Source organism: Pinus tabuliformis, chromosome Q (assembly GCF_031772625.1).
Source record: "Pinus tabuliformis cultivar Carrire ecotype Pingquan chromosome Q, CPIR1, whole genome shotgun sequence".
In the NCBI taxonomy this organism is placed as follows: Eukaryota; Viridiplantae; Streptophyta; class Pinopsida; order Pinales; family Pinaceae; genus Pinus; species Pinus tabuliformis.
The window spans coordinates 310,598,861-310,670,949 of record NC_142296.1 but is presented as its reverse complement, the minus strand read 5'-3'; positions in this window follow the sequence as shown (position 1 = coordinate 310,670,949).

Below are 72,089 nucleotides of genomic sequence, written 5' to 3'. Positions count from 1 at the left end.
TTTAAGTATTCGGAAAAATAAACAAATCACTTAGGGTAATTGAGGAATCTTCACGGCGCCCTGCCATAACAGTGCAAAAGTACCTGAGCCCTCAATTAGGGCTACGCGAAGTTCAATCGTATACTTCCGTGAAGGTATTGAAAGCTGGAATAAAGGGTTTGTCTTACAAGCCTTAGAGCGAGATAACCTGTGTGAAGGCAGGGATAGAAGAGATAAAATGACATCACAACCATCTCATGGTGCTGAAACTTGGTTCCAGCATCCCCCCATACTGCTTCGGGTGAGACTTCGGTCCACACTCCATGGGCTTATGCTGACAGGGCCAGTGGTGTATGGATTTGTTTGGCTAATTAATGCTGAACCTGGGTGAGGCCCCCTCAAGCCAACAATGGCCAACGGTACCACCTCATCTCCCACAACTCCTCCCTCTAACGTTCTCCTCAATCAAGTCCTACCTTCAGATGAATTTATTTGAGAGATCATGTGTTTAGAGAATGACCATGGGAAAACTGTCACCATTGTGTTTCTATATCTAATTTAGACGTGATCTGTATACAAATCCTATATTTTGACACACCTAAGATCGTTCCCTCAAGTTATAAAACTATTGGGTGCAGGAATTGTGCTTGAGCAAACTCCTCAACACTTAATTGTCAACCCAAGGGTTTTGTAAACTTAGAGATGAAGCACAGGCAATTCTAGAAATGGTATGAACTTTTCCTATTCCTAATCCTACTTCTTAAAGGAAATTCTTTGCAGAATCAGACAGAAAACAATCGAAAAGGAAATTGACACCAAAGCAACTCTAGTGCTGGAATGTAAAAGACAATTTGCAAGTAAATCAAGTAAAGAAATTCCACACAATGGAAACAATCTTAAATGTTGTAATGAAATGCTATGTTCATCTTTAGATGGATGGCTAACAGTCTGACAAGTGGGCCCTTGCATATTTTTGTCTTCCTCCTGATCTTCCTTCCACACAAACAACATGTCCTTGCATTGTTGCAATCTGCTTGCAGTAGTGCAGGTACAGTATCACTGCGTAAAAGTATATTTGACCTTCCTTACTGAAGAATTATGTCTTAGTGAAGGTGCTCTAAGCCACTCTGTTTCTATGGCAAGAGACTCGCTCTTGCACCAAGATAGAGTTTCCTTCACCTAGTTTCCAAATTACTTTCGAAAGGACTGAAAGATGTGTTGAAAAAGAATTGCAACTATAAATGAAATTCTAAAGTAAATTATCTGTGAAAAGGAAAGATGCTTTAATTCATTAAACCTTGCAAAGGAAATAAACTTCATGAAATAAAAGCAATTCAAAGGAATCAAACAGTAGTCTAAGTGTTTTGCATGTGTTAATTAACTTTGGTAATCCACTCAAAATGCTTATGTTCTTTGCAAGTATAACATGTTCATGATAATTTTATGCAACTGCTTCCAGATCCCCTAAATATGTACTTTTAATGTTGAAGACAATTACTAAGTTACTAATTCATTCACTTGCAAAATAATTGGAAATAATATGCAGGTAAGTGATTCAATGTTTGCTGCAAAATGAATGACTAAACCAAAGTGCAGGAAAATGCATGCACTGGTGCAAGAAAGAGTTCCTTGCACGATCCGATCGAAAATGAATTAAGATAGAGATTGAGAGTAAAGGAAATGCGAGAAAGGAATTTCATAAACAAAGTAAACGCAGCTAACTCTCAAACCAAGGATCTATTTCACACTTTGGCTAAAAAAGATACTTAAATCAAAATTTGAAAAATAACTATTAAAACTCTAACATCACACAGCTACAAAAGAAATATCCACATCGTCTTTCTGATTAATGAAATTGAGAGTGGTAAACGAGCTGGGTTAGTTGGGCCCTAGCCAACCAGCTCATTCCCCTTATAAGGAACAAAAAAGCTCAACACTTTAAATATACATCAAAGATAAATTAGATGTTGTGTATGAAAATCATGGCAGTTCTCTTGTATTACTCGATTAAGCAAATATACATAACAGAGTAGTCCAGCCCCCAGAGCTGAGGCAATAACTAGATTACATAAAAACAAAATTACAATTGATGGTTCGCTAGCTAATCCTACCTATGATCTATATCTTATACATCCTTTCAACCCTAGTCATTTTCACTAATTACAAACATTTCTTATTCAGGCCTTTCGGCCGAACAAACTTAGAAACCGAAATTACAAACTCGGCCAACAATTATAATGCACATGTATTTCACTTGGCCGTAACCTAACTTTGGAAAACATTCCCTGATTGTGCACCACCTATTATCCTTCTTCAGTTCATCAGCAGCTAAACTCGAAGTCAAGGATCGAGACCCGTCCTCATGGAAGATTTGGCTTCTCGGAAATATCGGGCAGTCTTCGTGGCAGTGCAGGAATCTACATGCACTAGTCATACTCATTCATAATTAATACTAAGTTCCACAATTACTCTAGGAAATTAATGTGAGTTACAAGAGGTATGTAAATAGGCATGAAATCCATATAAAATGATTAATAAAGCGTTGTAATAAATCTTAATGTAAAATATGAGCAAGTGCAGGAATGGGTAACTATCTTGGACTAGTGCAGGAAAGAAGGGTATTTATTGAGGTAAAACAGAGGTTGATATTTATGGAAATGGGGTAGAAAATAGGGCAATTTGGGACACCAAAATCCTCCCATCCCTAAGCTTTTGTGTGTCCTCACACAACGTTTTACCTTCTGCAAAAAATCCTCAAAAATGAATGGCCAACTTCTCAGTCCTGAACTTCAATGTTTATTCTTGCTTTCACTATCTTTGGCTTCTTGTCTCGGGCTTTTCACAGCTGCTTGGTCACCTTCTTGAGGCATTTATAGCATTTGGAAGCCTGATACTTCCATACCTTTACTTGCTACTTCTGCCTCTTTACTTCTACAAGTAACTCCACCTTGCTCTACTTCTGCCAACTCTGCTCTTTCATGACTTGGTTCAAAGCCTCCAGGTCATGGACTTGTTCCTCCAGATCTACTATTCTGCTGTTGAGGAAGAGAGTGGAGGGTGCTATGCTAAGATCTTCGGGTGTGAATGCCTTCTTTGCCACGAATACGAAACAAGTCCCATCATCATCAAGGTCAAGGCTGTCGAATGTCTGCCTTATGACGTCGTCGAGGGTTTCTATACTCGAGGTTTTCTTGTCACTGAGGGTTTTGATGCCCTCACCAATCTCCGTGCCAAGGGTTTCAATACCTTGTGCACTCAATTCCTCAGGGCTCTTAACACCTTGTTCTTCCAGTTTCTCGGGGGATTCAGCACCCTGTCTTCCCAAATTAGTAGGGGTTTCGGTTCCCCGTTCTTCTACAACTGCAGGGGCTTCAATACCCTGTCCTTCTAGCACCACAAGGTCTTCAATACCCTGACCTTCTAACACCGCAGGGTCTTCAATACCCTGACCTTCTAAAATCGCAGGGTCTTCAGTACCCTACTCCTCGAAATCATTGAGGGTCTCTACGTCTGGTTCACTGAAATTATCAAGGGCCTCTGCATGTTGTTCCTCTTCATCCTCCTCTGCTTGGACTTCACCAGTATTTGGTGTCATCTTTCTGCTCCTTAAATTGTTGACAAATGTTGACAACAAGACATTGTCTTTTGCATTCTCCTCATCCTCCACAGTGTTTTCCATTGCATTTGCAAGCACCGAGAGATTATGAACTGTGGGGGAAACTTGGGGTGATTCGTCGATTACGATCGGAGAACTTGACTAGTTTGTCCCTTGGGTGACAGTCTTCCTCCTCACCGAGGTTCTAGTCTTCCTCTTCTTTGCCACGGGTGGAGTGTTTTCAATGGCCCTATTCTCTACTTGCACTGGTCAACTTTCACCTTCTTTTAGAAATGCTCCCCACGTTACTCCCTTTTCTTCTAACTTCTTCTTGACCAGAATCATGATAAGCCCATGATGGCAGAGCTTGGTTGCAACTTGGCTTGCACTTCCACTCTGCATGTTTTTTGCCATCTTCTCAAGACTTCTGAGTAAGAAGTGAGGAAAATTAATCAACTTTCTTGCCTTGAAATGTAGCAGTAATCGAAGGTGATATACAAATGCCAATGTATAGCATCCTTCCCCAGTTACAAACTTTTGTAGTATAAATAGTAGGTCTCGCCACTTCCCAACCATGGCAGTCTATGGAAGTCCCTTCCTCCAATCGACCTTAATTTTCTTGTCAATCACGAACCGGTGCCAATGCTTCTTAGTGAGCCACTCCTTTTTAAACCAATGCTCCCCTGTAAGTGGCAAGCCTATGGCTTGTGCAATAAACTCCTCTGTAATTTTGAACTTTAAGGACTCGACCCTGACTCGGCCTCCTTTGAATGTCCTTGCAAACTCCAATACCACAGCCATGTCGAACCCATCAAACTTCTACAGGAATGGTAGGAACCCAGATTCTTGCAATAGTGCAAGACTGTTCCTGTACTCGGTGGTTTGTTCAATCTCCTGCAAAGACAACGGTTCACTCCTCACAGGTGCCATTTCGAACTACACTTCACCCTCTCTGATCACACCCTCGAAGGAATTTCTGAGTGACTCCAACGTTTGCCAAGATTTTTATGCCGGAGGTTCATTGCCCTTCGTCTTTTTAGACCCACTCACCTGGCTATGATGGAACAAACCCCCCATATCAGGTGTTGATTCGTGTCAGCCTACTATGGGTGAATCGTAATGATTGGATGCAATGGCAGTATAGGTAGCGGTGGCGCAACGGCTACAATGATCGGATTACAGGCAAGCTAATAATGGTCAGGTAATGCGGAATTATTTCAAGGAGGGTGAATGCAGGTTATCGGACAATAGTACCATCCCACAGTCAGCATCATAATTTAATCAGACATACTTCAACACTTATTAAAAATATTAGATTTCAAACCTTATACATCTTGCACTTTAAAGATTTTTTTCCCAGGTTAGTAAATAATGAAACAAAGTATCAATTAAAACATGGAATGAGATAATAGATCAACACATATACAGGAAAGTACAGGCCCATAAATATCCTTGATAAACCACTCCAGGACTGTGTAGATTGCTTTCACAATCAGCTGTGTTTCTGCACTAAACCTTCTTGCACTGTTGTGCTTGCACCAGAGACTTTTACCAAACATAGAATCTAATAGGACATACTTCTATAGCTAGACTTAAAAAGAATTGCCTCATTATATAAGAAAAATTATTCGCCATCCTTTGGTGTTTCTCAAACATGCCTTTTGGATTGATGACATCAAATTCTGCAATCAATTTATGAGGAAATAAACAAGTGGGAAAGGGGTAAAAATTTTAGAATGGGAAGGAATATTACAGCAAGTATTTCAAAACAATATCACCAAGAGGGATAAACAAAATGGGATATGGGAAAAAATTCAAGGGAAAAGAGTTGTTTTACGAAATTGGGCAAGGGTAGTTTCCCGAAAGAAAGAGGAAGGCAATTCATTAGGGAGTTTAGAAAAGAAACTAGTCAGAAATTTTGAAATGGGAAATGGAAGAAAGACAACATTTTTGCCTTGAAATATTCCTGCACTGGTGTAGGAAAAAAATAACTATAGTGGGAAGTAAGCATTTACTTGAATAAAAATGTCCATGCTAGTTACCCCAAACTTGGGTAAGTGCTCGGTTTCGTGAACCTGCTTCTTCTTGGTGGCAGCCATCATATCTAAAAATCAAGTAACATTCCCTTTTTATTAAAATTTTGATCTTCCTACCAGCATGCTAGTTTTCAAGTTGATCCTTCTGCAATCATGTCAGTCAACTGATTTTCATAATTACAGGAAAAAAAATTAATTTTATACTTTTTATTTTTGTCATTTTTTCTCCTTTTTTTTTCTTTTGATTATTTTTTTAATAAGGACAAGAAGGAATCAATTCTTCAACACGTTGGTGTTACCACCTACCAGCTCCTTTTCAAATGGATGTTGGACTTGCTGCATAAAATCTCCTTTAGTAAGGGGCTGAAAAATATACCTTCAATCTATGCCCATTTACCAGGAACGCAGAATTTTGTCCATCAATAGTTTTGATTTCTACCGCTCCATTTTCGAACACTATGATCACCTCATATGGTCCTATCTAGCATGTATGGAATTTTCCTTTAAAATGTTTGAATCTCGAATCATAAAGGAGTACCCAATCACCTGCTTGGAACCGCTTCTTCTGATTGGACCTGTCATGCCACTTCTTGTGTTGTTGTTGAACCAAGATGTTCTGTTGAACATCGTCCCTTTGGATTTCATCTTGTTGAAAATGGTGACAAGAAATGCTAAAAATAGAAGTGCTAAAAATAGCGCTGCTATAAATAGCAGTTTGGGTACCAGTGCTGGATTGAGCAACAGGGAATGAAAAATGGAAGTGATAAAAATAGCATTCTATTTTTAGCAGTTGGGGATGGATTCCTATTTTTAGTCAGTCCCTGGACTAAAATAGGAAGTAAAATTCGAATTTGAACCTAATAGCTATTTGAAAATAAATAAATTAATTCACCATGAGTTAATTAGTTGTGAAAAAATCAAACATGAAGTCTATCTGAGGACATGCAACAGTTTCTCCATTAATTGAGGAATTTATCCATCAATTAAAGAGATAAGGATGAGTTCTAATTTGAGTTGTAACTAGTTGCCTCAATTAACTGAGTCAATTCTATTTAGATTGATTTAAACAATTTGTTTAAATTAATGTAAGTTCAGTTAGTTAATGCATGCTTGCATATAACTGTTGCACTTCAAATAACTGAATATTCTCTCATGAATAACTCATGCATGTTAGTTCAGATAGAGAACAAGTTGAGATCAAAGGAGGGACAATGTACTATCAGTTGGATGGATTTTCCTATAAAGGAAGCTCATCCATGGAGAAGGATTTATCTCCTTCAGGTTTGTGCAGTTATTTCTAGGCCAAGTGAGCAGTGTGAGGTGGGAATTCACTGGACCCCAAGAAAAACTGCACAAGGTAATAGGAGGCTTGGAGGGCAGAGGAGAAGGTTTGTGAGAGGCCGTTGACTATCTATGAGCAGCAGAGGGATGATACTGAGATCTGGTTGGCTTCCAAGCTAAGGCTTTGTGTGATTCTGTGACTATTTTCCACTTGTATGATAATACAAAAATTGGGGTTTTAGGCTGAGGCTTTCCCCAGGTTATTTCTTCTATGTTGTGTGTGATTGATTTCTCATTCTCAGTTATATGTGTTCTCTTGATCTTTCTCAATTCGAGTAAGTTTCTGCAAAGTGTTGTAGAAGAATATCTTGCATTTTGCTTTAGTCTATTGCATAATATATTGATCTATAGTGGGAATTTCTACATGGTATTAGAGCTAGATCTGTAGAAAATTCTACATGGTATCAGAGCAAAGGTGATCAAAGCTATGAACGGTGTACGAAGAAGAGAAATTGAAGTAAAAAAAAAAATTGGGCTGCGAGTTTGCAGAGCAGATCTGAAAATTTTTGTTCAAAAATTTCAGAAAAAAATAGCATATCTGGATTCCTTGCAGAAAAAGACCCAAATTTGAAAAAAAAAAATCGGCTGAATCGGAGTTCGGATGAGGGAGATATCGCTGATTTAAAATCAACTCTTTTTCCAGAAAATTTTGTGACGACCGGAAAGATGAAATAGATTGGTGTGCTAGCCAAGAACCTGTATGCACTTGAGGTACAAGATGCATGCAAAGTCTTGAGGAGCAAGGCAACTGTTGGAGACTTGGTGGTTGAGAGGGAGAGTACACTGCCTCTCAACATGCAGTGCTCGAAGAAGTCTCAAACAATTGTGGAGGAGCCACAATTGGTGAAGCAGCTTCAGGAGGTTGTGGAGCAGCCACAACTGAAGAAGCCAAGAGGAGACCAAGTGGAGGCATCCACCCATGTAGATACCTATAGTAGGGGGAAATTTTGAGCCAAGTGGGCAGAGGGATCACATGCAGCCATACCTCCAGGTCGGAGGTGGGGCGATGTGACGTGATAGTCCCAAGAAGGATGAAATAGGGGTAGGATCCTCGAGGTATCCAACCTCTTGGATTAGACCATGCTACGAAAGCCCTAATGAGGAGTAGCAGGACTGGCTGAGTGGGTAGAGGAAGATGCAGATGGAGCGGCAGAGAGAGCTACAGTGCAGGAATCCCAAGACAATATAGAGCTAGCAGGCTGCAACAATGTGAGAGGCATTGCACTAGTGCAGGATGGCACAGAGAGGTGTGCAATGGTGCGAGATGCATGGAGTGTTGTAGCAGCTCAGAGGTCAGAGAGGGAGCACTTGTCAGTGGCAGGTAGAGCTTCAGCATCAGAGTATGTTTCTTGCCCAACAGAGAGGTCAATGGGGAGTTTTTTTGTTTCTAGAGTTGCTAGAGCAACCACACTTGGTAGAAGTGTTGCATGCAGAACATTCCAAAGGTACAAGATCGGGTTCGAGTTGAATGCCTTTCTTTTTGAGAGGGAGTGTTGAAAATGGCAACAAGAAATGCTAAAAATAGAAGTGCTAAAAATAGCACTGCTATAAATAGCAGTTTGGGTACCAGTGCTGGATTGAGCAACAGGGAATGAAAAATGGAAGTGCTAAAAATAGCATTCTAATTTTAGCAGTTCAAGATGGATTCCTATTTTTAGTCAGTCCCTGGACTAAAATAGGAAGTAAAATTCGAATTTGAACTTAACAACTGTTTGAAAATAAATTAATTAATTCACCATGAGTTAATTAGTTGTGAAAAATCAAACATGAAGTCTATGTGAGGACATGCAACAGTTTCTCCATTAATTGAGGAATTTATCCATCAGTTAAAGAGATAAGGATGAGTTCTAATTTGAGTTGTAATTAGTTGGCTCAGTTAACTGAGTCTAGTCCAGTTAGATTGATTTAAACAGTTTGTTTAAATTAATGTAAGTTCAGTTAGTTAATGCATGATTACATATAACTACTGCACTTCAGATAACTGAATATTATCTCATGAATAACTCATGTATGTCAGTTCAGACAGAGACCCAGTTGAGATCAAAGGAGGGATAGTGTACTATCATTTGGATGGATTTTTCCTATAAAGGAAGTTCATCCATGGAGAAGGATTTATCTCCTTCAGGTTTGTGCAGTTATTTCTAGGCCAAGTGAGCAGTGTGAGGTGGGAATTCACATGTGTGGAAGCACTGGACCCCAAGAAAAACTGTGCAAGGAAATAGGAGGCTTGGAGGGTTGAGGAGAAGGTTTGCAAGAGGCCTTTGACTGTCTATGAGCAGCAGAGGGATTATACTGAGAGCTGGTTGGCTTCCGAGCTAAGGCTTTGTGTAATTCTGTGACTATTTTCCACTTGTATGATAATACAAAGATTGGGGTTTTAGGCTGAGGCTTTCCCCACGTTATTTCTTTTGTGTTATGTGTGATTGATTTCTCATTCTCAGTTATATGTGTTCTCTTGATCTTTCTCAATTCTATTAAGCTTCCGCAAAGTGTTGTAGAAGTAGATCTTGTATTTTGCTTTAGTCTTTTGCATAATTTGTTGATCTACAGTGGGAATTTCTACACATCTAACTCGTTTAATTGTAGAAGGTGATGATGCTGTGCTTCAGAGAGATCTAGTCCCAATTGGACTGCAATCCTAAAAGTCTTGAACTGTAATTCTATCGGCAAGAGGACTTGTTTCCCGTACACCAGCTCATATGGTGTGTGTCCTATGTTGTTTCTCCAAGTGGTTCAATAGGCCCATAATGCTTTGGTTAATTTGTCAGCCCAATCCTTTCTGTGCATGTTTATCGTCTTTGTGAGGATGGACTCAATCACCTTATTCATGGACTCCACCTGACCATTTTCTTGCGGGTGATATGGTGTAGATTTCCTATGCCGTATTTTGTATTGCTCCATCACACCCTGTACCAGATTAGAAATAAACTGTGATCCATTGTCAGAAACAATTTCTCTAGGCACACCAAATCTAGTAAAAATTTCAGTAAAAAGAAAATCAACAACAACTCTTTCAGTAGCAAAAGAAATAGCTTTAGCTTCTACCCATTTTGTAACAAAATCTATACAAACCAAAATATGTTTTTTATTTGATGATGCAGGATTTATTGGTCCTACGAAATCAATGGCCCATTTTTCAAAAGGCTCAATCATAACCTGAGGACATAAAGGCATTTCATTTGTTTGATTAAGCTAGTCAATCCGCTGATAACTATCACACTGCTTGACATATTATTTGGCATCCTTGAACAAGGAAGGCCAAAAATAGTCAGCTCGTAACACTTTGTATGCAGTCTGCTTATCAACGAAGTGACCCCCACAAGGTTCATCATGGGAAAATTTTAAGATATCAAACATCTCTTCCTCTCTTACACATCTATGGATAATGAGATCTACTCTGGTGTAAAAGAGGTCTCCTTGGATCCAAGAATATGCAACACTTTTCTGAATGATCTTCTGCTTTTCACAAACAGATAAGTGAGGTGGTAATTTTCCAATGAATAAATAGTTAGCTATGTCAGCAAACCATGGAGATTTTGTTGACACAGCAAAAAGATGTTCGTTAGGAAAATCATCATCAATAGGAATTGCTTCACCAGGATTATTTAATCTTGAAAGATAATCTGCTACTACATTTCACTTTCCTGGTCTATCAACAATAGTAATATTAAATTCCTGTAATAATAGCAACCACCTAATCACTCTACCACTAGTTAATGATTTATTCATCAAATATCTTATAGGGGAATGGTTAGTACGTAAAAAAACTTCATATCCTGTAATATAATGTCTGAATTTATTAATAGAAAAAATTACAGCTAAAAACTCTTTCTCAGTAACCGTATAATTGAGTTCAGCGGGTGACAAGTTTTTACTAATGAAATAAATAGCATAAGATTGTTTGTCTTCTTCTTGTCCTAAAGTTGCGCCTATAGCAATATCTGAGGCATCAGAGGAAATATGAAATGGCAAGGACCAGTTTGGTCCTCTCAACACTGGTGCCTGAACTAATTTTTCCTTTAATGTCTCAAAGGACTGTTGGCAAGTTGTGGACCAAGAAAACTCACTATCTTTAGCCAAAAGTTGGAAAAGGGGGGTAGTTATCCTTGAGAAATTCTCAATGAATCTCCTATAGTAGCCTACATGTCCTAGAAAACCTCTCACTTCCCTTTGAGTTTTGGGTATAGGAAGACTCAAAATGACTTCTATTTTTGCAGGGTCAACCTAGATACCTTTGCTAGAAATAAGATGGCCAAGAACCACTCCTGCCTTGAACATTAATCTACATTTCTTGTCACTCAAGGTAAGATGAGATTCTTGGTAGCGAAGAAGCACTTTTTCTAGATTCTTGAGGGCTTCCTGAAATGAATCACCAAACACAGAGAAATCATCCATATAGATTTCTATGCATTCAAGGTTAGCAAAAATAGCCAAGACTGCCCTTTGAAAGGTAGTCGGAGCATTACATAGCCCAAAGGGAAGCACTCAATAAGCAAATGTACCCCATGGACATGTAAAAGTGGTTTCGTCTTGATCCTCAAGTGTTATCTGTATCTAGTTATATCCACTAAAGCCGTCTAGAAAATAAAAGTACTTCTTACCAGCAAGGGTATCGAGTTCATGATCGATGAAAGGAAGGGGGAAGTAATCTTTGAGAGTGGCTTTATTCAATTCTTTGTAGTCAATACAAATGTGCCATCTCCCATCTTTCTTTGGTACTAATACTAATGGAGAGACCCATTGGCTGTCAGAAATGGGATAGATAAAATCAACATCTAAGGGTTTTTGCAATTCTTCCTTTACAACGTCTCTTAGAGCTGGGTTCATTCGCCTTTGGGGTTGTCGGACAGGTCGGGCTCCATCCTGAATATAGATATGGTGTTTCCAAGTTTCAGGATGGATGCCTTTCATATCTTCAGAACCTCATGCAAAGGCATCAAGATGGTTTCGCAACAAATTCACAAGTTGCTCTTGCTGAGAAGGATCCAAGTCTGAACTAATATACAAGGATTTACCTGGACTAATCTCAACAACAGTAGTATCAGGCTCAAGAGTACACAAGGGTGTCACTAGAGATGGTGATGATGGAGGTAGAGAGCCATATGCTTCCTAAAAATCTAGACTAAAAATCTGACTTAATGACTCAAAATTAGGCATTGTGTCTAGATTGTTCAGGAAGTCTTGAATCTCACCTGCCTGTGAGGACTCCACATTTTGATGTATCAAGTAAACAGGATGAGTCTCATCATCACTACTGTAGTCTAACCATAAAGTGTCTCGGAGCTCTTGAATGGATCTAGCAGGTGGATATAAGGTGACTTTCTTTCTGGAATCTCCATGGGAAATATACATATCACTAGAACGACATCTGATATAAGCATTGGTCATAGCAAGCCATGGTTGTCCCAAGATCAAGGGATGCCATCCCAGAGGGTTCTTTGGCTGAAGAACAATGAAATCTGCAGGATATGCCCAAGAATCTAGGGAAATGACCACATCATCCAACACCCCTTCTGTCTTTATTTTAGATCGATCTGCTAGTTCAAGCACAGTGGGAGTAGGATGAATATGGACCAATCCAAGTTGATCCATGGTTTGCTTGGCCATAACATTAATGGCTGCCCCTAGGTATATTAGTACATTTTAGACAAGGACATCACCTATCTGAACAGAGACAACAGGGTTTTCGGGGTTAGTATACTTTTCCATGTGCATACACCTCGTCATTAACTCTGCTACTCTACCAACAAATTGAATGGTTTGGGGTTCCAATCTTCTCCTTCTTGGCTTCTTGAGATAGAATTCCCCTTATGATTTTTGTATAGATGGGGATCTCTTTGATAGCTTGGATCAAAGGTACCCTTATGGAAATGTTCCTAAGCTCAAAAAGGTAGGCTAGACTCAGGAATTGGGTCTTTCTTCTCCACAACTAACCTCTCTAGATAGGGAGGCCGGTTGGAAGAAGATGAAAAGGGCTCATAATGTATATGGATAGGCCGAATGGCGACATCTTTTTCAGAATGGTTAGGAGTTTCCTCCTCTCCTTTCTCATCAATAATCACCATGGGCTGCTTTTGATTTTCTAAGGTTACTACCTTCCCTGATCTCAATTGGAGATCATTGACTCCAACTGGCATAGTCTGAAATCTGGATGAAGAAAGTGAGGTCATAGAATGGATCATTTGTACAACTTTATTATTAGGGTTAGGTAAAGGTTGAGTAGGCAACTAAGAAGGTCGAAATGGTGGAGGTAAAGGTAATGGTGGCATAGGTTGACTCAGCCGACGTAATGATGGTTGAGGCATTAGGTAAGGTGCATATGTAGGGGGGTATGATTGCATAGGTGCAGGATAAGAATGATGTGAATGATTTGAATGGATTGGCCCTCTCCATCCTTGTTTCCAAGATTGGGAGGGTTTTCCATATTGATATTGATTCCCATGCTGCCAATGCTGAGAGTGACCAGTGTTAGGATAGGAATATGAGTGTGCATTATAACCAAAAAATATGTGGTGGGGGTTTAGGAACCATACCTGCACTTACCTGAGGCCAATTTCTTCGTGCTCACATAGCATGCAATGATTCAACTTCAAATTGTCCCCCTTCAAGTACAGCCTTCAGCCCAGGTATAGAGGGACATTTATCTGTAGCATGGTTATCTACACAAATTGTACAATTATTAGTTTCTTTAATATCTAGAGGACATTCTCTTAAAGGATGATTTCTTCTACATTTAGGACAGAAAATAGACAATATCTCTTGCTCTTCTACAAGTTTCTATTAAAACTCCAAAGATTTTATTTGTTTACTAACAGTATTCATTATTTCAATTTTCATATTGTCCATTTTGTTTTCTAATCCAATAATCATAGCATCAGTAGATTCGGTTTTTCTATTTTTATTCTGAATTCCTTTACCGGATCTATATTGGTTCCTCGAGAATTTCTTGCACAAGTAACAAATCTAATCAAAAGGTTTTCAAGCAATATCCCCTTGTCCTAACAGATTTAAATTATTCATGTCATCATCAGTAAGTCAACATAAGAACAACGTTCTAATGGTACTTAGATCAAATTTGTGCTTTGACCTTTGGAGGATGTACATGAATCTCTCCAAGTAGTCCTCTAGCATCTCATCATAATTTTTCACAATAGTAAAGATTTCATCTTGAATACCTCTAGTTTTACAATATTCCTGATATTTTGATAAAAACACTCTCTTCATTTGCTCCCAAGAATTTATAGTGTTTCCTCCTAGTCCCATGAACCAATGGAGTGTTGTGTCCTTGAGAGTTGCAGGAAATAACTTTAACTTCTGGGAATTAGATGAGTAATCATAACTTCTACACAAAATATCAAACTCAAATAAGAAAGAGTCTAGATTTTCATGTACCTTACCATAGAAATGAGGAAGAGCTGATGGTGAAATATTTTTCATTTGTACTTGTATATTAGGATTCACAATCGGGAACCCGAAAGTGGACTCTTCCTCATTTACCTAATTTTCACCACTTCCTTATGCATGGTCTTCCATATCTGCCATTTTTGTTCTTCCACATGAACCGTTCTCAACAGGCTGAGAAGGTTGACTATGGATTCCAACAGTCCCCTTCTTCCCCTTTATGGGTTGTGTCACACCTGAACCACTGCTACCAAAGCCTAGGTGGATTGTTCCTGCGTGATGAGTCTAAGTTTATTTGAACTTTCTGCCTACAAAAGAAGGCCCAATATGAGTTTTGGTTTCATATTTGTTAGTATTTCTTTGGACCCTACTAGGCTTCGGACCCTTACCTCTTTTAGTCATTCATTTCAAAAAATGACAAAACGAAATTCAAATAAAAACTGCAATTTTCAAAAAATAAATCGGCACCTATAAATTCCTTCAAACAATAGAAGCACACTGTAGGAAAAAATAATAGTAGACTTACCCCTATTGCAAAAAAATGGAAAATTCTTACCAATTCAAATTGCCTCCCCAGCAATGGCGCCAAAATGTTGGGTGCAGGAATTGCGCTTGAGCAAACTCCTCAACACTTAATTGTCAACCCGAGGGTTTCGTAAACTTAGAGACAAAGCACAAACAATGCAAGAAATGGTATGAAATTTTCCTATTCCTAATCCTACTTCTTAAAGGAAATGCTTTGCAGAATCAGACAGAAAACAATCAAAAAGGAAATAGACACCAAAGCAACTCTAGCGCTAGAATGTAAAATACAATTTGCAAGTAAATCAAGTAAAGAAATTCCATAGAATGGAAACAATCTTAAACGCTGTAATGAAATGGTATCTTCATCTTCAGAAGGATGGCTAACAGTTTAACAAGTGGGCCCTTGCAGAGTTTTGTCTTCCTCCTGATCTTCCTTCCACACAAACAACCTGTCCTTGCACTGTTGCAATCTGCTTGCACTAGTGCAGGTACAATATCTCTGTGTAAAAGTATATTTGACCTTCCTTACTGAAGAATTATGTCTTAGTGAAGGTGCTCTAAGCCTCAGGGCTTAGAGCACTATGTTTCTATGACAAGAGACCCGCTCTTGCACCGAGGCAAAGTTTCCTTCACCCAGTTTCCAAATTACTTTCGAAAGGACTGAAAGATGTGCTGAAAAAGAATTGCAACTGTAAATGAAATTCTGAAGTAAATTATCTGTGAAAAGGAAATATTCTTTAATTCATTAAACCTTGCAAAGGAAATAAACTTCATGAAACAAAAGCAATTCAAAGGAATCAAACAATAGTCTAAGTGTTTTGCATGTCTTAATTAACTTTGGTAATCTACTCAAAATTCTTATGTTCTTTGTAAGTATAACCTTGCATGACAAGAAAGAATGAATTAGAACGCCTTCTGTATATTCAAATTCATAATTTACGTAAAAAAATTATTTTATGTCGCCATCGCAACTATTTTTAAAACAGATGCGATGACGCTTAGTTCACAATTCCTTTTTCGTGTGATCATTGCAAGAATACATTAGTTTCTCGTGATGATCCGAAGGTGTTATGTGTAAAACACACTCAGTCATCGCGGACCCGAGTGGCTTTCCTGCGATGACCGAGAGGCAGACTCTGTTTCAAAAATCCGTCTAAATTCACCTATCCAACACCAAATTACGTGGAAAAAACTACTAAAATGCAGCGCACAACGAAATGTACTTACTTGGCGAAGGTTTCAGGACGAACCATGGACAGATGAGGCCAAAATTAGCTTGGGAACTTTGCTCAGGTTGGTGCTCCAACACTCCAATGGTAAAATGAACAGTGAAAATGGTAAAAACAAATGAATTACCCCACCCTTTTATAGTAATTTTTGAAAATAAAAAAATTATATTTTAAAATGTGGGTTTTTTCTCATTTTTATCACATGGTTAATTAAAGTTTTGGCTTTTTAACTATGTTTCCGCATATATTGATCATTTTATGTCGAATGGGTTTTATGTTTGACGTGTCTTGTGTAGAACTACAGGTAGTGGAGTTATCTCATACTTCGTGTACACTTGATCCGTAAAGTCTTCTTTAACGCTCTTTTTTGACTTAAAAGATGAAAAGATAGCCGAGTTATTCCTTTTGACTCATTAAACGAAATAAGAGGCGGTCGGCTTTAAGCTCTTTTCTGACCGTCCAAACACAAAAATATTGCTGGGCTTTTGTCGTTTCGGGTTTGTTATTGGTTACGAAATGATGTGATTTCGATATTTTTTCTACTTTTTCAGGTCGAGGTCACTAATCACAAAAAGTACTCCTTGATCGTAATGGTCAAGCGGTTCTTTAAAGTATCATTTTATACTTTTTTGGGCTCGAGAGACACAAATTTATGAAAAAGGACCCCCCTGGAGTTTTCTTTTTCGTGTCTTTTTCAAACTCTCTAAACAAGAAAAATACTCCAAGTTTTACCTATGTCGGACTCGTTAAACCCTGACGACATTGGACTCGTCACCATGATGAGGCTCGAGCTTCTCCTTCCTAGGGCTCGTTAAACTATTACTAGGTTGGATTCGATTGAAGGTCGAACTTATATTACAAGCATATGCTATCCCCTTCAAGCTTGTTTTCAAAAATAATTGGGGTACTCGCCAACAATGGTGGGGGAAAATTTGGAAATCATCATGGCAGCTAGTCACTCTTGAACATCGACACTTTTGCTTCTTGTCGGGTTGGGACATCCATACATCGTCATTTGGCCTTCCACGGGTTTGGGTTGCCATTTAGCCTCATTCCATCCAATTCATGCCGCCTCTGTCGAGCCTCTGATCCCTTGGTACCTGAATGCTGCCACCCTCCGGAGTCGTGTCACTGATATGTTCAAGAGTATAATCCTTCTGCAATTTACATCCTTGCCTCCTCCTCTGATACTCTGTTTCACCATCTATCGCTTGTTCCTTATCTCGTGTCATTGATGGGGGAAACATTATGGCCCTCCTGCGATGGATCGTCTCCTGTCGACATCAGCTCATTATCCAGGAGATTGATCTAGAGATCCCCTTTGGTACCTTAGAGCGTGCATGCCTCAATGTCAAGTTCTTCGCACCTGGCGGTCGACTTTCATCATTGGTCGTCGATTGGGTGATTCCACGAGTGTTCGACTTCAGCTCCTTCTTCACACTTCGTGGATTGTGCTAGACTGTACCTTGAGAACCATTGGCATTATTGGTGGTTTCTCTCGTGCTTGTTAACGGTTCCATCATTGACTGATAATCAAGCGACTTTCTATCATGCTCGACCTCAGCACATCTATTCGCATGCTAGAATTTGTACTATGATCGGTTGGGTTCAAGACCCTGAACTCAGATTACACATGTTTGGGCTGCGTGGATTGGTTCATGATTACATGACTCATTGATGGATGGCTGCGACCATACCTGAGTCTTCATGGATGGCTGTGACCATACCTTTATCACTATCATGGTCTTATTAGCTGGATGGCTGCATCCATACCACAAACCTAGTTCGTATGTCTTTTGGATGGCTGCGCCCATGCCTAGACTACATGTATTTCACTAGCAGAGATATCAGTTGTACTTGCGCCTGCAAAGTTCTTCCAGATGGTGTTCCAGCTCAGTCAGTTTCGTAAAGCATTTCACCCCTCCCATTCTCTCAGGCTTCATACTTTAGGGGGCATCTGTTACACAGTAATTTGTCACTATTTTCACCCTAGTCTTTCTGCTGTGTCATGTGTCCTAATGAAACATGCTCATAATGAACAAATGCTCTTTGATGTTGCCAAGTGACCCACTTTTCCTAAGTTTTCTGCCTCATCGCGACTCTGGGCTTAATATACGCGATGAATAGTAGTTGTAAATAGTCTGGCCACGCTTCCAGCACAGAAGTACATCTGTTTCCCACGACGGTGCGATTTCATGCTCCGGCACGAGGCTACTTGCTATATTTAGTGACGGTATGACTGGCTACATTTTCTTCTGGCGATGTCAGCGCTAAAGATTAGTTATAAGCTCGCGATGATCGAGATTGGGCAAATTCATTCCAACAGTCGGCCTTCTAGATGTCTCTAGACCTAGTTGTTGGCATAGTTTGTGTCACCCTTCCTCCTCTAGTATGGCAGTTCCATCATTTGTGCTACCTTCCTTGGGGATAAGCTCACTCTTCCACCTTTCATGGAGACTCCTTCTCCTATTTAAACACTCACCATTGCTATGATCAGCTAGTTGGTAAATTCTTGGATTGAGCAGTGCTGTTAGTGTTTGTAAGTTTGCTAGATAGCTGGTGTGGGTGTGACAAGTGTGGGATTGTTGATAGCTTATGGAAGGTTGTGAAGTGCCCTTAACTTTGTGTAAAACTTATGAGTGAGAGAGAACTTTGTATATTGGGAGATCCATCTTCAAAGAGTGAATGCTTGAGAAATACATTAGTTGGACCCTCTGAGAAGGCTTGCGACATCAAGAATTTGGTTGTAAGCTTGCTCTTATTTCATTATTAATACAATCAATGATGTTTTCCTATGTCTTGTATGTAATTTACTTGATAGCTCATGACTTCTTGACTTTGTGAGTAAATAGATCATTGTTGTTTTCCGGTTACGTGCTTTGTTGTATTTCCTTTGCATTGTTTCAGGTTGATCACTCATTGAGGAGAAGGAAGTGGAAGCTGGAGCAGCGCAATGGAACTCCATCAACCACTGGTTGAGGTAGGCCTCCAACTATGACTATTTAAGGAAATCTATTGTTGATCTGTCCTTGCTGTGACTAGACCCACTCTAGGGTTAGAGGGGTTGCCTATGTCCGTAGAGGGAACAGTTTCCTGCATCATAGTAGCAAATGGGTAATTGAAAGTTCTATAAAAATTCCATTGCCAGAGTGCCAAAGGTATTTGATGAGCACCAGTATTGCAGCAAGAATGTTGCAACTCCTGGGGATACCAACTTTACTTTATCAACTCGGGGTTCGTACAAACTTGGAGGTGGCAGTGTTGTATACACAGGCAGATGAAATGGGTCCACTCTTTGTCACCACTGAGCTGGCGATAGACAACTATGGTTTCTCAAACCAGCCTTCTATTGATTTAGCATAAGTTTGATTACCAATGAAGAAATGGGAATTTACCCTAATTGAGATAATTTAAACATTGTCTACTGCAGTAATAAAAGAATGAAATAAATGCTTTAAACACACCACTCATCTAACTATTTGTTAAGAGGTATTGCTTCAGAAGAATTCTAAGTTGACATGTGTGTAATCCTAAATATCCTAGGCATGCAAAATTAGATAATCAAACACTTTGCTATTGTGCATATGAATGAACACAATAACTCTTTTTTTCTTTTTGTCCTTTTTTGTGAAAATGTGAATGCTAAATCTTCTTGGTGGTATGGTAGGTGGGTTAGAGATAGTTGTGAAGGGTCAGATGGCTGAGGAGGCAAACATGCATCTTCTCCTCACTTTCTAGATGCATTTTCTTCAAATCGGCCTCAAAACAGGCCACTACAGGTCGTCCTACATAATGTCCTAATGCTCCTACAGGATCCCCTGTATTCCTACAAGATCCGGAAAAAAGAACAAGGAGGGGTTTGGAAGGTGGTATAAGGCTTGTGGAAGGTGAATGATGGAAGAAATAAGACAAGGGAGTGGATAGGACATCCTCAGAGCTCAATCTAAAGTTTGTGAGATGGTTGGATTTACTCAACAAACCTGGAAAGTTGTTCTTAGGAAATGATGAGTTGGTTGATGGAATTAGTGGTTGTTGGTCATCATGGATGAATGAGGTTAGTTTGGGGATCTTGACATGAGATCTTTCTACACCATTGAAACTCCTACAATACATACATCACTGGAATTTACCAATCGATCATGTCAAACAAGAAAGATTTCCAATCAACATAAGAAAACACAATTCCATTATTTAGTTTCCTAGTTCATGCATGGAAATACTTGCAGAATATTGTGAAAGCTGGAGATATCAAAAAGAACAACTGAAACCTATTCTTGAGAACTGAAGAGGTGCTTATCTAATTAGTAGAAAACCCTAAATTCCATAAGAAATCAGAATTCTGTCTTTTTGGGGCTGAGTAGGAGTTTTTCCTCAAACCATGGTCCTTGAAGGGAGGAGTGAGGCCAAGTCCACCTACTATCAGCCTTTTTGGTATTCCTTTATCTCTCTAAATATACTACTAAAGCTATGTACAAATGGAAGCAAACTAATCAAATTCACCACTACTTGCAATGAAAGAATACCAAAATCATTTCAACGGTTAATCTATGAAATAACCTAAGAATAAAAGTATAATAAGAGGAACCTCTATTGCTAGGGTTGGGCCCTAACTCAAGAGCTTCATACCTCTAATTCAACTCAGTGCTGGATCAAGGAAATGCTCATTCTCATTATCATAACAAAAGTTACATAACAGTGTTTTGCCACAATCCTCTAACTCGAAAATTCTTAGTGCTCTTAAATAAAAAATCTAAATCCTAATGAGGCTCTAGGCCTCCTTATTTATACAAATGAAGTCTCCAAAAACTTCCTTAAATTTAGGGAGGCTTCACTCCTAAACTCAAGATGAACTGGTTCTTAACTATCACTCACTCGGCTGCCCATGATCTCCATGACTCAACTGCTTGCAACTCTGAGCTAGTGTGATTTGATTGAGGGATATTCGAATGAGTGAGGATTTAATGAGGAAGATCCATATCCTATAATCTCTCCTTCTTGTCTCATTCGAGTTCTTGCACCTTAATTAGCCAAAATTGCCATGATTTTCTCCCAAAAACCTATAATCAATGCACATTAGACCACTAGACATAACATCTTACTTTTACTCATCTCATTAAGCAAAATATAATTAAAACATGTAAGGAATTATGAGAAGAGATGATTTTAGTAACCTTAGAGGTGTATTAAGGTCCATATAGTTACCCAATGATGAGGCTCATCATCACCCCCTACTGAAAGTGTTGCTCATTCTCTGAGCAACTTAATGTATATCCATGTCCTTCATTGCTCTGGTGGCCTCCCTGACATCCCATGCTTCTGCTGTAGTTTCCTCTTCCTGTGAATAAAATCCTTCCTTCCTCTCTATTTCTTCCCACTGCTTTCTTTCTTATTCTTCTCTCCTCCCTTCCAATATTCCTAAAAGTAGTGGTGGACTGAGTCTTAAGCCAATCTAATTGACTTTGAGTCTTTGTAGAGCCTGCTTATACATGGGTTTTCTATTTAGTGCCTCTCTCATTCTCTGAGGAGAATGCTATTCTCGGATTTTTAGGCTATGAGGCAAGGTGTTCCACCTCCTTTGGAAAGCTTGCATGGTGTCATCTCCTAGCAATATAAACATGTATTCAAAGTGTGTGACTTCTTGTTCTTGTGCAACAAGGTATCTAGGTGTAAGCTTAGAATCATTTGAAATGGGGTTGTGGGTGTTGATGACAGCCATTGGATTAGATTGTTCATCTTTGATCATGAGGGGTTCTATCTATTCTCTTTTCATCACCTTTTTCATCTTTATAGCTCTTGCCTATTCATGATTAATCTATGATGCTAGGCCATCAATTGCAAGTCTCCTAGTTTTGAATTTGGGTCCCACACATTCAAATATGTCAAGGCCAAGTTGTGTAGGTAAAAGTCATACATTTTTGCTCTATCTTGCAAGGTGCTTTGATCACAAAGATCAATGAATTGTCTATAGTCCTGGAAGGGCATAGTGCGTCTCTGTGCTAAAGTCTTGATTTGGAATTGTAGACATTTTTCCTTGAGATACAAGGCATAAGACTTTGCAAGCATCCTCCACTCGATTGCTTCCATGGATAAACTGTCCATAGTTGCCAACTGAATTTCCCCTTCTTGTAGTTGTCCTCTTAGCCATGCATTCTCTGCTTCTAACTAAGATTTCATCATTGCCTCTCTGTCCCTTATGCTGCTCATCTCTCTACCCATCTCTTTCAATTTTTCCTCCATGTGGCCTACATCCTCCACTCCTTTTGACTTGGCAATTTTCATCCACCTGTGAGTCCTTTCCCTCTCTCTTTCAAGCTCAAAGAATAAGGGAATGGAAAAATTTTGTGGGATTACCCTACCTCCTTCAATGAATCTGTAGTAGGAGCTGAGGTTGGGCTGTGGACTAGGTTCCCTTAGTTCTTGGTCTTCTTCCTTTGGTTCTTGTGGAGTGATACCTTCTTGGTCCCTTTTCTGTACATCTTGTAGGTTTGACAGGGTTTCCTGTAGGATGGCCTCTGCTTCTTGTAGGTCTGCCTATGTCTCCTGTAGGAGACCTTTTCCCTTTGATGAGGTTGACCTTGTGATAGGCCTCCTAACATAAGTGATGGGAGATTTGGGAGAGGCTTGTCCTGATGATCCTTCTCCTTGATTTTTCTCTAGAGGAGCTGCCTTTTCTTGTTGCTTTGGTGAGTCTTCAATGACAATAGGAGTTTTGGTGGGGTTTGAGGTCTTCCCTACCTAATCCTTGTGCTCTTCCTTGTTCTGAAGTACAGTGGGGTTTGTCTTTGCCTCTTCCCTTTTGACTTGATAGGTGTACTTAGGGCAGTAAGAGAAGTTGTTGCCTCTTTCTTAGTGGGTTCTGGAGATACCCTTGGTGATTCTTCCCCTTCTTTTCCTTGAACTGTAGGCCTTTGTTCTTCCTTCTATTCTATTTCCTATTTTCCATTCTCCTTCTCATTCTTATCTTTCTCTTTCTCTTCTTCCTCTAGTTTCTCACTTTGCTCATCTGTCTCTTCTTTTGTTTCTTCTTCATTCTCCTCCTTCTTTTCTTCCTCTTTTCCTTCTTTTGTTTCCTCTTAATTTTCTTCTTTTGTTTCCTCTTCAATTTTTTCTTCCCTCTCACTAGAAGTGGGGCTTTTGTCATATTCAAGAGCTTGAATTTCCCCTCCTGCCTACATGTTTTTGAAGGTTTTCCATGTAATAGGGAGTCTTAGGTTTTGTACAACATCTTCTAGGATGGGTTTGATCAACACATGATGGGCTAGTTGTTGATGTTTTCCCTCTTGCATTTTGATTCTCATATCTTTAATTGATTGAAGAAGAAAGTAGGGTATACCTAATCTATTTTGAGGAGGTGCGTCTACTCTAAATCTCAGTTCTTGGAGGAGTCTGAAGTGTTATCCATACACCACACTATATCTCCCTTCACATGATATGTATTTAATGAGGTGGTACCTAACTTCACTCCAAAGCTATGGAATGCTTCCTCTTCTAACCCCATTTTTGTCTTCCATTGGCTCCTCCCCTTTCAAAAAGAATTTATTCTTTGCAAGGGTGTTGTTACCCTTATTTTCTTTTCTCCAAGGTAACCGTAAAGGGAGTGTAGTGATTTTTTTAAGGGGTGATTTCTACTGATAGGCCTTTCACCACAGCAGTGGCATGGGTCCTAGTGAGGGGTATGAGTGAGAGAGCAAAGTCTCTGGCCACCTCATCATCATATCCTCTCATCCTCTCAAAGAAACCCATCCATTGGTGCCTTGTGAAAATTTATACTACAGGAGGATGCTGGTGGATCCTTACTGTGTTTGTGGGTTCTCTCTTGTTAAAACCTCTTGTCATTTTTCCCTGGTAATTGTGGAGGCTTGGATGAATATAAATCAAGAATTCTGGTGGGTGAGAGAGGATGGAGTGTTAACTTTGCAATACAATTCTCCTAGACTGCAATTTCCTTAATCAAATGATGATTTTTCTTCTTTTTAACAGGAAAACATGGAAGGTATAGCTCCTACCTTACTTGTTTCATTCTGTTGAGGACAACCTTTGATTTCTCCTCCCTTTAGTGCCCACTGATAATCCTGTAGATTGACTGCTTTGTATCCTGTAGGTTTTCCTATAGGATCCTGTAGGGTTTTCTGTAGGGTCCTGTAGGTATCCTACGTTGTAAAAAGTTAATTTTCTCCTATAGGTGCAGCTTCAAGAAGGCCGAGAGCAACATCTTTTCTATGAATTCTCGAGATTGCTAATGCTCTCTTTGCATGGGAATCAATGTTTTATTTCCTTATATGGATGATCGTGTGGGATGGTGTGCTGGCTGTCTAAGTACGAGCACCTCCTTTTGGACCATTGGTCCCACTATCAGTCCATCATTCCACCTTACCTCATAATCATCTCCCACTTAGTTCCTCTGTAACTGAACCATTTTTTGCCTTATCCCCTTTTTATTCTGATTTGACTGCTGCCATGTGTGGTCAAGTTAACTGGCAACCTTTGCTGATAAAACCAACTCTTACATAATCCTACAGTTTTGATCATATCATACTAACGAGAGAGCATGAGTAAGATGACATACCTGTGGGTAAGATGCTTTGATGATGATGCATGCTGGAGAATGATTTCCTGTGCTGTGTATTTGCTGCATATCCTTCTTTGTATTGGCCTCTTTTGATGCTTGTTTCTTTTGATGTGCAGGTGCTGGAGAGTGATGTGGTGATCTTGCTACTGCTGCTGAGCTTTGGAGGAGCTTCCTCAACCTTGGAATCTTTGTGCTGAAGATGGATGCAACCCTGAGAAGTTTCCTTTGTGGGATAGGCTGCTACAGGATTTCCTACAGGAAACCTACAGGATGTCCTGTAGCTGCCTCTCCCCTAAACTTTCATACTTTTTCTCACTTCTAGAGCATGAGGATTGTTGACATGAGTAGAGAAGGGTTGTAGTGAATGGTAGGTGAGAGTTGTGGTCTTCAGGTATTTTCCCTCTATCCTCCTTCTCTTCCTCTTCTATTTGTTTTTTTCCTTTTTGAAAACTGTATATATATTTTTATTTTTTGAATTAACTTATTGGATGGATGCAGGGGTAATATGGTGATGGAAGGCATGGAGATGATGTGGTGGAGTGAATTTTTATTTTTCAGACACAGGCTTGTCATCCCCTTGCTCTAATATCACTTTTCTTGGGATTTCAAGGCCACTGTAATTCCTACAGGAAACTCCTGTAGGTTTACAGGGAATCCTGTAGAAAAAACAGAGCCTGTGTAAACTGAGTTGGAGGAGTTAATTAATGGAAGAATGGATGAAATAATGAAGAATATGAGATGGAAGGATTGAAATATGGATTTTGTAATCCCTTCTATTCCTCTCAAGCCGAGCTTATTCTCCCTTTTCCAACCTGCAAAAAAAAAAATTACCTTTTTTTTCTCTTTTTAAGAAAACAACTAGTCTGCCTCGAAGGAGGTTTTCATCCTAGTTCCCTGCCCTCAGTGCCTCAAAAGAGGTTTTCACCCAGAGATTTTTATATTTTTTCTTCTTTTTTTTCAACACCATTGGGCTGCCTCAAGAGGCTTTCAACCCAATAGTGAGACTCAGGTGCCTCATGGAGGTTTTCACCTGAGTCTCTTTATTTTTTTTATTTATTATTATTATTATTATATTTTATTTTATTTATTTATTTATTTATTTATTTTTCTTCAGGGACTTGATGGGGTGGAAGCTGAGACTTTCTCCACCACCATAAATGTCTTGCTGATGCCATTGATGAATTCTTGCTTCGACAAGGGTTTCTTGTAGACCTTTAATCTGTACCCATTGACAAGTAAAGGGATAGCCTCTGTATCGCTGGTTCTTATCTGTACTGCACCATTATCATGACATTTTTCTATGACATAAGGCCCTAACCATCGAGTCCTTAACTTTCCTTTAAAATCCTTGTACCTAGAACCATAAAACAAAGTCCAATCACCTTCTTGAAACTACTTTTCCTTTATATTCTTGTCATTCAAAATTTTCCTTTGAACTTGAGTCACCTCTGTGTGTAGGAGGGCCTACATTCTAAATTCATCTAAACCATTCAGTTGGAAAAATATTTCTTGTTGTTCCCTAGCGAGATCTAGATTAAGTTGTGCTACCATTCTTAAGGTGTTGTATTCAAATTCAATGGACAACAGGGCTTTCTTCCCATAGACCAGCTCATAAGGAGTGAATCCAGTGGTGGTCTTCTAGGTGGTATTGTAGGCCCAAGTGGCCTCAACTAATCTATCTGCCCAATCCTTTCTGCTGCTGCTAATCACCTTGGTCAGAATGCCTTCTAGTGCTTTGTTGGTTACCTCCACTTTCCCATTAGCTTGTGGGTGGTAAGGAGTGGATGTTCTATGCTTGATCTTGTGTTGGATTAATAAATTTTCAATCATGTGAGATATGAATTGACTGCCTTGATCAGTGACCAATTATCTAGGGTACCCAAACTTATAAAATATATTTTCCCTTAAGAATTTAGCCACTTTTTCTTCTATTGTTGCTTTGATGGCCTTGGCTTCAGCCCACTTGGTTAAATAGTCAGTGCACACAATGATGTACTGCTTTTTCCTGGATGGAGGGTCAATGGGTCCAATGAAATCCATGCCCCACTTGTCAAATGGCTCGAAAGTCACTTGAGGTTGTAGAGGCATTTCATCCCTTGGAGTAGGTTTACCCATCCTTTGGCACCGGTCACACTAACTAGTATATCTCCTCACATCTTGGTGAAGAGTGGGCCAATAATAACCAACTTGTAGTACCTTGAATGATGTTCTTTTTTCTGCAAAGTGACCTCCACAAGGCCCATCATGACAGGTCAGAAGGATGTCAAAGACTTCCTCCTCCATGACACATCTTCTCAGAATTTGATCTGGGCCTAGTTTGAAGAGGTTGCCCCCAATCCAAGTGAATGGGGCGCTCTTCCTTAAAATATTTCTTTTTTCCTTGGAGGAAAAATTTGGTGGAAACTGTGCAGACACCAAGTAATTTTCTATGTTATAAAACCATGGAGAGAGAACTGAAATGATGAATAAGTGTTCATCTAGTAACTGATCATCAACCATTCCTTCCTCCCCTACAGACAAAGTCAATCTGGATAAAAATCTGCAACAACATTCTCCTTGCCAAGCTTATCAATAATAGTTAAATCAAACTGTTGCAATAAAAGTAACCATCTAATAATCTGGGAATTTACATCAGGTTTATTCATCAAGTATTTAATTGCAGCATGGTCAGTATGTACAAATGTTTGGTAACCAGTAATGTAATGCCTAAATTTATTCAATGAATGCACAACAGCTAGGAGCTCTTTTTCAGTCACTGTGTAGTTCAGCTCGACTTTTGATAGATTCTTACTGATGAAGTAAATGGCATAAGGTAGCTTGTCATCTAGCTGGCCTAGAGCTACTCCTATGGCTTTGTGAGAGGCATCAGCATGTATATGGAAAGGAAGAGCCCAATTTGGGCCTCGGAGAATAGGTGCAGTAGTCAACTTGTCCTTTAGGGTGTCCAAGGCTTCTTGACAGCTTTCTGACCATACAAATTTGGAGTCCTTGGCCAATAACCCAAATAAGGGAGAAGATAACTTGTTGAAGTCTTTTATAAATCTCCTATAGTATCCGACTAAACCTAGAAAATTTCTGACATCTCTCTATTTTTGCGGATCTGGGACCCTTTGGATGACGGCTATCTTATTTGGGTATACTTTCAATCCTTCCTAGGATATTGAGTGACCTAGAACAGTCCCTACAGTCATCAAGAACTCACATTTTTCGAGACTAAGGGATAGGTTCATTTCAATGCATTTTTTCAGCACCTTACCCAAGTTGGATAGAGCCTCCTGGAAATCACACCCATAGGGTGTAAATTCATCCATATAAATTTCCACTGCATCATGGACTAGCTCGGCAAAGATACTTAGGACTACCCTCTGGAAAGTGGCAGGGGCATTGCATAGGCTAAAGGGAAGGATCCTATAAGCGAAAGTACCCCAAGGACAGGTGAAGGTGGTTTTATCCTGGTCCTCTAGGCTAATCTAGATTTGATTGTATCCGGTGAACCCATCTAAGAAAGAGAAAAACTTTTTCCCTACCAGGCCATCTAACACTTGGCCAATGAAAGGTAGAGGGAAATCGTCCTTCTTTGTTGCTTTGTTTAATTCTCTGTAATCAACACAAATCCTCGACCCCCCATATTTCTTTGGAACCAACACCAAAGGTGAAACCCACTCACTGTCTAAGATAGGGTAAATGAATCCTGCATCCAACAACTTTTGCAATTATTCTTTCACTATATCCTTGACAGCTGGATTCATTCTCCTTTTGGGTTATCGGACTGGTTTGCAACCTTCTTTGATATAAATGTGGTGAGTACACACCGAGGGGTGCACTCCCTTCATTTCTTTGCAACTCCAAGAAAAGGCATCCAAATGTTCCCTTAACATGTTGCACAACTCTTCTTCATGGTGTACTGAAAGAGAAGGGTTGATTTTCAAAGTTCTTTCACGGCCAAATTCTATTGTCTTGACCCAAGTAGGGTTTGAATAAGCTAAGCATAGATCAATCTGATGGTTGCTCTTGGTTTCCTTTACAACTTCCTCTAAGGACAAGGTGTTGAGAGTCGGATTTTGGAGGATGTGTTTAATCAAATAATCATCATCGAGCTGTCCTCCTCCCATGGAAGTTTCTAGGGTATAGAGTTGGCCTGACTAAACTTCATCTTCTTCCTCCTCTTCCAGCCATAAAGGTAAACCATGTTTTAAATATGGCTAAGCAGGAGGGTACAATATCAACTTCTTGGATAGATGCCCATTTTTGATAGTCATGTTTCCAACCTTACAATGGATGTAGGCATCGACAGTGGCTAACCAATGCCTCCCAAGTATGAGAGGATAACCATTAAGCTTGGACTTAGGCTGAAGAACTAGGAAGTCGCAGGGTACTTTGAGGAGTCAATGTAGACCATCACATCCTCAACAATCCCCTCAAGGGCCACTGTGGAATGATCTGCAGGCTGCAAGACTGTTGTGGTCTTTCTTAATGAACCCTAGACATTTAGCTTGAGAACGGTGTCCTTAGTCATTACATTAATGGCAGCCCCAAGATCAATCAAGGTGTGTGGGACAATGGTGCCATTGATGTGCACATCTATTACAGGGCTTCCAGGGTCTAAATACTTTGGGCAAATTATCTTCCCTAGCATTAAGTTGGACAGTTTTCCAATGACATTAATGGTAGGGGTGTCTCTTTTTTGCCTCCCTCAATGTTTAAAAAACTTCTCTTTAATCAGTTTGTTGTAAACAGGTACATCCTTAATGGCTTGGAGAAGTGGAATTTTGACACAAATTTTTCAGTTCACCCAGAAGTTCATTCTCTTCCGGGGTAGGCTAGAATGGATGAGTTAATTTTAGGAAAGGGTGGTGGATTCACTCTAGGTATACTTTGCTCTCTTTCCTCCTCACTCTCCATTGGTGGAGATGGAGGTTGGATGGCCAAGACTACTCTCCTAGACCTTAGGTTGATTTCTTGAATTTCCACAGCATAAGCAGGGTAGGATGTCTCTCCACTATATACTTGTTGTGCCTGCCTGTTGTTCAGGTTTGGATTTGGCTAGGCAGGCATATGAGGTTTTTTAGGTGGAGCAAGGTGTAAAAGCTATGGTTGAGTAGGAGGTGAAGGCAATAAAGTTGGAGCATTGTTGTATGGGGGCCTCCACCCCTGGGGTGGTGCATTCCACTGAGGCTGTGGAGGAGTATATGGCTGAAATGGCTGGTTGGTCGACTGGGAATGGTACTGAGGTGCAAAAGACCAAGGTGAAGGTGTCGACTAAGAGGGATGAGAAGGGGGGCCCAAAAAGGGAATGGATGTGTTTTGGTTAGGGTTGTAATATACATAGGATGAACCTTGCATGCCATGATGGTACAATCGAGGCCCATGAGGCCTCCTTTGATTTATGTATAAGAGTTGTTCAGTCACCCGTTTAGTTCCCTAATACACAAATTTTAGTCCAGGTAGATAAGGGCACTTGTCAGTGGAGTGGTTTTCTTCACAGACCGAGCAGATTTCTATAAGGTTTAATGGACATTCATTCCTAGGGTGCCTCCTTATGCATCTGGGGCAGAATATGGATAATGCTATCTCTACTTCCTCCTACTTTCTCTTGATGTGCATAGGGCCAATCTGTAGAGCAAGGGTTTGCAACATTTCACTCTTGAAATCTTCCAGCATATTTCCAATTTCACCTTTTATGGATGTGTTGGAAGAGGATGAGATGGCCATTGGTTGACTACCCCTACCCTTTTTCCTAGCTGCCCTAGAATGGTTCTTAAAGATAGTCTTGATATCTTCATAGGGTAGCTGGTAGATGTCCCTTGTTACTAGCAGGTTTAGGGTATCTAGAAGATCTTCCCCGCCCCCCTGAGTAGGACTAGCTTTAGTGACTCAAGATCAAGTGTGCAATTGGCCCTTTTGTACCTAAGCTGGAATCTTTGCTCATAATCTTCTAAGGTCATTATAAAAATTTCCTCTTTAGTGTCTTTAGACCTATAGTAGTCCCGATACTTGTTATTGAAGGCTTGCTACATCTGAGCCCAGGTGGTGATGCTATCCCTAGGTAAACCCATGAACCAACACAGGGTTGCATCCTTGAGAGTGGATGGGAATAATTTCAACTTCTGATCATCAGTGATGTAATAATAAGTTCTACATATGAAAGAAAACTCAAACAATAAAGTATCTAGATTTTTCGAGGTCAAGCCATGGAAATGAGGAAGACTAGAGGGGCTTATGTTTTTCATCTTGGCATCCCCATTGGTTTCTCTAATGGGAAAATCACCCTCAATTATTTCTTTATCTCCTCTGTCATTTCTATTTTCAGCCATTAGGTCAGTTGGAATGGGTTCTCCTTCTTCTTCTCCCCCTGTAGGCTCTTCAAAAATTTTTGGTTGCTCACCTAAGGGGTCCTCCAATTCACAACCACCGAAGAAGAGGGAAGGTTGGTTGTTTGAAGTGGTGGGGGTATTTGGCAGAAATTTTCCTAAGTTATCCCTATTCCTACGAGGCATGAAAGAAGTGTTTTTATTTTGTTTTGTTTTTCAAGCTTTAATAATAATTACAGAATTGAAATAACAAATTGAATGGAACTAACTGTTGAATGAAATCTTACTTGCAGAATGGAAAGCAAAAGAAAACCTATCTTACAATTACTTTTGTAGAAATAAAGCTAATAGCGAAATGAAAGAGATAAGAAATGGACAAAAGAAAGAATAAATCATATCTACTCAGACCCCTCCCTGACAATGGTGCCAAAAAGTGATGAGCACTAGTATTGCAGCAAGAATGCTACAACTCATGGGGCTACCAACTTTACTTTATCAACTCAGGGTTTGTACAAACTTGGAGTTGACAGTGCTGTATACAGAAGCAGATGCAATGGGTCCACTCTTTTTCACTGCTGAGATGGTGATATTCCACTATGGTTTCTCAAACGAGCCTTCTATTGATTTAGAAGAAGTTTTATTACCAATGAAGAAAGGGGAATTTCACCCTAATTGAGAGAATTGAAACATTGTCTTGTGCAGTAATGAAAGACAAAAATAAATGCTTTAAACACACCACTCATCTAACTATTTTTTAAGAGATCTTGCTTTAGAAGAATTCTAAGCTAACATGTGTGTAATCCTAACTATCCTAGGCATGCAATCTGAGATAATCAAACACTTTACTGCTCTGCATATGAATGAACACAATAACTCTTTTTTCCTTTTTGTCCTTTTTTGTGAAAATGTGAATGCTAAATGTTCTTGGTGGTATGGAAGTGGGATAGAGATGGTTGTGAAGGGTCATATGGCTTAGGAGGCAAACAGGGGTCTTCTCATAACTTTCTAGATGCATTTTCTTAAAATTGGCCTCAAAATAGGCCACTACAGGTCGTCCTACAGGATATCCTAATGCTCCTACAGGATCACCTGTATTCCTACAGGATCCGGCTGAAAGCACAAGGAGGGGTTTGGAAGGTTGTATAAGGATTAGGGAAGGTGAATGGTGGAAGAAATAAGGTAAGGGAATGTCTAGGAATTCCTCAGAGCTCAAACCAAAGTTTGTGAGATGGTTGGATTTGCTCAACAAACTTGGAAAGTTGTTCTTAGGAAATGATGAGTTGGTTGATGGACTTAGTGGTTGTTGGTGATCATGGATGAATGAGGTTAGGTTGGGGCTGCTGACATGAGATATTCCTACACTATTGAAACTCCTGCAATACATACATCACTAGCATTTACCCATGGATCATGTCAAACAAGAAAGATTTACAATCAACATAAGAAAACACAATTCCATTATTTCGTTTCCTAGTTCATGCATGGAAATACTTGTAGAATATTGTGAAACACCATGAGATCTAATACAAATATGGAGATATCAAAAAGAACAACTGAAACCTATTCTTGAAAACTGAAAAGGTGTTGGTCTAATTAGCAGAAAACCCTAAATTCCATAAGAAATCAGAATTCTATCTTTTTGGGGCTGAATAGGCGTTTTTCCTCAAACCATGGTCCTTGAAGGGAAGAGTGAGGCCAAGTCCACCTGCTATTAGCCTTTTTGGCATTCCTTTATCTCTCTAAAGCTACTACTAAATGTATGCACAAATGGAAACAAACTAATCAAATTCACCACTACTTGCAATGAAACAATGCTAAAATCAATTCAACAATTAATCTATGAAATAACCTAAGCATACAAGTAAAATAAGAGGAACCTCTGCTACTAGGGTTGGGCCCTAACCCAAGAGCTTCAGCCCTTTGAGTTAACTCAGTGTTGGATCAAGGAAATTCTCATTCTCATTATCATAACAAAGATTACATAACAATGTTTTGCCACAATCCTCTAACTTGAAAATGCTTAGTGCTCTTACATAAAAAGTCTGAATCCTAATGAGGCTCTAGGCCTCCTTATTTATACAACTGAAGTCTCCAACAACTTCCTTAAATATAGGGAGGCTTGGCTCCCAACTCAAGATGAACTGGTTCTTAACTATCACTGGCTCGACTGCCCATGTTCTCCATGACTCGGTTGCTTGCAACTTCGAGCTAGTGTGATTTGATTGAGGGATATTCGAATGAGTGAGGATTTAATGAGGAAGATACATATCCTGTAATCTCTCTTTCTTGTCTCATTCGAGTTCCTACACCTTAATTAGCCAAAATTACCATGATTTGCTCCCAAAAACTTGTAATCAATGCACATTAGACCACTAGACATAACATCTTACTTTTACTCATCTCGTTAAGAAAAATATAATTAAAACATATAAGGAATTATGGGAAGAGTTGATTTTAGTAAGATTAGAGGTGTATTAAGGTCCATATAGTTACCCAATGATGAGGCTCATCAGTATTAACTAACGCATCTAGTAACTCAATGTACCACTTGGCAGCATTTCCAGTAAGGGTGCGGGGGAAGATCCAGAGTTGGATACTATCATCCACGATGGAGTTTGACACAGACCATAGATGATAGGTGGTGATATGTGTACCTAGTTCCTCCCCTTGTTTTCTTTCAAACTTCGAGATGTCGGTAGGAATTTTTTGCGGGATTGGAGGCCAATGTAAGTTATGGTAGATGGGGTCATTGGTCAGTTTGTACAGATTAGGGATGTCATTTGTTGCCAAAAAAGGAAAAGTGTTTGGTGCCACTGATTCTGACCAGGGTGATGGCAAATGACTTGAGGGTCCTTGCAATCCACCCTTCATATTTTTCCTAGCATTATACATAGGATTTGTTGAATAATAGTTTCCTTGAGGAACAATCATATATTATGGCTGTCCATATGGTTTATTAGGATGGGGGATATAAGCTTGATTTACCCTCGGATAATAATTTCCCCCTTGACTCAATTGAGGTTGAGAATGGGGTGCCCAAATGGATTGAGTGAGACCGAGTTGAGGGATCCCTCCAGCCACATAGTTGGTTGTCGTCACTTGACTGACATATGAAGGATAGATGTCAATCAATGACTGACCAGTTTGTCCTATAAAAAGAGGGGGAATTGTAATGACCCCTGTGGGTATGTGCATGTTGGTAACGGTCCCACCTAGAATTTGAACTTGGGGGTTTGAAAACAAAGGATTCCAGGTATAGGGATTGTTGAAGGGACCCGGGCTAATAATGCTATTTGGAGTGCTTGTTGAAGGTCCAATAGCAGACACAAAATGGGTTGAAACCGATATGTACTGGGTTCTGCTCATGTTGGGTGTAACTAAGTTGCTCAGACTTGGCACATTTTGGATAGCAAGGTTCACGATCAACAGTGTAGTACTGACTGTCGACTAGGGAAGTGAAGGTGGACCAAAATTGTCCACAAAAGCCCATGACCCATTAGTCATTGATGGAATGGTGGGTGTAGGTACAATGGAAGACATAATAGGTACATGTGCAACTTGAATCAATAGTGGTCCCAATGGATCAGTGATAGGAGGATTATAAGGAGGTACAAAACCTTTAGTGAAGAAATCTTCTGACAGTATTGAGTCTTGGGATGTATTTATTGATTCAGTGTTAGATACTGGAGACTGATTACCTGAAGATGGGTAATCTAACTCATTGAGGCTTGATGGATCCTCCATAGTCAGCGAAGGAAGACCTTGCTGTTGCCAAGATTGACGATGAGGGTCATATGTAGCCACAGTGACTGATATATTTTATCAATTTTTTTATAGTGATATTGATTATAGTCTCAGTGATAACAAACTGGCACCTAAAAAATAAAAAATACTCTAAAAAGTCAATCAACAAGTAGGGGATATGAATCTGTCTGATAACCACCATTTGCTGGAGATGAAACCCAATATAACAATGGATAAAAGAGAGAGTTGGCCAAATGTACACTTATGACTACTCTTGAGGTTCACCTGAACCTTAAATTAAGGGTACAAGTACTCTCGTGAAGATGACCACCCTACCAAAAATCGAAGAGAGAGTAGGTTTGTCTGTTTAGGTACCAGTGTAGCCCACCCTAGTCACCTTATGTTCATCCCTAAAATGTATGGACACTATGGTTACCTCAAATCTAAGAGACTACTGAGGGGGACATGGTCGTAGACAGTATGCTGTGTGGGAAGGATACTTGAGTCCCCGATTCAACTCCGATACCCCCGAATGGATTCCCGATAGATAGAATACCCAAAGGAGATGTAATCAAAGGTGGGCTACCTTCTTTAACATTCAAATTTTGTCTCGCATTTATCTCTTCTTTGACTGGAGTTTTCCCAGATAGTATGAGTGCAACAAGATTTTCCCTCTTTAATCTGACACTAGTCTCGATTTTACAATCTTGAGCAGTTAACTCAAAACTGCCTAACCCAAGATCCTAAGCTAGACTAATATGTGTGTATGCTTAAAAAAGAGTTGCTGATTGATTTTATTATGAGATAGATTTTAAATGTACTTTGTTAATTTCTTCGGAAGGGGTATTGATGTATGGAGTTTTGTGGGATTCTGACACAAGCCATGCATAAAATGATTTCAATTTCAATTTCAATTCAATGAATGAGTGATTTCTACAAGGAGAGGATCATTTATACATCAATTAGTATCATGCATCCAATGTAGTAAAACACAAGCACAACTTGAAGACATGCAATGCTCTCTAACAACTTAAACCAAATAAATGCAGAATCTAACCAAGCAGAAAAACTGTAACAAATTTGTTTTTTTTTTTTTATTTAATTTTTTTTTTTAAAACATAAGCAGTTAAGCAATTTTCTTAAAAAGAGAAAATTCTCAACAAATAGGCAGCAAATTTTTTTTTCACAACTGCAGATCCTTGATCACACTGTAGGTAGCTTCCCCAACCCTGGACTTCATAGAACTGGTTGTTTATCAATATTTGGCTAGCTAATGCACTTTAGAAGAGGGCACAGAGAGTTAGTAACTACACTAACGCTCTGTCTGCAAGCCAGCAAAGCATTATAATTCTCTGGTTGCACTACTAGGGTGCGTTAGGGGGGGAAAAGCTAAAAAAGGAGTCTTTTGGGATCATAACAGGAGTTGAACTATTGGATAGGGTCCCTGGGGTCATCTTGATCAAGTTTTGGTAAATTTTGTAATATCTTTTTGTAACGAATGTAAAGTCTCCATGAAATGTGGAAGCGAAGCACGAAGCTAGTTAGCACTCCAGGAAACTCTCCTAGGTTGTAGCTTGGAGACGCTTGGTAACATATAAATCTTCAATATTGTTATCTAAACTATTGGAATGGATTAAGGTTTGGATCAAGTCAGATGACTGTTTCAACTCTGTTTTCACTCTAGACATGCATGAACACCCTCAACTTGACAAGGCTTTAGACCACTAATGCTCAATAGTTTATAGATTCAGTGAATAGGTGGAGAATCTTGACTGTACCAGCAGAAGCATACATAAACACATATGAATGGCTAGCTATAGAAAGTAAATGAAGCTTGCAAATCTAATTTATCAATGTAGAGATAAGATGACAATTATCTGGCATTAGAAACAGAAGAAAACATGAATAACCTATTCATGTGCAAGCTTGGAACAGAGGAGAAAATGGAAATTGAACATGTAACAACAAAAGAAGCTTGTATTACTGGAATGAAGATGAGACGCTAAGAGGAACAGAGTATCCACAGTCTCCAAAAGTTGAACCCTTGTTTTTTTCTAACTTTTAGCCATTTATAGGCTTTTTACAATGCTCTCGGGCTCTCTGAGGCTCGAGATGTCTTAATCTATCCCCTCTGTCTTCTAACTGCTTGATGCCATAACTAGACAAACATGAGCCAGAGGTCTCTTTTCCTAACAAACACAGTGACCAAATTCTGGTAATTTCATCGTGCTGTCAGGTGGCTTGCTCGTGCCAACGACGTTCCATGACCATTTCTATTGGTTTGGCTACATCGTGTTGTTGTTTTCCCCTTTCGGCCATGCCTTCCATTATTTCAGTTCAACTGTCCGACTGTCACAAACACTGACAGAGCCAACAACTTTCCTCCCCGGGTGACTGATGGGAAGTGGGGTATGGGGGCATATGGGCCGTTGGATGGGATGGATCAATGGTCAGGATGTTGGTCGGGCGGCGGAGGGTGAACTACGATGATGGTGAACAAGGGTCATTGGATCGAGAGAAATGGACGGAGGAGATCAAACGCAAGAGGCCTGAAGTCATGGCGGGAGTGGAATAAGTCCGAGCCATCAGATCTTGGATGGGCAGATCGAACGACTATCAGGCAGAGGAGGTGCTCAAAGGATAACGCCCAAGAGCGGTTTCATTTGAGCGGAAATAGTTTCTATCGGGCGGTCAATCAGGGGGTAAGCAGTAAAGGTCAGAGCCCGCCCGATTCCATTCATCGGGTGCCACGTAGTAGTGGAGGAGAGAGAGGAAACTACCTTTATCAGACGGGTATCCCTCTTGCTTTTTTCCTGAGCGATATGCACAATAGCCATTAGATCTAGTGGGAATGATCCAACAACGATGATTGATCGAGAATGTCAGGTCGGTCGAGTGAAGTGCGGACCGTCGGATCGGTGGGAAGATCGACGACAGGGGGGACATGGAGGTACGGGATGTCCTTGAAAAATGTGAAAAGGGTGCATATGGGTGGAAATGTAAGGTTCAGGGAAAAAATGGGTTAATTTACATAGGACGAAGGCGAAAGTGGGTTTTCTTAGCATGTGAGGGTTGGGTTAGGATATGAGCGAACGAGAATGGGAGTGAAAAGTGAGGAAAGTGGGGTGATGGACCATGTGGGAACCTCTCCACGACAGCAAAACAGACCATTTCCTTCCTTTAGCCTTCAAAAATAGCTGCGCTGCACCTCAGGGCTAACACTGACTCCTTCTGGGGATGAAATCCTCCTTATGAGGTTTCAAGAACTGCAGACTACTTCCTTTTCGGTAACAACCAAAACAAAGTTATCTCCTAATGTTCCTTTAGGCATGGATTTATTTTCATAAAAAAAAAAATTGAAAATCCTATTACAATATTAAGGCCTTAAAGACTCATATGAAGTAAAGTTTCAAAAAATGCCCATTGACTGGGCCATCAAAGGTACCTTCCCCCTCCAAATTGTGCAGAATGAAAGTATTGTTCATCTGATCTTGAGCAATGACAAAGGGTCTTGTCCATAAGGCATCAAATTTACCATGGTTGCCCTTCTTTTCCTTCGATGCATCCCATTTGAGAACCCAGTCACCAACCTGAAAACTGTCCATTTTTGCCTTTTTATCAAAGGTTTCTTTGATCTTCTTCTGATGAATTCTTGACTTCTCAACCAGTTGTTCTCTGATTTGCTATAATTCAACCAAGTTACTCATTCTCTCTTCATCATGTTCTTCTTGCAAGAATTTTTCCACAGGGAGAATCAGTTGGATAGGAAAGACAACATCAGCGCCATAAACCACCTTAAATGGGGAATTTCCTATGGACTTCTTGTTGGTAACCCTGTCAGCCCACAGTGCAAACTTCAACTTGGAATCCCATCTCTTTTTTTTTTCCTCCAACAATTTTTTTATTATCCTTACAAGACTCTTGTTAGATGATTCTGCCAGGCCATTGCCTTGAGGATAATATGAGGTAGAATGCACTAATTTAATTCCCATGGATTCACACATGTCCACCAATTCTTGTGCCCTGAAAGCTGTTGCATTATCACTGATTTGTTTGGTTGGGCAACCAAATCTAGTGAAAATATTCCCATTCAAGAATTTCATGACAACCTGATGATTAGCATTCTTAGTGGGTATAGCCTCAATCCACTTAGTGAAATAATTGGTGCCTACCAAGATCTATTTGTGCTAGCCACTAGAATGTGGACTAATCTCACCTATGAAGTCCAAGCCCCACTACTGGAAGGGACCATTGGCGTGTACTGGCTTCAAGGGCAGAGATTTTAGCTGTTGTCTTCCTACAAACTTCTGACATTTGTCACAAGACCTTACAAAAGAAAACACATCAGAGAACAGAGTAGGCCAATAATACCCAGCTCTCAGGATCTTCTGGGCTGTGGTTTTCCAATAATGATGCCCTCCACAAATGCTAGAATGGAACTGGTGCATGACTTCCACAGATTGTCCTTTGTCTATACATCTCAAGAGGATCCCTGATGGGTCTCTCCAATAAAGTAGGTTTTTAGTAATGCAGAATTTGGGGTATCTGAGCTTAATGGCCCGAGCTTAACTTGAGCTAAGCCCTAGAAGGACTTCTAGCTTCTGTAAAAAATGAACTATACTGGAATACCATTCACAGGTGGCTAGATTTTCAGCCAAAGACTAATTCTACTCTTGCTCTTCTACTGCTTCCTCTGTCTGCTCACTAGCTGAATTTGAACCTATGCAATTTATGTCTAGCAAACTGTAATTTTCCTCAACCATAAGCTTAGCCAAGCCCTGGCCTTTGACAAGCTTGGTGGCCTTCACCTCTATGTTGAACTCTATGAATTTTTCAATCCATTTAGATCTCTTTCCATCAATATCTGGCTGCGTTATGACATCCTTTACTGAGGCTGAATGTACATACGCAACCACTTTGGAATGCAAAATATAAATTCTGAATGCCTTTAAAGATTTTATGAGAGCATAATCTTGTTTTTCAATAAGGTCATACCTTAGTTCAGCATCCCTCAGAGTTTTGCTAAAAAGGGCCACAAGGTGCTCTACACCTTCATCATTTTTCTGCAATAGAACTGCTGCAAGTGTCTCATAAGAGGCAAAAGAGAAGATATAAAACTCCTTGGTATAGTCTGGACTAATTAGAGTGGGATCTTCCATGATAGCTTGCTTGATGGCTTCAAAAGAGCTTCTTGCAACATCTGTCCATTTTATTTCTGATCTTTTCTTCAGCATGGAAGTGATGTGCTTCACTAGCTCTGCAAAGTTTGGAATAAACCTCCTGACAAAGTTGATCTTACCCAGGAAAGATTGAATGTCCCTTTTTGATCTTGGGATGGACAATGTCTGAATTGCTTGAACCCTTGTTGGATCGATCTTCACACCTTCGACAAAAACAATATGTCCCAGAAGTTTGCCTTCTTCTAGAGCAAATTGTGAGTTCTTTAGGTTCACAGAAATTCCAAACTGTTTGCATTTTAGAAACACTTTCTTCAAATGCTGCAAATGGTCCTTGTGACTGCTGGAAAAGACTGTTATGTCATCAAGGTAAATAAGGAAAAACTCGTCCTTCTCTCCCACAAACGCTATGTCCATGGCCCTTTGAAAAGTAGCCCGAGCATTCATCAGTCCAAAAGGCATCTTGGAGTACATGAAAGTGCCCCAAGGAGTAGTGAAGGTGGTATTTTCCTGATCTTCTGGATGTACAATAGTCTAATTGTATCCTAAAAATCCATCTAAGAAAGACATGATTCTAGCCCTTGAAACTTTTTGCAGCAAGTGTTCCATCTTAGGCAGGGGGTAGTTGTCTTTTCTAGAGCATTTGTTTAGATTCCTGAAGTCAACACAAAGCCTAATTTCTCCATTCTTCTTTCTCACTACCACAAGGTTAGCTATCCACTTTGAATACCTTAGGGGAACTATGATCTTGGCATCCAACAACTTCTTGATTTCCTTTTCAATCAAATGCAATAAGAGAGGGCTGATAGGTCTTAATTTCTGCTTAAAAGGGATGGTGTTCTTCTCCAGTAAAATCTTATAGTGAATAATGTTTGTGTCATAGGTCTTAATATCACTATACTCCCAAGCAAAAACATCAGCAAATTGTTTCATTAGGGTGCAATACTCAGAACTTGGGGCAGAAGACAAGTGGGTGGATAGATTTATGTACTTTGGATGGTCTGGACTCCCTACATTATGTCTATGAACTGCAGACTCATTTTCTTTTTTGGCAGGCTTATAAGGTACATCATTATGATCAAATAGCTTCTCTAGGGGCACCAATCCTTTAGGTATATGGTTACTAGGTAGCTGGACAATGTTATCCTGACCAATCTCATTGTTTAGCCTGGACTGATTGCATTCCTCCATGGTTTCATTTTCTTGGTCAATGTGCATTTCAGAAAATTCATCAATGACTTGTAAAAACCTATTAATTTCATCATCATCTTCAAAAACTTTGCAGTATTTGACATTGTCAGGCAAAGATGGTCTATATTTCACCTAAACTTCATAAGTCAATTTAGGAGGCAAAGGAGGGATAAACGTGCTAGCAGACACATCAAGGGAATCAGCGAGCTGGTTCTTCATTCTAGGGATGTAGGAAATGCTGAAATTATTAAAAGAACCCTTGAGCTTCCATACCTCATCTCTGTATGCTTTCAGCCTTGGATGCTTTACTTGGAAAGTTTTTTTCACTTGTTGAATGATAAGGTCTGCATCTCCAAACACCTTCAGACCTTTGATGCCCATTTCTTTAGCAGCGTTTAAGCCCAATATCAAAGCTTCATACTCTGCTCTGTTATTTGTGACCTGAAAAGTTAACTTGAAAGATAAATGAATGCATTCTTGTGTGGGGGATACAAGGACTACACCTACCCCTACAGCTTCCTTGGAGCAAGCTCCATCAAAGAACATGTCCCAATTGTGGGCCTTCTTTCTCTGTGATATGGAAAACCGATTTCCTAAGCTGCATGGAGGCCAACTGGGATTCTTCAATCTGAAGAATACAGGCTCCAAAATCAGTGTTGACAACATAGATGGGATGATTAGTGGGATTCCTTTCATCACTGATGATATAAGCCAACTAAGCTTCTCTATATAATCTCCTACTCTCACCTCCAAAAACTAGGACAGTAGCATAGGATAGATCATTTTGTAATGTTCCACCTAATCTCTTGATCCAACCTCTCGAAAGCAACATGCCAAACTTGGGGGGTACATCTGCTACCACAATATCCATCATCATGCTCTTCATGGGCAGCTGAGACAAGGTGATGGCTAGGTCCTTGATTAATCCCAAACATTTCACCTTTCTAGAGTCGAAAGGAAATAGGGCATGATACAACTAGGTGATGTTAAGACCCAACTCATCCATGAAAGCCGTGGGCATTAGATTATGGTTGGCTCTTGTGTCGAGAAGGCAGTTGTGCAGGATTTTGTATTGAATAGTCAAAGAGACATAGAATGATGGGGAGCTGTCATCATAATTTTCAATCATTGGTTTGATAACAACAGTTGGTTTGTCATCTTGTAGATTTACATAGTCAGTCGAGGCCTGGATGGCTTTAGGCTCAAGGGCCTCAAGGATAGATCTCTTGAAGGACTCATTCTTCACTAGTTCAATCAGAGGTATAGGTATTCTTAGTTTCTGAATTTCTAATTGAAAACTGAAAGGAGAAGGAGACTTGTCAAGGCCTCTTACCTCGTGAGCTGGAGCTTTGAGGATGATGGGATCAACTGTCGGTCGTTTTTTATTATTAGCTTGTTGTAATGCAGGGACAGTAGCTCTCTGAACAGGAGTTTCCTTGGCATTATTCAACTTCGACCTCAGATCATATCTGTGTCGATCATCAGTTTGCAGAATAGCTTCACCATCCCACTCTTAGCTGATCTAGTCATGGAATAATGACTTTCCATAGGCAACTACGGTAAAAAAGGAGGCACTGCCTTTGTCTTCCATACAATGGATCTCATCATCTTCATCAAACTGCTCCTCTTCCATGACTAGATTTTTAAAGGGGGTCTTCACCCTTTGGTCTTCATTGGCATCTTTGCTTCTTTGCAGAATCTGCAACTACTCATTAGCTCTTCTATATGGATTTGGATTTCTAGGGGAAAAGGTATTAGGAACTCTTCCTTCCCCAGGGTGCTACTCAACCTTTAATTTGGAGATTTCAGAGGCTAATGACTCTATCATCTTGGTCATTTTATCTATCTTGGGATCTAAAGATGATGAAGGTTCGCCCCTCTATCTCCTTCTATCAACATTCCCCTTAAGCTTCTCTACAGCCATGTTGTTTGATTCTACTTCCAAGGTTGCATCATGCATATCAGCCAAGGTAGCACATCATCTCTCCCTCAATAGTAGACAGAAGTCAGAATCAAAGGCACTAGCATAGGTGAGTTTAGCAAAGGTAGTGGTGGGTTTTACTTCAGCTGGTATCTTGCTATACATGCGATTAAAACTGTTATTAAAATTAGACAACAACTCACCATTTTCCCTCTTTAAGTTCCCAAACTCGGTGTGGTAGTAGAGTAGATCCTTCTTATCCCCCCAATGCTTTAGGAATACATCATATAAACCCTCAATATGTGCTATAGATCTTGAGTTCAGTTCTCTGAACCATTTTCTAGCCTCTCCATCTAGGCTTTGGACAAAGACTCTCATCCACACATCATCTTCACTAATGTCCAAGTTATCAGCATAGCTATAGAATGATTCAAGATGTTCCTCAGCAGTAACACCTTCAACCCCTGTGAACTTAGGCATATACTTTTGATATTCTCCAGTAGGCATGGCATTTAAAGGAGTGGGCAGTACTAGAGGTCCATACCTAGTAGCTATGATTCTTTCCATTTTGGTAGGTGCTTGTGGTTTTTCCATAGTTGTGGTGGATATAAGGGTACTAGAAGTCTAAATGATAGAGGGTTGAGGAGTCACTGATAAGACTAAAGGAGTATGATGGATAGGAGGAGAGGCTTCCTTTGGGCTTACAACAAAAGGAGAACCTAAAGAATAAGGAGCTCTATGAATCTCTGAGATTTTTTCTTCACTGCTAGTATTAGATGCTATACTATCAACATGTATTTGTTCTATTATAGGATTTTCTTGAAGAGATATAGAATATTGTTTAGAGCTACCTGAACCTAATGCTCATTTCTGCAACACCTTTCTTTCTTTGATGATTTTTTCAGGGTCAGGTACTGGGTCAGCTCGTGGCTCCTGAGGATTTCTCTGAGTATGCCTCACAAACTGAGCCAGAACTATGGAGTGGAGTCACCAAGAGGTTTATCCTCCATTAAAGTTTCTATAGATGATTACAACCCAAATAGTGTCCAGACTTTTTCTATCATCAAAGTTGGATCTGTGTCATCCCCCAGGGAAGCTGAGCTTCAGTCTCCTCTCCCCGGCAGCGGCACCAATTATGTTAGCACTCCAGGAAACTCTCCTATGTTGTAGCTCGGAGATGCCTGGTAACATATAAATCTTCAATATCATTCTTTGAATTATTGGAATGGATTAAGGTTTGGATCAAGTTAGATGACTGTTTCAACTCTGTTTTCACTCTAGACATGCATGAATGCCCTCAGCTTGACAAGGATTTAGACCACTAATGCTCAATAGTTTATAGATTCAGTGAATAGGTGGAGAATCCTGTCTGTACCAACAGAAGCATACATAAACACATATGAATGGCTAGCTACAGAAATTAAATGAAGCTTGCAAATCTAATTTATCAATGCAGAGATTGTTATAGCTCCAAATCTCACTCTTATGGTTTGTGATGCTGTACTCATGGCCTAGGGCAACCCCTCTTTCCAGACCTGGTCCTAAAATTTAAAAAACAGTGTCTTATCCCTTATACGCGACATTTCCCTGAGTTAAATGCGTGTATACGTGGGTATGTGTATAGCCAACCCGCGTGTATGTATTAAAACACTTAAAAAATATATAACACTCCTTATTTTCGGGCGGAGATTGCGGGTTTTACCTGCTGATCACCTGTTAGTGCCCGTGGCCCAACTGTTCCCAACCAACTCCTAGCTAAAAAACTACTTTGGAGATGGTATAAAAAGACCTCAAAAGGAAGGCCTAAGGAAGGAGAGAAGAGAGAGAAAGGTTATTATGCTGAGATTTTTCCCTTGACCAGGTTTGAAGTCCCTTGTGCCTTCTGCACTTCCCCTATTTTGTACAGGAAACCTTTGTTTCCTTGTGTGTTGATGTTCATCCACCATTTATGACATCATGGAGAGAGTCATGGAAGGAGTTTTGTTAGAGGCTTGAGGCTGGAACAGATCCGGAAGGAAGCTTTGCTTGGAGCATGCTGAAGATGATTCAGGTGAACATATTCCTTTTTATGTACTTTATTTGTCTATAATAAAAGAAACACATGTCTTGGTTCCCGAAATGAATATTCTTTATGTTAATGATATTCATGTTTAGAATTCATATATAAAAGGTTGTTCAGATTTCATAACTAACTACCTTTCTTTATAACATGAAGATGGTTTCTTTATAAGTTTTGTCCATGTACTGCTGTGTTCTTTGAATTGGTTGTTTTGCAGGACAAAAGAGAAGAAGGGAACTCCAAGAAGGGTTTGGACCCTAAAGGCCTTCTCAAACGTAGGACCAAAGGTACGTACCTTGGGTCCTACGTTTGAGAAGGCCTTTAGGGTCCAAACCCTTCTTGGAGTTCCTTTCTTCTCTTTTGTCCTGCAAAACAACCAATTCAAAGAACACAGCAGTACATGGACAAAAATTATAAAGAAACCATCTTCATGTTATAAAGAAAGGTAGTTAGTTATGAAATCTGAACAACCTTTTATATATGAATTCTAAACATGAATATCATTAACATAAAGAAGATTCATTTTGGGAACCAAGACATGTGTTTCTTTTATTATAGACAAATAAAGTACATAAAAAGGAATATGTTCACCTGAATCACCTTCAACAGGCTCCAAGCAAAGCTTCCTTCTAGATCCGTTCCAGCCTCAAGCCTCTAACAAATTTCCTTCCATGACTCTCTCCATGATGTCATAAATGGTGGATGAACATCAACACACAAGGAAACAAAGGTTTCCTGTACAAAATGGGGGAAGTGCAGAAGGCACAAGGGACTTCAGACCTGGTCAAGGGAAAAATCTCAGCATAATAACCTTTCTCTCTCTTCTCTCCTTCCTTAGGCCTTCCCTTTGAGGTCTTTTTATACCATCTCCAAAGTAGTTTTTTAGTTAGGAGTTGGTTGGGAACAGTTGGGCCACGGGCACTAACAGGTGATCAACAGGTAAAACCCGCGATCTCCACCCGAAAATAAGGAGTGTTATATATTTTTTAAGTGTTTTAATAAATACACACGGGTTGGCTATACACATACCCCCGTATACACACATTTAACGCAGGGCAATGTCACGTATAAGGGATAAAACAATGGTTTTTAAATTTTAGGACTAGGTCTAGAAGGAGGGGTTGCCCTAGGCCATGAGTACAACATCACAAACCATAAGAGTGAGATTTGGAGCTATAACAGAGATAAGATGACAGTTATCTGACATTAGACACAAAAGAAAACATGAATAACCTATTCATGTGCAATCTTAGAACAGAGGAGAAAATGGCAATTGAACATGTAACAACAAAAGAAGCTTGTATTACTGGAATGAAGATGAGACGCTGAGAGGAACAGAGTATCCACAGTCTCCAAAAGTTGAACCCTTGTTTTCTCTAACTTTTAGCCATTTATAGGCTTTTTACAATGCTCCCGGGCTCTCTGAGGCTCGACATGTCTTAATCTATCCCCTCTGTCTTCTAACTACTTGATGCCATAACTAGACAGAGATGAGCCAGAGGTCTCTATTCCTAACAAACACAGTGACCAAATTCTGGTAATTTTGTCGTGTTGTCAGGTGGCTCGCTCGTGCCAGCGACATTCCATGACCATTTCTGTTGGTTCAGCTGCATCGTGTTGTTGTTTTTACCCTTTCAGCCATGCCTTTTGTTATTTCAGTTCAATTGTCCGATTGTCACAAACACTGACAAAGCCAACAACTTTCCTCTCCCGGGTGATTGATGGGAAGTGGGGTACGGGGGCATATGGGCTGTTGGATGGGATGGATCAACGGTTAGGATGTTGGTCACGTGGCGGAGGGTGAACTACGGTGATGGTGAACAAGGGCTATTGCATCGAGAGAAATGGACAGAGGAGATCAAACGCAGGAGGCCTGAAGTCGTGGAGGGAGCAGAATAAGTCTGAGCCATCAGATCTTGGATGGGCAGATTGAACGACTATCAAGTGGAAGAGGTGCTCGAAGGATAACGCCCAGGAGTGGTTTCGTTTGAGCGGAAATGGTTTCTATTGGGTGGTCAATTGGGCGGTAAACGATAAAGGTTGGAGCCCGCCCGATTCCATTCATCGGGCGCCACGTAGTAGTGGAGGAGAGAGAGGAAACCACCTTTATCGGGTGGGTATCCCTCTCGGTTGTTGCTGAGCGATATGCCCGATAGCTGTTAGATTTGGTGGGAATGATCTAACAATAATGATTGATCGAGCATGTCACGTCGGTTGGGTGTAGTGCGGACTGTTGGATTGGTGGGAAGATCGACGGCTGGGGGGACACAGAGGTACGGGATGTCCTTGAAAAATGTGCAAAGGTCGCATATGGGTGGAAAGTTAAGGTTCGGGGAAAAAATGGGTTAATTTACGTGGGGCCAAGGTGAAAGTGGGTTTTGTTAGGATGTGAGGGTTGGGTTAGGATATGAGCAAACAAGAATGGGAGTGAAAAGTGAGGAAAGTGGGGTGATGGACCATGTGGGAACCTATCCACGACAACAAAATATACCATTTCCTTCCCTTAACCTTCAAAAATAGTAGCGCTGCACCTTAGGGCTAACAAGTCCCTTAGGTGGGTAAGCGATAGAGTGGTTTTGAGACCCGCCCATGGTCTGCGGACCATGATATTGTAAAGCAAATACTATATAGAGACGAGTCATAGAGATTCTAAGGAGAGATAAAATTAAGAAGAATTTTTTGGTAAACACAAGTGCTAAGGTGGGAAAGGTTTGTTTCCTGTACTTAGGCGAAAGGGGAAGGATCCAACAGCTGAGTGTGTGAAGACATTGGTAATTCTGTAGGCTGAGTGTGTGGGCCCCTGCAGCTAAGTGCGTAGGGAAAATAAATATGTATTGAATTGAATATACTTGATAAAGATAGTTTTGAGCCAATTCTGATGCATCTGTCATATTTATTACTTCTGCAAGCTTATTTATCTTCACTCTCTATTATGATTTACATGAATTAATACTTATTTGCTACGTGAAACTAGTAGATCTGTAATATTTTTGCATGTTAGTATAATTAGGAACCTTCAGGAAGATCTAGAAGTTGTTTAAAGGGTTTTACAGTAAATATATGTTTGGAAGGGTTAAAGGTGCGGGAAGATAGATCTGAGCCATAAGGACTGCAGGAACCCATGACATAGGCCTATGGATGCAGAAACTTGGTTCTGTCATCCCCCAATATTGCTTTGGGTGAGACTGCAACTTGCACTATGCAGGTTGGTGCCGAAAGGGCCAGTAGTTAGGGTTTTACTGATTGGTGCAGATAACGCTGAACCTGGGTCAGGTCCCATCAAGCTAAAAAAATGGTTCTGTTATTGGGTCTGAAATCTGTATCAAGAATGTGCGATGTCAAATAAGTGGTTCCCTACTAAGAAATAAATAATAAAGTGGATCGATCTGAAGTTGCACGCATTTGTAGCTTAGGAGAACAAAAAATTGCAATTATCGAAGGAACATTGGATGAATAGATACCTATACACAGACGAGATAGAACCCTTCTTTTGTTTCTTTCCTTTCGAACTGCATGAGTGGCTTTCTAGATTAACAGATAGTCAGGGTACTTGGACGCTTGACAGCCCTATTGTGTGGACCCTAGAGGTGGTGAAGCACTTGGAAGCTTCAGAAAATAACATTGCATGGGTAGTTGATAACTAGATTGATATTATCTTAGTAGGATTAATCACTGAACTCGCAATTGATACGACCATCAGCTATAGGAAAGCAGAGCATAGGTTATTCAAGGGACCAAGAGGTAAGTACTTAAACTCTCTAAATACCTAGATTAAAATGTTTTTGTGTGAACAGTGGATTATGCCATTACATTGATGTTTGGGACTACGTGAAGCAGAAAGCCCTTCAGAAGAAAAGAAGAATTAGGCTCTGAATATAGTTTGTTGTTAGGATCTCCTGATAGTGATGATGAAGGAGCTATTATGAGAACACTGCGAAGAGCACTACAGATAATCAGCTAGGGTATCCTGGGGATACCCCATCCATCCACTCCACTTCCACCTCCACCTCCGCCACATACACCTCCACCTCCACATCAACCATTCAACATGGCGAACATGATGAAGATGCAAATATTTAAAGGGGTGGGAAACGAGGACCTCGAATAATTTTGGTTGTCACGGATGCTGTGTGGAAAGCGTAGCTGGTCACAATGCTGCAATATAGGGCGCTGACCTGGTATATCAAGTTCTATATGGATCAACTAGGCACAATGATGGCAGAGACTCAATAGGCACTAAACAATGAGTTTAAGAAGCCTAAGTCTTAGGTGTAGTCTGTAACGGAGTTTAAGGAAATACAACAAAGGGTAAATGAGTCAGTGTGGGACTTCGATTAGAGGCTAAAATCCCTAATCAGGCAGGCTAATATGAAGATCATGGATGATAAACAAAGAGACTGGAACATTGCTTCGCTATTGCCTCATATAAGATTGCCTTTATCACAGCAGAAGATAGGAATGTAAGAAGAAGTTGTCGAGATCGCGATGAGGTTGGAAGCCTCACCAGTGTAGGACACAAATGTTGGAGTGCAACAGATATAGTTGCAGTTGGCAAGCCTGCATATGGAATTACAGAGCTTGAAGATAGGGAAGGAAGCTCAATCTGAGGTACACATAGGCATCTGGTGCATAAAATGTAAAGATAAGGGACATGATAAGGATCACTATTCAATTTATCAGAATTACCTAATTGGAGGAGGTTCTATTCCTTTGAAGCCTGAGAATATTGCGGGACCAAGCATAGGAGTACCCTTATGGCGCGCTATCTGCCAAATAGCTGGGAAGCATGCAACTGACCATTGTCACCTCTTGCAAAATTTTATACAAACTCCGCAATAGTTTTTCTGTACCTTCTGTAAATCAGTCGAGCATGATGAACTAAACTACCAAAACTATGAATTGATGATGGATCGAACACCTACATATCGAGTGTAAGTAGAAAATCGACCTCACGATCATGGCGTGGGTGTGACATGCGGGGGATTCTAGAGCCTTGGAAGAGGAAGAGGAGAAGTGGCTGGAAGAGGTTGCAGAAAAGTTATTTTCTACAATTGTGGAGAGTCTGGTTATTTTGCACGCGACTGTCAGAACCCGACACATCCATCCTGTCAATATTGTAGATAGTTTGACCATGTGATTGAAGATTTCCCGGTGGTGATAGCCAAGATGCAAGAGAAAAAGATGTAGACTCCCACACAAAATATACAGATGATGAGGGTGGAGCCTCACAAAGAGGACCATAGCATTAATATCGTGAGGTGAAGTGGTATTGCCACAGGAGAAGATAAAGGTAAGCAGTTGGAGACTAAAGGTTGGGTGCACAAGGCTGCCGAAAAGGAAGTTGGATTTGATCTCGATAGGGTTAAAGAAACTTTCATGGAAGCCAAAATAAACTTTGTTGAGGCTTATACGTTGGGGATTCAGGAAAAACTGGCTGGAAATAATGAAGCATAGGACACGGATCCCTAGCTATTGGCTACTTTTCTGAAAACCTGTATGAAGTTGTTGTGGGATAGGAAGGCAGTGGAAGGGCTCCAGGAGCTAATTGAAAACTATACGGGTAAAATTAGGACTCCTCCCGAACAATGCGCTGTAAGGAAATTGGGTAAGCATAAGAAGCAGACAGGGCATGAAATGAGGCTAACCACAGAGATTAGAGAATATGAAATGGATCAAGTCATCCTCGATTTGGGATCTTATGTGAACGTACTGCCTAAGAAAACATGGGAAATGATGGGGAGGCTTATGCTATAATGGTCTCCTATACAGCTACACATGGCCAATGACCAGAATATCATTCCTATTGGGTGCCTATACGGGGTAACAATTGATATTGAGGGAGCAAGCGCTCTCGACAACTTTGAAGTCATTGAAATAGTGGATGAAAACAACCCTTGCCCTGTGCTATTAGGAATTGATTCGGCCTTTGAAATGGATGCGGTAATTAATATGAAAAAGTGAAGGTTGACCTTAAGAAGAAGGTACTCTGCATTATTGTACCATTGGATCCCGCTGAAGGAGCACACCACACCGAACTGGTCCGCGACTATGAAGAGGAAGATGATTTGCATCAAATATAAAAGATCACTGCACGCGATGAAGATTGGATCAATACCATTGTAGATGGGTGAAATACGTGGGATAGAGATAACTCTTGTAGCTCGAATTCAAATGAAGAACTTGAGCACTGGAAAAATAGTCTGCACGAAGTTTCAACGCTATGCTGCAATATGATGACAAAATCACTTTCGTGTGTCTCAATGAAGGTAAGAAATATTCTACATTATGGTGCCTTAGATGATGTTAGTTTACTTTTGGATAAGTTTGAAAGGAAGGTGCCAAAAGAGAATTGATTCCAGGCACTTGAGTTGGCGTTGTGTGCTATGCTAGCCTGTTGGTGGGGTACGCATAAGGATAGCCTCCCTAACTGGAGAGAATACAAGTGAATGATGAAGCTAAGTTTTAGGTACGCAAATACTTGCCTGACAGAGAAATATTCAAGCAAAGATGATCTGCATGACCATTTGGCGCAATGTACTAAAGCTTGGGGGAGAAGCCTCAACCAGAATGGGTACATATCTTTTGTCACACCCTAGATACTATTCCGATGAATTGGTACTTGGAAACGGAGCTACGCCATGGGACGGCCGAATGGGATATCCTAAGGGAAAGTTTCTTGTTAACTTTTAGCTTTGAGGATGGGTTTGAGTGTATTGATGAAGCCCTCCAGGAGATTAAGGCCACAATCTTGAGGACACCTGAGGATGCAATAGAATGGGTTCAATTGGATTGGAATACACAACTGCGCCACACGCTGGAATGCTACAATGTGACTGTAGAAGAAGAAGAGGATCCACAAAATATCAACATTCAAGAGACCGAAGGACAACATGAGGTTGAAGGACCCAAAGCAGTGAACCCTGATATAACAAAACCTCTCAAAACCAGGTAAGTAAACATTGGATCCTATGCACAGCCTAAGTTTGTAAAGATAGGCAATTATTGGGATGAAGATACAGTTGATAAAGTTGTGGAACTATTGCACAAATACTAGGACTTGTTTCTTACCAACTTCTCGGACCTGAAAGGAATAGTAGGGGATCTAAGTGTAATGAAGATAACCTTAAAGCCTGATGTGAAGCCTATGAAACAAAGACCTTACCTTATAAATCCCAAGTATAAGGACAAGGTGCGCAAAGAGTTGGACAAAATGCTGGAGGCTGGAATCATTGAGCCAGTACAAGAGTTTGATTGGGTAAGCCCTATGGTTGTTCAGGAAAAGAAGCAACAAGATGAAATCAGGATATGCGTAGATCTGCGAAAGCTCAACGATGCATTTGTTCATGACCAATTTCCAATGCCATTTACAGATGAAGTTTTGGAGAATGTTGGAGGGTAGGAAGCCTATTCATTCATTGATGGGTTATCAAGGTACCATCAGATTAAGATCACGTCGGAGGATCGTAGCAAGACTACCTTCACGACGAAGTGGGGATGCTTCCAGTACATAGTGATGTCATTCAGGTTGAAGAATGTGCCCACGATCTTCTCTAGGGTTGTAATCACAACATTTAAAGAGTTCATATGTAAATTATTAGAATTTTATTTCGATGGTTGGACTGTGTTTGGGTTGGTAAAGTGCCACATTGCAAGTCTATGCCTTATGTTGGATACTTGTCGCAGATACCGATTTTCTCTGAATTTGAAGAAATTCATCTTTTGTGTGCCTGATGGGGTGTTGTTAGGCCATGTGGTATGTAAACAAGGATTAATGGTAGACCCTACAAATACAATTGTTATTGTCAATTTAGAAGCTCCAAAGAATGTAAAGTAGTTGCGCGCAATGCTGGGCCACACCGGCTTCTATAGAAAGTTTATCAAAGATTATGCGCAGATAACTGTGCCAATGGAGAAATTACTAAAGAAGGATGTGACTTTCTATTGGGATGAGGAGTGTTAGCACAGTCTAGATGTGTTAAAGGAAAAGATGGTGACTGTGCCAATTTTTGTGTTCCCAGACTAGAAGAAGGCATTTCATGTTCATGTGGATGCCTCGTGTATTGCGTTGGGTGTGGTATTGACCCATCTAGGAGAAGGTGAGATTGATCATCCTATAGCCTTTGTGAGAAGGAAATTATCAAAGGCATAGAAGAACTACTCAAGTACAAAGCGTGAAGGGTTGGAGATGGTGTACGCGCTCCAAAAATTTCGACATTACCTGTTGGGAACACACTTCAAAATGTATACAGATCACTCCACTCTCAAGTACCTAGTCAACAAGCCTGTGATGGGGGAGAAGATTTATAGGTGGTTATTTCTCTTTCAAGAATATGATTTTGAGGTGATTGTGAAGCCCGGTAGATTGAATGCAGGACCCGACCATCTATCCAGAAATGTGACAAGCGAGGAGCCCACTAGCTTGGAAGAAGGATTGTTGGATGTGTAGCTCTTTGTTTTACGAGTTGCAGACAATAAATTTGCTGACATCATCCAATTTTTAACCAATGGTACAACCCCAGAGGGATATTATACACAACAAAAAAAAGAATTGGTGGTCTGTGCAGTTGATTTTTTTGTAATAGATGGCCACTTGTATAAAATGGGAAATGATGAAATATTGTGCTAATATGTTCTGGAGTTTGAATGATCAACCATCCTCACCGAAGTAGATGGAGGAGTGGTGGGAGGACACTATGCAGGCAGAGCAACCACGCATAATATTTTGCGCGCAGGATTGTGGTGGCCAATGGTGCATAAGGATTCCAAGGCATATTGCAAGGCTTGCGATGCTTGTCAAAGGACGGGGAAGTCATCACGGAGGGATGAACTGCCCTTAAACCCACAAATTTTGTTGCAAGTGTTTGACAACTAGGTGATTGAATTTGTAGGTCTGATGCAACCACCAGGGAAAAATATGGGTGTGTGGTACATTATTACTGTGACTGAGTATTTGATGAGATGCGAGGGTAGCACTGCTATAGCTAAGAAGTTCCTCTAAATGTCTTGACGCGGTTTGGATGTCCTAAGATATTGATGAGCGATAGAGGTACACATTTCCTAAATGAAAAAATTACCACAATGCTCGAAGAATTCCAGGTTTATCATTAGAAGGGTACACCCTATCATCCTCAAGCTAATGGTACAGTTAAAGTGTTCAATAAGCTCCTGGAGAGCGCATTGATGAAGGTCTACAATGCGAAAAGGAATGATTGGGATGTATGCATACCAACAGTCCCATGGGAATATAGGACAACTTGTAAATAGTTGACAGGCCAAACTCCGTTCAGGTTGGTCTATGGGAAAGAGGTTGTGATGCCCATGGAGTATATTGTGTTGAGCTTGTGGATTACAGTGTTGACTGCTATGGCTGATCACGAGACTATGGAGGAATGCCTCGCATAGTTCCTGGAATTAGAAGAAGACCGGTTTTTAGTAGGATTTCACCAAGAGGTGCAAAAGGAGCGCGAGAAGGCCTGACATGATTGACATATTAAGCTGCGCACCTTCAAGGTGAATGATTTAGTGTTACTTTATGATAGAAAATTCACGAAATTTCCTGGGAAGTTTCAAATGCATTGGCTAGATCCCTATGTAGTTAAGGAAATTACAGATGGTGGCGCAGTTCAGGTCATGAAGCTTAATGGGGAATTATTTCCATGTAGAGTTAATGGAAGTCACTTGAAGTTGTATAAAGGGGACCCTACCCCTGCGCAATGACTACATGATGGAGGGGTAGTCTTAGTACTCTATGCAGCTACAAGGAAGTATGGGACTATAAACTACACTGCCCAGGAAGTGGAAGAATGAAGTAAGGGGGCTGCGTGATGGAAGACAAAAGTGTGCTAAGAGGAGATGCACAAGGATGGCTGTGCCATGGAGGTTGGTGCCACACAGAAGAGTCGCAAGATAGCGATTAGGTGCACTGGAGATGATTAGGTGTAGTTTTCGTGTAGATCTTGGCTTGTAAGGTCATGAGGAAGTGTCGCATGGACGAGGTTTCGACACTACTAATTTATCTTGCAGCCCAATGTGCTAAGGGAGTGCAGTACAATTGGACGCAATACCTTTGTAAATAATTTTTGTTCAATTTTCATGAAGCGTCAGATGAGAGAAAGACATTATATTATGCCTAGCTACTATTGTTGATTTCCCTAGTCACGTGGAGCCTTCTAGAAGATAGTCAATTCCCTCCAAAGGATGCTGACTTACCCGAAGCCGTGAAGTTTGCTTCGCTATGGACTACAAATGACCCTGCGAGGGTCATGGAGACGAAGATGTTATGGGTATTGGTTGAGATGGATCTCTGCATGGTGATCAACTAGAGGCCGAGGTTGTCACCAACTACATTTGAGAAACTAGAGGCCTATGCAGAGTTCAAGGTGAATTTTCAAGTGTGTCTATCTGCGTGAGGAAGGATCCAAAGAAAACATGGTACAAGTTGCCATACCTGGTAAGTGAGGTGGATCCATAGGATATTTTGGGAAATGAGGAGGAGAGTGGCTTCAACCATCAGATCTCAGTGCAGGTACAAGCAAAGCTAGGGAAAGTTCCTCTGCGCAGGCCACAACAACACAAAATAAGAAGGAGGCTGAGTAGGTCGTAGCTTGAGAGAAAGCTATTCAACAGAAGAAGGAATCCACTACCAAAGCAGTCGCTTCTAAGGAAACTATTAATAATGACTAGGTGGCTAAGGAGACCACTATTAATTTTGAGGAGTCTGCTTCTAATTACATTGAGGACAAAGGGGAATCTAATGTCAAAGGAGGTGGGGACGAGGAGAAAAGAACTCCCTTTACACTATAGAAGTGGACCAAGGAGAGAACTTAGGGACCAAGAAAGAAGCAGAAATATGACAAGCACACACACATTGATCCAATGGTCCTCATTGACGGGGCCTTGGATGAAATCGGAGATAAGTTCCGCGACACCACAATGGAACTGTGGCAGCAGTTCGAACAACAGTACCAGTAGGCACTAGAGAATGTACAAAAGGATCTAAGTGAGTTGCAGATTCAAATAGGATGGCTTCAAGTGAGCATTCAACAGGCGAGCACGACTGTGCTGGAAACAGATTAGACTCTGGATCTCAGATTCATACCATTAATAGAAGGATCGCTGTGTGCAAAGATAGACGAAGCGAACACCTAGATCCCATAAATCAAGGATGTGGGTGTCAACCTCGTGGTGCTGCCTATCCAGACCCTCCATTAATTACATCAAGGAGTATCTGAAGATGTCCAGGTCAGGGAGCAGCGCGCGCTGTTAGTAATCAGCGAAGTAAAGACCAACAACAAAAAAATATTTGCAGAAAAGGCACAAATGCTAAAAGAAAAGGAAGAAATGGCCACGTGTAGCCAGAACTTGGAGGCAACCATTACACAAGCATGTAATGCACTGCCAGAACTCAACATTCTCGAAGACTTAGAATCAACAGCAAAGATTTGGAAGTTGGCTGCAGTAGTCAAGGAATCAAAGAAGGAAATCGACCGAGACCAACTTGAGTTACAAATGCAGATCTCTGAATTACAGTTAAAGTTGCAGCCAGCCACTCTGCCAGACATTCGGGAGTAGCATGGAGCAGCGATCAAAGAGGGAATGACCACTTTGGATGCAATAGACAAGGAATACAAAGATCTCTTTGAGAAGGTAATGGAACTATGGATGTCTCTGCAAGAGGACCCAACTCTGCTGAAAAGTGGTACAAATATCAGGGAGAAGCAACAACAATTTGGTGAACTCAGGTCGATTGCGTGCACTTTGGCTCAAGTCCAACGATTCTCTTAGTTGCAAACACAGTTTGAGGAGCTACAATAAAAGGAGGCTATATTGAAGGCCAAGACACAACCATGGAAAGAGGAAGTAAGCCATCCCACTCTGTCACTTCAGGAAAAATTGAAGACCATCAAACAGACACAAAGGCCCTTGGTGGAAGGCCCTACTACAGAGAACCTGGTAGAGGAAGTACAATAGATTGCATGCATTGTAGTGCTAATTTGCAGGTGCTGAAGGTGGTGTATTAAAAAATCTAGAACAAGATTGTTGTTCCAGTCGAGTGACTTGAGGGAGAGTCACACAATTTGTGTTGGGGGCCTATTGGGATAGGGTCCCTAGCGTCATTTTGGTCAAGTTTTCGTAAATTTTGCAATATCTTTTTGAAACGAATGTAAAGCCTCCGCGAAATGTGGAAGCGGAGCGCGAAGCTAGTATGAGTCAAAGGGGCTTTAGTCCCTTAGGTGGGTAAGTGATAAAGTGGTTTTGAGACCCACCCATGGTCGGTGGAACATGGTATTGTAAAGAAAATATTATATATAGACAAGTCATAGCGAGTCTAAGGAGAGATAGAATTAAGAATAATTGTTTGATAAAGGTAAGTTCTAAGGCAGGAAAGGTCTGTTTCTTGTACTTAGGTGAAAGGGGAAGGCTCCTGCAGCTGAGTGCGCAGAGACCTTGGTAAGTCTGCAGGCTGAGTGCCCAGGCCCCTTCAGCTGAGTGTGCAGGGAAAAGAAGTCTGTATTGAATTGAATATACTTGATAAAGACAATTTTGAGCCAATTATGTTGCATATGTGTCTTATTTATTACTTATGCAAGTTTATGTATCTTAGCTCTGTATTATGATTTACATGAATTAACACTTATTTGCTACACGAAACTAGTAGATCTGTAATATTTATGCATGTTAAGTATAATTAGGAATCTTAGAAAAGATTTAGAAGTTGTTTAAAGGGTTTTACAGTAACTATCTGTTCAGAAGGGTTAAAGGTGCGCGAAGATAGATCTGAGCCATAAGGACTATAGGAACCCATCACATAGGCCTCTGGATGTAGAAACCTGGTTCTGTCATCCCCCAATACTGCTTCAGGTGATATTGCAACCCGTTCTATGCAGGTTGTTGCCAAAAGGGCCAACAGTTAGGGTTTTTTTTGGTTGGCGCAGATAACGCTGAACTTGGGTCAAGCCCCATCAAGCCAATATGAGCACAGTGAGGAGGGCAATGAAGTGTCCTAGATGGTTAGAAAGGGAACCAAGAAGTACAGGACGTCTTGGAAGATAGAGAGATCTGGGAACTTGGTAGAAGAAAATCGGGAAGTAAGTATACTCCAAAGTGAAGTCACCAATTCTACTATAGGGATTAATGCACGAGTGGTTGTGGTTGAAATACCCTCAAGGATCTTCCCAAGATCCTTGGCAGACAGATCAGATTAGCTGCAGCTGGCACAAAGAGACATGTACATATCCATATCAATGAAATGATAATCATAGCAGAAGGGAAGAGATTACCTCAGATCTTGATGTAGTCTTGCTGGAGAACCCAAAGTAGTGGAGCAGAAGACCTCTTTGCTAGCTCCTAGACCAACACTTGCATATAGAAAAGACAAGAAGTAATACTAAAACATATAACCTTGATAATCAAAACAATAATACATGAGGATATCAAAAAACATGCATATAAGCTACTCATAAACTATTTCATTGCATCAACATGTAACTGAATCACAACATAAACACCATATAGTAGACAACACAACTACAGGTCTATATTAATATTAGGAAAGAATGATTACAACCATCTGGTGAATCAAGCTTCTCTTACTCCTCCATTTCCTATCTCTCTCTCCCTTCTTAACCTCTTGGTAAACCAATATGTCTCATACAAAGTTTTGACAGTATGTAGGGAATCCTTCAAACCTTTTGACCTCCTTCACAATGCCCCAAGCCACCAATATATAGAATGAGAAGCTAATCCTTGCCAAGTCTCTCATGGGTTCCCTTTGGAAAAAGCTACAATGTTTCCTTGCTTTATTGTTATTTCCATTTCTATTAGACTTCGTTAGGAATAACAATCTTCTCAAAAAAGTCGAAGATGGATGTTTCCTGCTTTTTGGGCTAACATATGAGTAAAATGTGGGATATTATTCAGTCAACCCGCTCTTGTGACCTCCAAAAAATCACCGAATTTGACTAACGTTGCCCCTAAGGAAACACAGAAAGTTACCCTAGGGACTAACGCCCTTGGTTCATGCTTGAGGAGAATTATAACTGTTCTTGCTAGTTCTTGGGGATCGTTACCCTAGCAAATAAGATTGTGAACTTGGTTAATCTTTCAGTCAAACTGTCTTTCTCCTCTGAGCTGATGAGGAGGTCATTTTCCTGTATAACAATCATAGAAATGAACAATGTCACCATAAGAAAATTTAACACATAAAAGAAAGCTGAGAAATAAACACAATGCTTGATTTACAATAGGACAGCAAAAATTCCTTTCCTCCAACTCCCAATGGTGGATCGAATACTGGTATTATCTCGGTCTAGATGACCAAAAAGAGTATCTATATTCTGCCAGATCCAGGCTACAAAGGGTCATAAATTCGGGAGATTCTCGATAGTTTCAGTCTAAGAGGCACACATAATGTAGAAAGAGGGCCCATGGATTCCTCTCTTCTGGAATTGGTCCCAGGTGAGAATCCTTCCACTACAAACTAGCTGCAAAAAGTACGTTACTTTCAGCTAGAATTGCCCCATCCACATTTTCATCAAGAGTGGATTACACTGATCCGGAGGCTCCTCTGCTGCCAATTGGCAAGCTTATTTTATGGTGAACATACCTTCGGTTTTATAGGCCTACCTGAGAATGTCCTGTCCTTCGAACGATGCAATCCTTCTAGTGCGTAGCTCAGAATTAAACCTATCCCATTGATTTAAGTCAGGAGGGTTGTGCCAGTCTTGTTTTGTTTTCCACTGTCTCCATTGATTCCCCAGGTTTGGGTCCCAAAACTGATTAACTATCATGTTGTGGGGCCTATTAGTAAAAAGGAAGATCTCAGCCAAATACTAGTGACTCAAGATTTTTTCCCATTGTTGACACAAATCTTGCCAGAATAGAGATCTCCTCCCATCTCTGATTTCCCACAAGGTATGGTTGAGGATTAACTCTTTATTACCATAATATAAGTTCCAAATTGAGGATCCTCTTGGATCTCCCTGCATTCTCAATATGTCCTCTGTATTTGAGGGCATGTTATATTTCTGACCCCAAATGAACTTCCAAAGATCAGTACCACCTTGAATCCATTGCCACCCGATCCCCCCCCCCCCCCCCCCATCACTTTGTTTAGCAGAAAAGGATCCTGAAGATCCAACCCCCCAACCATTTTAGGTTTAGTCAACTGATTCCGTGAAAGGAGCACCAATTTTTTAGCTTATTGAGCCCCCTACTATAGGAATTTTTTGAATATATTTGTCATAACAGAGAAAGAAGTTTTAGGAGTAGATAAACCCGAGAGTTGATATATTGGGATTAATTACAACACAATATTTAGTAAAACCACCCGCCCAACAATGTTTAGGGATCAGAAAGACCAATTTTGAAGCCAATATTGGATGCGCTCAAGGATGGTTTTCCAATAGGAGGTTCTAAGAGAATTAATCACTAGGGGAATTCCCAGGCATTTAGATGGAAGGGATCCAATTTGGAATCCCAAAATCCTACCTAGGAAGGATTGGGAAGGAACCGAGTTGTTGAAGAAAAATATATTTGATTTCTCATTATTGATCTGAGTACTAGAAGATTGCATAATGACTTCCTGTATGGATTTTAGAGACTTGGTTTCTTGAAGGATCTGCGCGAGCTGCAGATTCAAAGAGGATAGCTTCAAGAGAGTGTTAGACAGGTGAGCGGGATTCAAGAGAGCCTGCAACAATAAAGCATGAATGTGATGGAAATAGATCAGACACTTGATCTTAGAGTCATACCATTATTGGAAGGATACCTGCACGAACAAAAAGACGAAGTGAACACCCAACTTGCACAAATCAAGGATGTGGGTGTCAACCTTGTGGTGATGCTTATCTAGACCCTCCATGAATTACATCAAGGAGTATCCAATGAGCTCCGGGTCAGGGAGAAACACGCGCTATTAGTAATCATCGAAGTAAAGACCAAAAATGAACAAATATTTGCAGAAAAGGTGCAAGCGTTGAAAGAAAAGGAAGAACTGGCCACACATAGCTAGAACTTGGAGGCTGCCATTAGACATGCATGTAATGCACTTCCAGAACTAAAGATTCTCGAAGATGTAGCATCAACAACAAATATTTTAAAGTTGGCTGTAGTAGTCAGGGAATCAAAGGAGGATATCATCCGAGTCTAATTTGAGTTACAAATGCAGATCTCCAAATTACGTTTAAAGTTGTAGCCAACTACTCTACCAAAAGTCTGGGAGAAGCCATCAAAGAGGGAATGACCACTTTGGATGCAGCAGTCAAGGACTGCATAGATCTCTTTGAGCAGGAAATGGAACTATGAACGTCTCTGCATGAGGACCCAATTGTGCAGAAAACTGGTACAGATATCAGGGAGAAGCAACAACAATTTGGCTAACTGAGGTCGACTACACACACTTTGGCGCCAATCTAGCACTTCACTCGGTTGCAAGGAGGGAAATAGTTGCAAACACAGATTGAGGAGGTGCAATGAAAGGAGGCCATCTTGTTTCATGGAAAACTAGTGTCGATTGAAACTGCTAGTCCCACTAAGATGGGTAGCTATCTTAGAAACAAACAATGAAAGATTTTCAAGAGTTCCTTTAAGTGTGATAGATGGAAGAGAAGAATAGAAGACCAACCTGGATCTTTCGCTTTGATCCTAGCTTGATTTCTCCTTCCTTTGATAGACTTTTCCACTCCTCTCCTACTTGTCCCGCTTCAAAGAGTAGCTGTAGAGTCAAAGTAACAGCAAACTAACAAAGCATCTCTATATAAAACATCATAAACAATGCGGAATCAGAAACACATTGACCATACAATTGCATCCATAAACAATAAGATTCACAAATAAAATATCATACGGAGGGAAACTCAAAGAAATTTATTAATAGTAATGTAAGAGAGGATTACAACCCAGTTGTCTGATCCAGCATCATCTGCCTAGTTGTAGAAGCCCTCTTCACCTCATAAACAAGCAAATCACCCAATAATGCAATGTCTCTTCTCAAAAAACAAACAACACTTCCTTACAAAATACAAAATTCCAGCCCCTAGATCTCTCAGATGAGGGATCCATTTATAGATGTCTTGCAAGGGTGTGAGTCAGCTCTGGGTTTTTGATTAGTTTCATTCCAGTGATATTTCTTGGTTCCACTTGGAGATTTCATGATCTCTTACTCATCCCTGGGTGAATTCAGAGAGGCAAGTGTCACAGGAGAAGTTTCTGGAAGATTCCATGATCATCCACCTTGCAAACTATCTCTGCCATTTGTCTATTCTCACTCATCACACCCCACAGAAGGCCATTTTGGTATGCATCGCACCTGGCCAGTTAGGCAGTCAGTATGCATCGCACCTTGCCCATGGAGCAGTCCATGTGGTCCAGTTTTGGCCAGTTCTGAGTAGTTTTTCAGGTGGAACTTCTGGGAAATGATGTAATCAGTTGACCATGATCCTTTAGGGTGTGAAACAACACTTTTAGGGACTTAAGGAGCCCTTAGTTTATGGACATATGAGTTTGGGGTTGCAGTGCCCAAATATGTCTATAACAACTGCCCCCTAAAGCATGAGGTCATAAATCTTCTGATGTCGGGTGAAATGCTTTATTCATGAGGATCCGAGGTATTCGAACTAGAAGGTGACCTGTATAAGATACAATACAATACATAATCATCATATTATTTTCATGATCTAGCTAAGGTGGTCATTCCCATGCTCAGCTTTATAAATTCATTTTCATGTACATAGGATAGACAATCGTCTGCTATTGCAGACTTGTGATTCTTCACATGAAGAATCATCTTCCCTGGCTAGATGACTATTTGTGTAGCTTCTATGTACAATTGATGTCTTTATTTTCCTGAATATATCACAGCCTGGATGGATGAAACTAGATCCGAGGTCTTCAAAACTCGTGCAATCTTCGCCCAATGTACAAGTCAATCCATGTGAAAAGATGTTCTGAAGTCGAACATGGAGAGACATCGCCTGGTTACCAACCAATGATGTAAGCTGTTAACAGACGTGAGAGGAATCACCGATAATGATGATGGCCCTAAAGGTACTGTAGTACAATTCACATGGTGTGAATATATGAGCTGATGTTGAACACCACGCAAAGTCTTTCGGTCGAAGGTCATTGATGTAAACCTGTCACCGAAAGTGAGAAACTTGCCATTGAGGCATGCAAGCTTCAAAGTACTGAAAGGGTTGTTTCTAAGTCAACTTCTTGGATAATGAGCTGATGTCAACAAGAAGTGACCTATTGTAGGAGGGCCTTGATGTATCCCACATCTATGATGCGAAACGGAGCAAATGATTTTTGTGGAGGTGAAAATGATCTAATGATATGAGGTTCAAGAATGGCGGGCATGAAAAATGAAGCGTGGATGTAATGTAGTGGATGAGGAATTTGTTGGATGTTGAATTCTCTGAATGACTTCCCTTGAACATATTGGCGACACTGATATGGACTGGTAGCGTTAACCCCATGGATGGCACGGTGAACCAAAGGTGACGGTGAACGGAAACCAAACCCAACTCAATCACGGTGATGGAGTGAAAGTGTCATGTTCAAGAGCGACTTGCTACCAATAGAGTTCTTCAAGTTTTCTTCCCATTTTTCCCCAGTCATTGCTGACCAGTACCTCTTTATTTTTGACAAGCTTGAGGAGGATAACATATGCTTGGTCTATAATTTTCCTTTCGAGAAAACCTATCGCTTTGTGTTTAGTGAGCCTAGCATCAGTGAGACTTGTTCTTGTTTGGGTGGACACGTTTGTCGCTATTGTTTTAATGAGTTTGATGACAAAGATAACTCGGTCCTTTTATTTTTTAGAGAGTCTGAAAACGGACAAAAAGGAGACTCCAACAGTCCTTTTTCGTGGCATAATCCCTTAAGTCTGAAAAGGTGTAAAATAATATGAAAGGGATGACTTTTCGATAGTTTTAACGAGCCGACAGAGACAAGTGCTCGATCTTTTTGTTTAAATCCCTCAAGTACAAAAAGATTAAAATATATGAGAGGGATAGTGTTCCCCTTACTTTAACGAGCTGGAAAGGCTAATATCTCAACGATCTTTTTATATTTAATGAGTCTAAAAAGAGTTTAAAAGAGGCTCGTTTTTTAGGAACGAGTGATATTTCTAGGTAGTAGCTGGCTCCAGGTAAGTTTGGAACTTCTCAAACATGGAAGTGTGAAGAGGGTGGCAATCAGAATCACTCGTCGCAGATGTTCCTCAAAAGGGTAAACAATCAAGTGGAAGTGTATGGTCGGCCGAATGAAATGGAGGTGATGGAAGGAACACAACCAAAGTTCAAAAGGGCAGATAGCAAAGCGATCACAAAAGGTTATTTACCAGAGGCAGGTTTATTTTTTAATGAGCTTGAACCTTGTGCCAACATGTGCTCAGTGCGGGTTGATTTTTTAACGAGCTTGAACCTTGCGGGAACATTGCTCTTGATATTGGTCAATGATATTTAGTTTACCATTTTAACACGTTAGATTCTTTTCTCGGTCATTCAACCTGCTCAATTGCTCCATCAAATTGATTAGAAATACACATATATATGCTTGAAAAATGAATTAAAAACTAACATTTTACTTGAAGTACGTGAATAGTAACATAAAAGGTAGTTTTACCCCTCATTTTTACTGTTTCATTTTAAATTTGGGATTTGGAGCTCTGGAGTGGTTTTCTGCCTCAAACTTCATCAGCTGACTTCGGGAGATCCGGTGGACTATTCTCCGCGCCGTTAGGACTAGGTAGGAGCTAACCCTGAGCTCTTCATTTTCATTCCATCCTTTTCTGATTTTGAGCAAGTTTTCCCCTATTTATAAGCCCCTGGGGTTTGAAGAAAACATTCTCCCATCATGGCACCTGCCCTATATCGAAAGGTGTGATGCATACTGAGCTGTGCATTGGCTAGTCGATATGCATCTCACCTAGTCTAAAGGCAGGGTGCAATGGGTGCAGAAGGGAAACTTTGCACAGTGATTTATCATGAAATTTTTGCCTGTTTTTGCTCAAATTGGGATCCTAATTCATATTTTGTCTATGACTCAGATATTTGTTGGATCAAGATGGCCATCACGTGGCATGAACACGAGCATGAAGAAGAAGACATGATTCCCTTGTATGATCAGGGTACTGTTACTGCATTGCAAAACTGTGGTTTGCTCAAATTCTTTCGTATATCTAGCATGAGGCAACAAATCAGCTTGTTGCAGTATTTCCTCGATGCATGGGATCCGGTCAACCAGGTGTTCCAGATTAGAGGTAAATCCATCCCACTGACAGTCGAGGATATCTACTTTTTGATGGGGTTATCGAGGCGTGGTGCCCCTCTTTCACTGTCGCGATCCGCTCGTGGGGGCGAATTGGTGAGAGATTATATCCGTCAGATTTGTAGAGATGGATCTCAACCTAGTAGAGATGGCAAGATCAATATCCGGGACGTCACTGATCGGTCTCTGAGGACCATTTTATTCACCTTTGCTAGATTGGTTGGTATCGCAGCTCTTCATTTGGCGAATAGATCTTACGTGCAGTATGCTTTAGAATTCCTGGAACCAAAGGTATTCAACTAGTGTGATGCAGTACTTTCGGTGATAAAAGAACAACTCTTCAAGGTAAAGAATGGAAGATCCAAGAACTTCAGATACGATTCCATTTTTACTACCTTTTCCTTAGAGATGATCCCACTGATGCAGCCACAACATATTTCACTAGGATTGCCAACACCGAGGGAACCCAGGATGCAGAGATGGGTCGATCTCATGGCCAAACATGCTGGTTAGCCATAGATTACTTTCTCTGATGCCTTATTCGAGTGGTTCGAATGTTAGGAGATGGTCTTCTCATAGTATCCGTATGTCGAGATGGACTTGCGAGGTGACCTGGATTAGGCATTGCCGGCTGGCAAGCAGTGGGGTGTGATAGGTAAAGATTTTGACCATATCTTTGTTTATTAGTTTTATAATGTTTTTTGTGATTTATTGAGACTAATTGAACTCATGTACTTGTTCAGATTATGGGCCAGTAAGACCAACGGTGTGCCTAAGGGCAACAGCTGACATTCCAGTAGGAGAAGCTGTAGGGAGGGCTGTCCTTCATGATTTGGACATAGCAGAGACCCTGGCAGTATTGCAGGATCAGATCAAGGGTCTTACCCTTGGTATCCAGGATGTGAGGACCGACGAGTTACCTCTGAGGCTACAACGCTATACTACTAGCATTCTGAGTCGATGGACTATGCTCCTGCATATGATCGCACAGGCGGTGACATGTTATCATGAACATCATTAGTATAGGATGATTTTCTGCATTTACTTTTGAGTTTCTTGGTCACATGACCAATTTTGCCTTGTACACAAAACATTATGTGAAACTATAAACAGTTATATATTTTTGATTTTCGGAGTTTATCTCGGTTAAGTTATGTGATCCAGATGCAAATGTTGATGTGAAATGTTTTTCTTTACAAATGTTGCAAATGTCTGTCTAACACATAATTCACTAATGAATCAGTTAAAGTGTTTAAGTTTTGGGAAATGTGTTGATATTGAATGCAATCAAACTGCCTTTCCAAAATCTTGACTCTTAGGAACATACGATAGATAGCTGGGTTCCAAACTGAATAGATGCTAGTCAGTTGTAGAATGACGAGTTGCGAATCTAGCCTGACAATAATTCGGCAGATGCCATGTGAAATGGTATAAGAGAGAAGCTCTATCAATGCATTGTACTCAGCGATGTTGTTCATTGATTGACCAATACATATCCCCCTGAAACTCACTAACTCGCCGCTTGGATCAAAGATGGCCCAAGCTGCAGAAGATAGGTTCCGCGTTCTACAACTAGCTCCATCGGCGTACCTGACGAATGTTTCCAAAAAGTCCGACATCTACAATAAATGAAAAGTGGATTACTTAACCAAAATGCCAACTCTTGACAAAAACAAAAATGAAAACAAAATCATTTAAACAGATAACTACACTTGATCAAGCATAGTATCGCTTAAGATACAACCCGTTTTGAGGTTGTAATAGTGGAATTCCATCGTAATCTACCAGCTCGTAGGCTCCTTTTGCTAATACATGTTTAACAATGTAGGGGCCCATCCATAATGATTGTAACTTACCTGCTCCCAATTTATCAGAGTCCTGATCATAGAGCAAGACCAGGTCACCTTCGGAGAAGACACGAGGCTTGAAATTTTTGTCAAATTGCACTTTGATGCATTTCTTATGCGTTTCGTTAGCCAGTGCGGCATCACGATGGGTTTCATCCAAGCGGATTAGTTCCAATAAATTAGCCTCTTCCTCTGAAGTTTCGGGGAGTAGATCGATTGCGAGCTTTAGAGATGAAATCTCACACTGAATTGGTAGGACAGCTTCTAGGCCATACACCAACTGAAAGGGCATAAATCCGGTCGCATTTCTCACTGAGGTTCTATATGCCCATAGAGCTGAGTACATGATTAAATGCCAATCCCTTTTGTGGGCTCCAATCATTCTCTGCAGCATGCGCTTGAGGACTTTGTTGATCACTTCAACCTGTTCGTTAGCCTATGGATAATATGGAGTAGAACTATCATGGGACATTCCTAATTTGGTAGTCAATTCAACCATCATGTGATTGCGAAAATACGATCCATGATCTGTGACTATAGCCTGTGGAACACCAAACCTAGAGACTAAATGATTGAAAACGAAAAGAGCAGTCGTTTCACCATTGTTGTTTAATGTAGGCATCACCTCAGCCTATTTTGTAAAATAGTCGACAGCGACTATGATATACCCATGTCCCTCAGCGAATGGCCCAATAGCAACTACTGGATGCAATGGTGTGGATGGTAATCTGGTTTTGCGATCAAAAATTTGACAAGCATGGCAACTTCTTACTGCTATTATGAAATCTTTGAAGATAGTAGGCCAGAAGTAGCCAGCTCACAAGATTTTCTGTGCAGTAGCGTAGCCAGATAGATGCCCCCCACATGCGCCTGAATGATAGTCATTCAGGACTTTTTCAGCCTCCTCATGTGTGAGGCACCTTCGCAGAACTGTATCGACACCATGACAGTAAAGTGTATCACCGACGATCATGTAGTCTTTTGCTTGGTATCAAGTACATCGCTATTCTGAGCGAGAGGTGTTAGGCCTAAAGGTTTGGGTTTGGAGATAGATTAGTATATCTCCATACCACGGGTCGCTTGATGATATCAGAAACAATGTTTCATCCACGATCGATGCTTGAGATGTTAAATTGTTGGACGACGATGGGAGGTCACAAAGTAACTCCGTGAAAACCAGAGATTTCTTTGATTTGGATTTGGTGAATTCCATATCAAACTCTTGCAAAATGGCTATCCATTTTGAATACTTGCCCCCTAGCAATTGACGCGACAGGATGTAGGTCATAGGGTTGCAATTTGACAAGATGGTAGTTTTGAAAAAAAGTATATAGTGTCGAAATCTCTGTACTACTTGGACAGCTGCCAAACCCAACTTTTCCACATAGGAGTACTTACTTTCTGTTTCATTTAAGTTGTGGCTTAAATAATAGATAGGATGTTCCATTCCATTATCTTCTTGTACTAAAACCATTGCAATGGTTATATCTGTGGCAGCGAGATACAGGTTAAAGTCTTTTTGATAATTAGGAGCATACATTAATGATGCTTTTACTAGGGAACATTTCAAAGCATCAAAGGAAGATTGCGCAACCTGATCCCAGTTGAAGGGAACTTCTGTTTTCAAAAGATGTGTATAACCTTTAGCAAGTTCAACGTAATTTGGAATGAACCTCCTTAGAAAGTTTGCTTTCCCTTGGAGTTTCTGAATCTGAAGCAAATTTGAAGGTGGAGGCATGTCGATGATTGCCTGAACCTTACATGGGTTGAGTCAAATTCCATCCTTAGAAACTACAAAACCAAGTAACCGACCAGAACCAACACAAAACACACACTTGTGTGGATTGAGTCATATCTTGTAGTGTCGGAAATGTAGAAATATAGCTCTCAAATGCTGCGGATGATCAGTCTGCTTTCGCGAATGAGCTGGTAAATCGTCGAGATATGGTTGAATGATGTGCTTGATGTCATGGAAGGCATAGTTCATTGCCCTCTAAAATGTTGCCCCTGCATTCTTCAAACCAAAAGGTAGTTTGTGGTATGCGAACATGCCCCATGGACATATGAATGCAGTCTTAGACTGGTCCTGTTGGTGGATATTAATTTGATTGTATCCAGAAAATCCATCCGTAAATGAAAAGACTTCGCATCCAGCACATTCATCAATTATCTGGTCGATGAAGCGTGTAGGATAGTTGTCCTTTGGACAAGCCTGATTTACATCCTTGTAATCGATGCACACTCTAACCGTTCCTTTCTTTTTCATCACAGGAACAATATTCGATACCCAATCAGTGAGAGGAATGGGGTAAATGAAAGCATCATGTAAAAGCTTTTCAAATTTTGCTTTAATGGCAGTAGCTTTCTTCGGGTGAACTGGTCGAAACCGTTGTCTTACTGGTTTGACATCAGGATACATCTTGATTTCATGTTCAACGATGCTCGAGTCAATGCCTGGAATTTCTTTGTATGACCAAGCAAAGACATCTCTAAATTCATGAAAGAGAGCACAATATATTTCCAGTTCTGAAGGAGAACAAGATTTGCCAACATGTATATTCTCTACAACATCTGGTTTGGTCGAGATATTAATGGAAATAGTTTCTTCAATATTGGACAAATTTCGCTCTGAATCCACTGTATTTACAGTATTCGATAGAAAATAAAAAACTGAAGGATGATTAAGGTCATTAGAGTAATCCTCGTTGTTATCTTGAGGTCAGGAACGATGGTGGTGATCTTCCCATGGTGTTTCTCCTATCATCATTGACTGAATGATTCCTTCATCTATAGAATGTACATGCGACCAAGGATCAGAAGAGGTACCATACTCTAGAGACCTATCTATCCAAATGCTTGCCGAGCATTGATTTGGGTTTGCTGCCGATGCCTAAAACATTGATTGCTAAAACAATTCTATAGGGCTTGGGGGCAATACTTGGCGATGATCCATGCTAACAAAATGCTCGGGATTCTTCTTAATCTTTGATGATGTAGAAGATATCATGTGACAGGTTTCCACTATGGCCACTTCCACTAGATTACTCGGAGGTGGAAGGGCAAAAGTGCCCATTAAAGAAGGGTCTTTTAGGAGACCTACTCTGATATTTTGAAGCGATTGAGAGCTTCCATGGATCAACAGAATGCTTCTGGTAACTTGAGAACTATTGGGGAGGAAGGTGAGTTGGTCAATGATTGTGATTCCACCTTGAAAGGGGAATGCAATCTTTCTAAAATATGTTGACACAACAGCAGCCATAGCATAAATCCAGGGCCTGCCCAGTAGGATGTTGTAGTCAAGGTTTCCATCAATGACCTCGACTTCAATTTCTACTATCTTGCCCCCCAGTTCGATTTGCAAGTTACTTAATATCCCATATGGCGTGTATGTTCTTCCATCAAACGCTTTCAATGTCATTGATGATCGTGACAAGGGTGGAGAGCCTAAAGTTTTCCAACAACTCATTGACATAATACAGGTAGATGCTCCCTCATCAATTATTGTTCGATGAGTATTTTTGTTGAGGGCTTTTACCTGTATGAGGAAAGCGAGCTGTGCTGGTAATTGAGGTTCATATCCTTTATGATTAAAGGCAACTAGGTTGGAATCCGTTAGATCAATCCCACCTATCGCTGATAACAAAGCCTATTTTTGGGATGGACAATTTTGTAGTACTTCAAGCGTCGACATGGCAGATGGCGATTGGGTCAGATCCTCCACTATATTATAATTTTGTGCTGCTCAAGCACGAGGATTAAATGTTGACTTACGTACTACTCCCTTAGGTAGTTTTATTGTTAATTCAGGAATGATTGGTGGAACAAATTTCGAAGAAGTCATTGTTGAACTGCTTGGTTGATTTGTAGCCTTGCCATTCGACGATTGTGGATTTCCATAATCTTTATTCCTTGTAGATATCAAAGTGTCATTTTGCTGTTTTGAGATGGATAGCATAAGCACTTGGAATGGGGAAGCATGATCACTAGAAACCAGGTTAGTTTTTGGATTCAGAAACGAATCAGTCAATACCACTGAGGTATTTGAAGTCTTTTTGAAAAACTTCTTGACTTTAGCTTGATGTGGACAATCTTTTGTGTAATGGTCCTCATCACATATGAAACATGGCTGATTAGGTTTCTTCCTTCTAGTAGGGTTTCCAGAAGGTTTCTCAAGAGTCGAATCCTCCTGTTTCTTCTTTTTGTTTGTCCCTTTCTTCTTGCCCCCTGATTGCTTAGCATTTTTTCCTTTGTCGGTTGACATGGCATTGACCTCCGAGGCGAGAGGTTCCTCATTTTCTTTTTGACTAGAAACCGTACAGGCTTTCTTAGATGTAGCCTTTGTGGTTTTCGTGCTTGTCGTACCTATCACACCATCACCAACATGAGAGTCTTTATTTGATTTAGGAGGAGGAAAGACGAAAAATTCAAGTCTAGGAGCATCAGGAATTTTGTCGTAGAGCGTGCCAGACTGAGTATAGATCAAGTCTAAATATTGCGCACGAGAAATGACCTGCTCTTCTGTAAAAACTCCTCCATTAGCCACATCCTCTGTAATAGAGGGTAACAATGACTTTATAAACCATTCAGCTAAAAGCTAATTAGGGACATACGTCTTCACCATTGTTCGACGACGCCGCCACTCATGAATATGATCAGATATGTGAGTGGCTGTCGTCTATTTAAAGTTGGTAAGGAGTTCTGTCCCTATTTTGTACCTTATGGGTAACTGATAATGGGTTAAAAAGGTAGTGGCAATGGTGTTGAAGTTATCAAATGAAGCTCTAGGCAATTCTATACACCATTTAGTTGGTGGACCTGTTAACGTTCGCTAAAAAAGGCAAAGCCTAATCGAATCATCATTCAGGGTGTTGGATGAACACCACAAATGGAAAT